Source organism: Atheta coriaria, unplaced genomic scaffold (genome assembly GCF_025399875.1).
Source record: "Atheta coriaria isolate IRGN ID8LTWV9N9 unplaced genomic scaffold, Caltech_Dcor_3.1 hic_scaffold_9_pilon, whole genome shotgun sequence".
Classification (NCBI taxonomy): Eukaryota; Metazoa; Arthropoda; class Insecta; order Coleoptera; family Staphylinidae; genus Dalotia; species Dalotia coriaria.
The window spans coordinates 9,272,008-9,332,955 of NW_027045451.1; the positions used below are offsets into that span (position 1 = coordinate 9,272,008).

The 60,948-nt window shown below is 35.9% G+C and overlaps 9 protein-coding genes and 3 long non-coding RNA genes across 13 annotated transcripts in view; 5 read left to right on the forward strand and 7 right to left on the reverse strand.

The window, feature by feature from the left end:
• The window catches only part of LOC135798289 (A disintegrin and metalloproteinase with thrombospondin motifs adt-1-like), an 11,672-nt gene extending 10,062 nt beyond the window's left edge, over positions 1–1,610 (reverse strand). The window contains 1 exon segment of the mRNA XM_065311085.1: positions 1,175–1,610. Within this exon segment, the coding sequence (XP_065167157.1) occupies positions 1,175–1,288 (114 nt within the window). The 5' untranslated portion in view covers positions 1,289–1,610.
• A 9,374-nt stretch (positions 1,611–10,984) lies between these two features.
• LOC135797959 (uncharacterized) lies at positions 10,985–11,422 on the forward strand. The gene has a single exon (XM_065310580.1). The coding sequence runs from the start codon at positions 10,985–10,987 to the stop codon at positions 11,420–11,422; it is 438 nt and encodes a 145-aa protein (XP_065166652.1).
• Positions 11,423–11,465: 43 nt separating this feature from the next.
• Positions 11,466–19,772, reverse strand: LOC135798290 (uncharacterized). The gene is made up of 11 exons (XM_065311086.1): positions 19,665–19,772; positions 19,448–19,605; positions 19,310–19,393; positions 19,108–19,250; positions 18,904–19,058; positions 18,657–18,847; positions 18,456–18,595; positions 17,896–18,342; positions 16,253–16,568; positions 15,634–15,849; positions 11,466–12,758 (listed from the first exon to the last, which is right to left on the reverse strand). The coding sequence occupies exons 1-11, from the start codon at positions 19,702–19,704 to the stop codon at positions 12,177–12,179; spliced, it is 2,472 nt and encodes an 823-aa protein (XP_065167158.1). The 5' UTR covers positions 19,705–19,772; the 3' UTR covers positions 11,466–12,176.
• A 130-nt stretch (positions 19,773–19,902) lies between these two features.
• Positions 19,903–21,014, forward strand: LOC135798302 (uncharacterized). The gene is made up of 2 exons (XR_010549686.1): positions 19,903–20,002; positions 20,665–21,014. It is a non-coding gene; the product is annotated as an uncharacterized lncRNA (long non-coding RNA).
• Positions 20,019–29,297, reverse strand: LOC135798292 (suppressor of Mek1). The gene is made up of 4 exons (XM_065311088.1): positions 28,313–29,297; positions 21,013–21,095; positions 20,712–20,952; positions 20,019–20,630 (listed from the first exon to the last, which is right to left on the reverse strand). The coding sequence occupies exons 1-4, from the start codon at positions 29,012–29,014 to the stop codon at positions 20,514–20,516; spliced, it is 1,143 nt and encodes a 380-aa protein (XP_065167160.1). The 5' UTR covers positions 29,015–29,297; the 3' UTR covers positions 20,019–20,513.
• Positions 29,298–30,482: 1,185 nt separating this feature from the next.
• Positions 30,483–32,016, forward strand: Dnaaf3 (Dynein axonemal assembly factor 3). Its single transcript, XM_065311702.1, is given in 2 exon segments — positions 30,483–31,875; positions 31,878–32,016. Coding segments are annotated over 2 exon segments (1,341 nt in total). The 5' UTR covers positions 30,483–30,575; the 3' UTR covers positions 31,919–32,016.
• scra (anillin, actin binding protein) lies at positions 31,762–37,071 on the reverse strand. Of its 2 annotated transcripts, none has more exons than XM_065311701.1 (13): positions 36,845–37,071; positions 36,287–36,758; positions 36,005–36,168; positions 35,725–35,949; positions 34,949–35,521; positions 34,701–34,890; positions 34,486–34,639; positions 34,065–34,173; positions 33,870–34,001; positions 33,609–33,809; positions 33,288–33,525; positions 32,285–33,230; positions 31,762–32,214 (listed from the first exon to the last, which is right to left on the reverse strand). In XM_065311701.1, the coding sequence occupies exons 1-13, from the start codon at positions 36,863–36,865 to the stop codon at positions 32,100–32,102; spliced, it is 3,540 nt and encodes a 1,179-aa protein (XP_065167773.1). In that variant the 5' UTR covers positions 36,866–37,071; the 3' UTR covers positions 31,762–32,099. The 2 variants fall into 2 exon arrangements, with proteins under 2 accessions (XP_065167773.1, XP_065167772.1); XM_065311700.1 differs by having other exon boundaries at positions 34,949–35,587.
• A 279-nt stretch (positions 37,072–37,350) lies between these two features.
• On the reverse strand, positions 37,351–44,118 carry LOC135799134 (uncharacterized). The gene is given in 17 exon segments (XM_065312155.1): positions 37,351–37,508; positions 37,609–38,371; positions 38,427–39,004; positions 39,212–39,504; positions 39,555–40,073; positions 40,146–40,286; positions 40,355–40,637; positions 40,724–40,988; positions 41,053–41,630; positions 41,633–41,837; positions 41,896–42,151; positions 42,234–42,430; positions 42,624–42,843; positions 42,892–42,982; positions 43,040–43,320; positions 43,377–43,928; positions 43,994–44,118. Coding segments are annotated over 17 exon segments (5,382 nt in total). The 5' UTR covers positions 44,013–44,118; the 3' UTR covers positions 37,351–37,367.
• A 2,080-nt stretch (positions 44,119–46,198) lies between these two features.
• On the reverse strand, positions 46,199–47,478 carry LOC135798359 (uncharacterized). Its single transcript, XR_010549694.1, has 2 exons — positions 47,404–47,478; positions 46,199–47,349 (listed from the first exon to the last, which is right to left on the reverse strand). It is a non-coding gene; the product is annotated as an uncharacterized lncRNA (long non-coding RNA).
• Positions 47,479–48,232: 754 nt separating this feature from the next.
• LOC135798358 (zinc finger TRAF-type-containing protein 1 homolog) lies at positions 48,233–52,821 on the forward strand. Its single transcript, XM_065311186.1, has 6 exons — positions 48,233–48,673; positions 50,411–50,649; positions 50,724–50,935; positions 50,996–51,156; positions 51,700–51,902; positions 51,956–52,821. Exons 1-6 carry the CDS (start codon positions 48,428–48,430, stop codon positions 51,981–51,983), a joined length of 1,089 nt encoding a protein of 362 aa, XP_065167258.1. The 5' UTR covers positions 48,233–48,427; the 3' UTR covers positions 51,984–52,821.
• Positions 52,822–53,626: 805 nt separating this feature from the next.
• LOC135798994 (WD repeat-containing protein 89) lies at positions 53,627–55,261 on the reverse strand. Its single transcript, XM_065312005.1, is given in 5 exon segments — positions 53,627–53,955; positions 54,012–54,431; positions 54,434–54,686; positions 54,747–54,955; positions 55,033–55,261. Coding segments are annotated over 4 exon segments (1,128 nt in total). The 5' UTR covers positions 54,941–54,955; positions 55,033–55,261; the 3' UTR covers positions 53,627–53,694.
• A 156-nt stretch (positions 55,262–55,417) lies between these two features.
• Positions 55,418–60,579, forward strand: LOC135798995 (uncharacterized). The gene is made up of 3 exons (XR_010549850.1): positions 55,418–55,979; positions 56,054–56,097; positions 58,881–60,579. It is a non-coding gene; the product is annotated as an uncharacterized lncRNA (long non-coding RNA).
• The last annotated feature ends 369 nt before the right edge of the window (positions 60,580–60,948 follow it).

Consider the following 60,948-nt stretch of genomic DNA (forward strand, 5'->3'; position numbering starts at 1 on the left):
TATTAATTGCGGTGGCGAACCTTCGTTTCGGCTCGGTAATGGCAATTAGATAAATGGATAAATGCACGGTACGAAAATTATTATTTCATTTATTTCCAGCATCATCCGGCGCGGCGGACGCTCGGATGGACGTGGACGACCATCATGGCCGAATCATTGTCAATTCAGGGAGCTGTAGTTTATTTTAATGGAACATTTATTTATTGTAGCAGGTAATAATGTAAAAAATAAAAATATAATTTAAGTTGCGAGTTGTGCGATGTTTAGAAATAATTTTTAGGATTTTTTGAAGAATTTTTATGTTTTTTGCGTTTTTAAAATGTTGTTTTGATGGAATTTTAGTTGATTTTTAAATAAAACTAAGAATTTTATAAGTTTTCTTCAGAAAATTATATTTTTTGTGTTTTAACATGTTTTTTCGTTGATTTTTAAGTAAAAAACAGAATTTTCGGTAATTTTTCACTAAAAAATTCAATTTTTTACGTGTTTAAACAATTATTTCATTGAAAAATTAAATAATTATTAAGTAAAACAATAATTTTATAAATTTATCTCTCAAAAATATTTTTTTCGTGTTTTTAAAATGTTTTTTCTTTGATTTTTCAGTAAAAAAAACTAGGTTTTCTTTAATTTTTCACCAAAAACTTATATTTTCCAGGTGTCTAAACAATTATTTCATTAAAATATTAATTAATTATTAAGTAAAACAATAATTTCATAAATTTTCATCTAAAAAATATTTTTGTCGGGTTTTTAAAGTGTTTTTTCTTTGATTTTTTAAGCAAAAAAACATAATTTTTACTTTTTTTAGACACAAATATATTTTCCGCATATTTTTCCATCAAAATATCAATTAATCTCTCAATAAAAACGAGAATAAAATTTACAAAATTAACGGAAACGATTTGTGTGTGCAGCGAATTCAAGTATTGTTCGCATCTGGTTATGTATCGCACAGAAAAATTAGAAACCGAGCTCATTTTTATGCCCGCTACACTGATGATGACAATAAAAAATAAAAACTAAAATAGAATCCAAGCGAGTTCATAAATCTTCTCAAATTAAAAACACTTTGAACACTCTCGAGGACACGAAACATTGTTATTCGTTACACGCCAGTGGCAACAAAAATTAATCGCTTATTAATTACCAGAAGTAATTAGCGCGAATTTACCTGCTCTTTAAATCTCGACGCAGGTTCGGTATCATCATCAACCTCAACGGCATAAACGCCGAAATAGAAACTGATTGCGGTGACTATCGTGAGCCACCTAGATGGCGCCCGCATCGCAGCTGATAACACGCGCACACGTGGCCGAACAACGATGATACTTTGTGATGTGAACGATGATGATGAACAGATTGCACCACGGACATAATTAGAACATTACAAAATTAGACTTGGAATTTTTATCAACTTTGTTTGCATTTTTTGTTTTGGATTTGGTTTTGGTTTACACTTTAGTTTAGTTTAGTTTAATAATATTGTAATAATTTATTGATGTCTGTTTGAGTTTTATTTTGCGTTGGTGTGGAGCGTGCACATCGCGAGTTACTGTTAACTTAGTTGTTGTTAACAACAAGAGCGACTATCACCGACACCGGCGGATTGCGACTGGCGCGGTTGGGTACCATCGCCGCATCACGGTGCAAGAAGCGACCTCAGCCACCACTAGACTTCTTTTGCGGTCCATCACCATCACCATTAATTAATTTAAAAAATTTTCAATATTGGAATATATTTTGAATAAATTTAATTGTATTTTCTTTTTTATTTAATTTTTAGTTTAATAATCATTTTTAGGTGATGGATAGGTCAGACATTTACTGATTAACTCGTTATTGTCTTCATCAATCAATCAATCAATCAATCAATCAACTAATCTCACTATTAAAATAATCTGCACGTATATTCAGTTTAAAAATATTTAAAAAAAACTAAATACTTCAAAATTAATAGTATACTAAGTAACAAGTAACTAAACAGGAGTTTAGCAAGCTCCACCCCGTGACTAAAGTACTTTAGTCATGGCCGTGTATAAAATACCACTTTTTGTGTCTCAAAACCGTGGAAAATCAATCATTTTAATGATAAAAATGAAAAAATATTATAAAAAATCTAAAAACAACAAAAGTTAACCTATTTTTAAATATTTTACGTTAAAAAATATAATATAAGCACTATTTATTTATTATCTTAATAAAAATATATGTAACTATTTAATTAACTAATGTTTTGTAACATTTTGTTGTGTTTTTAATTTTGATTCATTAGTAAACCGACTCAAAAGGTCATAAAAATTAAAGACTTACTAAGAAATTAATTAATTAATAATTATAATATGCATTACTTTGTGCATTCATTAATTATACCAAAACTGTAGCTCCTACTGTTTATTTAAGTAAAGTATTGTTTCATATTTATTTTTTATCGAATTATGAAAAATAACCTTCACGAATTTCTCGCTAATATTTCCAATCTTCGACACAATGATATTTATTTCATTTTATATATGAGTATATACGAATTTAAAAACTTATAATTGCGTTTTTATTATTATCTCGCATGAATCGCGTATTATGAGTGTTTCGCTGCGTTTCGATCCGAACAATTTATTATGTTTTATTGTGCGCGATTCACATTCATTCTCATTCACGATTCGCATACGCGGCATTTCATTTTGCAACTATTTCGCGGCTCTCAGCCACCTCAGCTGTTGGCAGGCTGCGCTTTCGTAACGCGTTCAAATTGGCTGTTTGTGTGTTTTGAGACTGGAAAAAATCCCACATCATCAAGCTTCACACAAAATTTAGAAAATTTATGAGTAAGTTTAGAGGACTTGCATCTTGTAGTTAAACTTAAATATAAACAAATTTAATCTTTTCAGATTTATGATAAATTTGGTATTAACCAGAATAAATATTGATATATTTCAGTTTATAAATAAAAAATTTAATTCTTCAGTTAATATTCTCACACTTATCTTGCGTGCTACAATTGCATCAACTAATTATGTGATTTTATGTGATAATAATACCCCGGAATTGAACTTTATTTATTTATGCAGTGCTTTCACATTCTTACTTCCAATATTCAAATAAAAAAATAAATAAAAATATTAATATAAACCCATATTAGTCGTGCTGCGCATGCGCGAGTTTAAATTTTCCGACTTTAAAGTGTATTTGGTTGCGAATGAATAGCTAAAAGAGAAACCCCGCTTGTTCGACCTCAAACAGTTCAAGTTTTTCCCTGAACACACCAACATTACGCAATACACAATGGCGGTAGATTATCGCATCGTTCTTTCGGTCATTTTCTGATCGACCTCGCCCCATATTTTCACGTATCCACATACATCAAACAATATTTAATATTTTCGTTTCGCATTTTTGCATACAATACGGTTTACACATTTTCCATGCGCACGAACACGCCGTGGGCAATAAAATGCGCGAGCTACACGCACAGATTACGAAATACGCGCCAAGGCCTCTTCGAAAGTCAAACAATACAAACATTTAATGGGCCAATAAGTCACATGAAATAATAAATCCAATTCAAATACTTTTAATTGTATAATCACGCTATGCAACCACATATACACTGTGGTACAAAATGCACAATATATTTATTACTAGCTGTTGCCCGCGACTTCGTTCCGGCAGTGTTTAATAAAAATGTAATTCGTTTTTACTCTCTTGTTCTAGACATACTCGTAGTAAGAGTCAATTCTATCAATAAGATTAGCAATTTTAATTTAAAGAAATTATGCATATAAACTTTTGTTAATAATGCACTTCAGCGCGCCATCTCGAATTCAACTATTTAACTATAACTATGATTGAATCTCAATGTCAAATTTTATTCTATAGAAAAGAGCTGTTTTGAGGATTTTCCCAGCAATTATTCTAATTTTTCTCACCTTTTAAACCTTCCCTAGACCTCCACGAATAATTCAAGACCAAGATAAGATAAATCCGTTCAGCCGTTCTCGAGTTTTAGCGAGACTAACGAACAGCAATTCATATATATATATATATATATTAAAATAAAAAGGAAAACGTAAAAAATACCCAAGATAAATACGCGTGAACGTGAATGATGGATAAGATAATAACAAAACAATTTAATTCCTTGATGCATTTATGAAGAAAACAAGCCGATCATATTGCAATCATTCATCTGCGCAATTGATTTTTCTTATAATAAATGGAAGTGCACGACATTTATACTCGCGCAAGGATATCTCAAATTAATATTAATGTCGTGACATTGAAATTAAGTTACACGCATGTTGTTATTATTGGCATTCGGGGAATACTCATCAAACTTTTTCTTTTGTCCATTAAGTCGTTTCGTGGCTGGTTTCGTTTGGACGTCATCAAGGGAACAATTACATTACTACGTCGACGCAGTGGTACTATCATCGGTAATATCAGTAATATCCATTATGAGTTTATCTTTATGGGGCATCAATTGGAAAATTATTCGCCCACGCCTTTCATTTAATGCATGCGTTTAAATTTATTGTTTAAATTGGCGTAAAAAGTTAATATTCGATAAAGATTGATGTTGGGATTAATTTGTCGCGTAATTATTGTTTATAATCTTTGCAGAATGTAAAATTAATTATAGGCAACACAACCTACGTGATTCACTGTTTAATTAATTTATGTCTTTATTGAAGTACACGTCAAGCTTTGTAAACTCATTATAGTTTAATAAACTTTACTTAAATCAGAGAAAACTTTCTGTGGGCAAAAATCAGAGCAGAATTTTTTGTTTTAATTTTGTTTCAGTCGAAAAACAGGGTTAAACTATTTTTTTACATATTTTTCTTCGGAAAACAGTGTCGTATAACTCCAGAAATTATTTCTGGTTAAAAATCAGGGTGAAACTATTTTAAAAATGTTTTTCAATAAATATTTTGGCTTTTTATTCGACCGAAAATGAATTTATTTTAAAAAATGTTGAGATTTTGTATGTTTGGTTGCCAATAGTGAATCTTAAACTCAGAATTTAAATCACGATTTAAATTTAAAGTTACAGTAGCAATAAATAAATTTAAACAATAGCATACTTGCATTAGTAATGCTCCGAGTATTTATATTTTCGTTATCAGTAGAAAAACAAGCACAATACAAAACAAGGGCAAGTTTTCAACGGTTTTTCCTGCAACTGTAATAACAAAACGCAATCATTACTTTTCCGTTCGCTTTGAAGCTTGAATTTCACATTTGCAATTCAATTTAAGCCGGCTTTTTCTAAGCTTCTATAACTTGCAAATAAAACACGACTTCTCCATCGGAATAATTTAATAATTAAATGCGCTTTGAGTGTTTTCACACATTTTTCAAACTAAAACATAAATATTTACACAATTTTGATTGTTCTCGACTGGAAATACATTCGTAAATTCCTAAAAATATACGATTATATTGATTTGAGCTTTTATTACGCTTTTAATGATTCGAAACTTCTAAACTCTTTTAGTTTTCAGAAAAACCGTATGCAAACAGATTGTTTAGCTTTCAGTTTCTGTATATCCATTCTTTACCACGGAACAATAAATATTTAAGACGCAGTCGAATCGATATTTCATTCGGTTCAAAAGTTACATCAGCCGCGAAATAAAATCGATAGCACACATGTGAGAGCCAACCGAAAAAGTCCAATCTGAACCAAATTGCTGGTTCAGTCGGTCAGCCGAATCAGTTAAAACAAACAAACAAAAAATCGCCAGGTATCCTCTCTCAATTAGTTTCATTGTGTGCCAGACAAAATCGAAACAGACAAAAACAATAAATCTAATTACCAGGATAGTAGAAGCGTAGAATTCGTGTTAATTATGCATGAATCTTACCGCCGTGTGTGTGTTCTACGTGATTCATATTAAACATAATAAAACAAAACACGCTTTTCGGAAATATGTGATTGTGGGCTTGCGGATTATTTTATAATCTAGTTTATTGCTGGGGGCCGCAATGTGTGAATTTTAACGTTTTGGGAATTGGGTTGGAGATGAAGTGAATCAGTTTTGGAATGTGATTGTTTATACAAAAACATTTTAAATGGAAGCAGCAGAAAAATATGTCAAAAGTCAAGTTCATAAATATCTCAAGCAATAAATCAGATGGAAAGCTTTTAAATTATTTCAATAAAATGCTTTTAAAGCAAAAAAAACATTCATTTTTCTATTTCCACCTTTAAAGTGTTAGTTTTTCCATGGTTTTGATGTACAAAAAGAGACAATTTACTCACCGGTGGCTAAAGGTCGTGACTAAAGTACTTTTATGAACAAATTTCAAAGATTTAAAATAAAAAAAAGTTGAAAATCCAAAACTCAACGTAAAAATAGAAAAAAATTGCGTAAATCACGTGGCTAAACATTATTAAACACTTGATGGATTAAACACTCGTGACTAAAACTCCGTTTAGCCACTAGATGCTTAATATCAACTAATTAAAGCAAAAAACATGCATTTAACAAAGTATTACATATTTAACTAGTAAAATGCTTTTAAAGCAAAAAAACATTCATTTTTCCACTTCCACCTTTAAAACGACAGTTTTTCCACGATTTTGTGACACAAAAAGAGACAATTTACTCACGGATGGCTAAAGGTCGTGACTAAAGTACTTTTACGCACGAATTTCAAAGATTTAATCTAAAAAAAGTTCAAAATTCAAAACTCAACGTGAAATAGAAAGAAAAAATGCGTAAGTCACGTGACTAAACATTATTATACACTCGATTGATTAAACACTCGTGACTAAAACTCCCATTTAGTCACTACATGCTTAATATCAACTAATTAAAGCAAAAAACATGTATTTAACAAAGTAGTACATATTTAACTAGTAACTTGTCATTCCTTATCAGAAGTTATTTTGTTTTCCGTTAGTTTGTTATTTTGTGACACATTACAATCCTGATTGTCTGAAGTTTTCGCATAAATATAACAAACTTCGATTTATGAATCTCGCACGACATCCGCCCATTGAAATCCAACAACACCTTCAAGGATTTCTTTTATCCCGCGTGTATTCTTTTATCCACCCACATTGAGGTGGATACGTGGTACCGCTTAATTTGTTCCGAAACTATCAGCGAAACATCATCAATCAGCCGCAATGAATAGTTTCAATCAACTCGCACATAGCGCGCGATTAATTTATTTATTCCAGCCGGCGTGCCATCATATTTCGGCGCACAATGCGCGCGGAAAATCGATACGGCCGGGGTATTTCGGATGAGAATGCATGCACCCCTCGGCGGCCGTGAGGGAAATTGTTCGAGTCACAATTTCGAATAGAAAAAAAAACGAGAGAAGCGCAAGCAAAGAGTTGGGAAAAGGCTTGTTGAGAGTACTGACTCACTGGAGGCGACGGAAGCCGACCCTTATGTAAACTCCACTTTGCTGTGCAAATCTCAAGCATGAAGATATACAGGGTGTATGCGAAAATGCAAAAAATATGAAATATCACCTATTTTACTCTAAAAAACCAAAATAAATTAAAAAATTATTTTTTGTTTGAAAATATTTTGATTTTAATATTTTTGAAAGTGGTTTAATTGATATTTGATTATGAAAACATCCATTGGAAGATTTAGGCGAAGCATTGTCGCTGGGAATTTATATTTCACATTGTGACCGCGCGCTTGGAATCTTGCCAAGGTTAAGGACGAAAGAAGCTCGCAGCTCGAACCAGGAAAGCGCGCAAAGCTCTCCGAACTGAAACTGAAAAGGGGGGCACTGGGTGAACCACCCCCGGGTTTTACCCTTAGTCTCATCCTCGTTTTCATTGCGTCTGCAAATGTAAAATGCTACGCTTTTCAACCGAAAAAAAGCAAAAAACATCTGGAAAGTCTACGAAAATTAAATATTAAATCTGCATATATTTTTGCAAATTATTTCTACTTATTTAAACTAAAAAAAAAATACTAAAATCTTATTGGTTCAAATAAAAAGTGATATTGTAACATTTTGCGGTTTTTTTCTTCACTTTTTCTTTTTTTTTACTTTTCCTGTTGCTTCTAATATTAATAATTATTACAACAAACAATTTGTGTGTTTGTAGTAAAAATTAACATTTCGTTAACAATTTTGCGCAGTAAATGTAAATTCGCCACGAGCGAAACCACGAACACGAAACACACGAACGTGAATACATTTAAGTATTTATAACGTTTACAACATGAGCACGAGCTGGAAATTCGGCGCAATTGGAATCGAAAGCAGTGAAATGTCATACAACTTATCAATTATCACCGTATCAATAATTTATGCACTGTTTATGTGCCCGCTGTGAGTGATAACAGTTAAATCGCTTTGTTTTTGACCCAAATGGCAACCAAATGAAACAATTTCAACACCTTGATTACACCGACAATTAAAACGCATCGAATTAGAATCATTATGAGCCTATTTGTTGAGCTAAGTATGCATAATGACATAATGTGTATAAACTTGAGACAACATTGAATTATAAATTATTTGCTGCGCGTCCTTACGTACATCCGAGCAGTCGCCGCGTGCGAGTCGTAAAAAAGCGCACGTCGCCGTTCAATTTTTAAGTTTCGTAGCGATTGAAGCACCCACCAGTAGCAGGTTTTTGATTCGATAATCACGTCGAGATAAACAAACTCCGCTCGGCTCCGGAACACAATGCATCATAATCTGTGTCGGTGTGCGTGCGACTTCGTTTACCGTTCTGGCCGAATGTGTTGTAAACTCAGAGTTTAAAGCGTTAAAATGCGTTCAGTTAAACTCTAAGAGAAGGTAATTTCCAGTGGCGTAGCAAACATTTTCAAATAATAAGAAATCCATTGAAATAGTTTATGAGGTGATGAAGAATGTAGATGATTATTTTATCATTTTATTTATTTTTTATGATATTTTTTAAAGAATTCAAAATAAGTGAATTTATTTTGAATTTTGGTTTGGTAGAAATATTGCTACGCCACTGGTGATTGTATTACACTTCTAGGTATTTCAATTACACCGTTATACTTTATGTGGGCATTGTTAATCTCGTAAATGAATTGAGAATTTTTATATTTTACTTTGGAATGTGAAATTAGTTCAATATTGTATTGCAAAACTATTTGTTTATTTTAACAAAGAAATAAAATATACTATTTTAACTATCAAGTGGTTAAACGAGTGTTTTTGTCACGAGATTGATTAACAGCAAACGTAGGAAGCATTTAATCAATCAAAAGTTCCACCCTGTGACTAAAACCCATTACTAAAGTACTTTACTCACAGCTTTCGCCGTCCGTGTTTAAATAACCACTTTTTGACTCTCAAAACCGTAAAAAATTAAAAAATAATTTGTTTATTTACGGAAAGAAATAAAAATATTAATAATGGTCTGTAAGTGACGTCAAATGAATAAAAATTATTGATATTTTGACTTGCGATTGTTTTTTAAGCAATATTGGCAACCTTAAACATTAAACGAATATTGAACTGTTTATTCCCGTCCACAAAAAATAAAACAAAATAAAAAAAAACATGAGTATTTCTTATTTTTTGAAATAAATTGTTTCATTGAGTGATGAAAAATGAAAAATATGTACATTAAAAGTACATATTTGATTAAAACATATACTAGTCTAGACATTACATAATTTCCAATTATTGCATTAGCCAAATGTGAATTTTAGATATTTGGCAATTTAACAATTACTTTATGTCAACGAGTTTCAACGAGTAATGCTTAATGTGTAATGTGTTTCTTTAGAAATTTGCCTCACACAAGAACTGGTAGCGGTGGCCTTGGTCACACATTTTCCAAACAAAAATGTTGCAATGCAATAAAATTAACGTTCAGCTCGAAATGTTTGCAGTTTGTACGCTGGAAAAGCATTAAATTTATCGTTCATTAGCTGAACCACGCGCAAGCCACCGAAAATATGCGGCTGCCATTTTGGATCTGCAGTATGTGACGAATGCGAAACGCGAGTAAAACGATTGTGCTTTATCGTCGAACGTTTTAACTGCTCCGAATGTATATTACTAGATAAAAAAAATACAACAAATTTAAATGAACCTTTTGATTATTTAAACGAAAACAAAAATAATACGCACAACGCCCACCAGACACGAAGTACTAGTACCAGTACTAAAATTATATTTTTTATTTTTTATCTCATAATAACGATTTTCTAACGTTTTTTGTTGAGTGTTGCCAGGCGGGTTTGCAACTTGAATTTTTTGCACTTGTAAATTTGGGGACCGGGTTATAACGAGTTCCCGAGTACCAACCGCTCCCCTTTTGACGTACAAACAATATGCAAATATGAATGCAGGAACACAAACACACGAATCTGTTCAAATCGCGATATCTGCATGTCGCAGACTGTAGATTAGTAGGTTGATGCAAAATTTACATTGCAATTCGTCATAATTTACAGAGAGCTTACACAAGTGACAAAGTTATACTAATAAAGCTCAAAAATGGGGAATCACACGAAAAAATAATTTTTTTATGATTTTACTTATTTTGAAGTAAAAATTGATTTTTTTTGCTTCTTTTTCTTGCTGCTTCTTGGTACTTTTGGTACTTTAACCCTAATCAGATGTAAATTCGCTGTGAAATGATTTAATTCAAACCCAGCATCGCACAGCCCAGCCAACCGTCAATTTGTGTGTACTGGAGTGGCTTCGCGAGAGTGGAAATTTTCCTCCTCGGATTCTCGTCTGGCACAATCCGCGCGCGCGATCCATACAAACCGCTTCCGCCGCGTCGGCTTGTCTCTCTCCAGGTGCGCAGCGACCACGTCGCCGTCGCGTCCACATCCAGCGCATTCCGCCTTCCACCGCATATAGCTGCCGGCCGCGCTCGCATTCACAACTCCGCCGCAAACTAAAGTGATCGTTACAATCAGTTTAAACCTACGAACAGTGCTAAACAACCAATCAATTTAAACCAAATAAAAATAAAATAAAAAATAAAATAAAAATGCGTGCAATGTATTCGTTTGCGTTTATCTTCGCCTTGTTGGTGGCTGCGTGCGCCCAAGACAGCACAACGGAAACGCCTAATTCCGCAAGCGTTGATGGTAGTAGCACAGCCGCGACCACCGACAAGATGCAAAACGATGACCCAGCGGCGGCATCACCCTCCGGAGCTGATACAAGCGCAGCGCCCGCAGCTTCCGATGCTACCACCACCGCTGGACCGCCGATTATCCACACATCGGTAACAGATGCCGTTCCTGATGAGGGCAGCAAGACACCAGCGGCGGATACCACCAAATCTGAAACAACCAACGCCACCACAAAAGCAACCGGTTCGAATACGACGGCTGCACCCGGAAACAAAGATAATAGCGCCGCCGGCATACACTCCAGTATCGCGTGTCTGCTTATCAGCGTGCTGCCCGCATTCTTCTTGTACCAAAGTTAATCAGTACGCTCGAAATTCGATTTTAAATCAAGTGATAACGAACTTTCAACAAAAACCAACCAACCACGAAAAATTTTATTTTTTAAAAAACGCGCAGATGAATTGAATCCTACTAAGTACGTCAAAGAGTAAATGTAAATAACTTAATTATTCTTAATTACTATTACTTGTAGCGCATTTGTTTAAATATTATTATTAAATTATGAATAAATAGTTGAGTAAGTATCAGGGAGGCAAAGAAAGCAACAATTCATATCGATCATTCACACTCTCACATTCACACACTGCGAACACTTTCATAATATGCTTTTTTAAATTGTTTTTATTACAACAATGGGCGCGATTGTTGGCTTATCACGCCACCTACCCGAAACATATCCACCGCGTGACCCACACATATCTCGTACAGATTATATTATTACCTTAAAATAATAAAAAAAAAAATAAAAATAACGAATGCATAATTTATGTATGAGTCATGCGATCCGAGTTGTGGACAATTGACACGTAGGAGACGCATTTGGTGAATGTATTTATTACCTGCGGATATTTTCGTTATTTGTGTTTTTTTTTTTGTTTCAAATGCGCAGTGAGTGCGAATTGCCACAACTGTTTAATGTCAATGCGATAGTTACCAAGTTATTCGATTTTTAATAAAACCTACGAAGTCAACTGTGAAATAAACTTTTTTATTACCTGGCTATTGTTAGTGTAAAATGATTTTCAGCTATTTTTTATAGAAAAAAAAGTTACCTTAACTGCGGTACATCAACTGTTGTAACTTACTTAAAACATGTTGGATGTCCAGTGAATTATCCTTGGAGAATTGTGTCCACTTACCATTTGCGGCCAACTTCTGCAACCGGCGTACTTCATCCTTCATGTTATCCAGTATATCCTGAACTTCATCCTCTGGACGTTCGGGTTGTGTAATTCTCAACGGTGGCATGTATTTTGCTCCGACTGGACGTACTTGTAGATTACGTTTTTGTAATTTTATTTTTTTATTTCTCGGTTCTTCTAATTCGCTCGAAGTTGGTGGTGGGGGTTTTTGTACATTCGCCAAGTTTTTCATCCACTCCGGCGAGCGTTCGAAAGCCACCCGAGCGTCATTTGCATATAAATTAACTATTTGATATTCGGCGTCCTGCGAGTTGGATGAAGTTGAAAAAGAAGCTTGGAGAGTGTTAATGTTAAGATGCCGCGCGATTGCTGCGAATACAAACGCGTTGTATTCGTTTGGAGAGGTTTTCGCGATCGCGGCGAGAATCACCGAGATAATCATTTTAGAAATTGGTGATTGTGCGTTTTCTTTTGTTTCATCCACGTTTAATATCTGAAATTTTTACATAAATAAATATTATCCACCGAAATATCAATCAATCATCAATGAAATAGACATTAAATAGCTTATCCCTACTAATATTACAAATGCGAAAGTCCTGATGTTTGTTACACTTTCACGCAAAAACTACTTAATCGATCATCAAGAAAATTTGTACACATATTCTTAGTGGTCCCCGAATGGTTATAGGCTACTTTTTATTTAATAAAAAAAATTATTTTTAAAATAAAATAAAGAAATTGTTTAGCCAATAATACCTCTGCATCTGGCTATTTGACTACTTTAACGCCATCTAGCATTCCAGCAATGAAGCTCAAACCTAAGTACTATAGTACCATCACACTGTATTATCACACTGTATTACCGACAGCTACGTCAACATCAAATCCAATTGACTACACTATGGAGACTGTACACTATACTTCCATAGACTGTACTTTCAGCCATTTTAAACTTCCCGCCATTCTACTTCATTGATACTTCTTCTGTGCCTACAGACGCGTACGGAAGCAACTTCATTATTTTAGATATTCGCGAGCGAAGCCGCGGGTTAAAGCTAGTATTCAATAAATAAATAAATATTATCAATGACCTTCAATGATATACTCCCAAAACACAATGGAAAATAGTTCAATTTTCCGTTTACCTTGTGACCGTGAAACATGAACATGAAAACCTCAACCTCAACCTCAACCTCCACCTACGTAAACATTTTTTCTGTTTCCAGCAACTCCCCGAAAGTTCGAGGATACGTGCGCCGCTTGTCGATGTGATTCGAATTCGGTTATGCCCTTGACATTAGCGCCGGAAAAGGTGACTGACTCAAATATTAATCACGAACGCCCTTAGATTCAGGCAGCCAAAGGGGGCCAGTAATGAAATGATATAAAGCGATGAGCATTCATCAATTAGCAAGAGCAGGGTCACACTGACATCCAACATGATTGCTAATGGCTTCCGCATGGTGCTAATGTCATTGGATGCGTAATCAGTTGATTAAAAACCTCACTAACTAGGTGCAGGTATATGGGCTGTTAGCGCTAATTATGTTGACAATTGATTTAATTCCCACACGTCACTCGCGTGTAAAGACAATAAAAAGATTTAAAGCGGCGTGAAGCAAGCGCACAATACTCGTAAACATGTCATTGTACAAATACACACGACGGTTGGGAAATATTTCAAGTGAAGATGTTGAAATGAGTTCAATTTGAAGATATACGCGAAGAGAGTGGAAAGTAAATGGTTTTGAAGCTTACAGATAGAATAATAAACGATTCTATGAGTAAATATCGCTAATTTTAGAAAACCTAACCTCTATTGTAAACATTTAGTGCAACTTGCTACGCCACTGCTTTTTTTTTAACTTTTTAAACATAATTGAGTCATATTTTCAAAACTAAGATGTTTTTCTTACTTTTTTCTTCGTCATACGAAAAAGAATGAATATATCTTTGTATTCTGTGAGCAAGAATCTTCAAAACCACCTAAAACTACTCAAAATCTGCTTCAAAAGTCGAAATTTCATCAGATTTCGATAAAAATTTAAGATTTTTTAAAATCAAAGCGTAAATATTTAACATCTGCAATGACACAGTCGATTCAAAAGCAATCACGTAACGCACAAAATGTTACACATCGTAATCGCGACGATAATTACATTCGACTCGGCAAATTATCACGAGGGCGTTAAATAAATTGGCAAATAAACATCGCGCCTAACATGATCGAATCAAATGAGACTTAACCCAATTTGTCCAATCGAAAATTCAACTGCAAACAAACAACTGCATGCAATTTATAAAACAACACAAATATTCCAACACTAATTAACTAATCAAATTAACAATATTAAGTATAATGCATCTAATGTGTTTGATGCTGTTATCACAACAGGCGAAAATCGTGATTAAAAAATTACACCCGTGTGTGCGGTGTGGAAGAAACCGCTCGCCGCTCGCGCTGACCGAGAGCAATCAAACTAATTTACGCGAGGTCAGGCACTTATACGTTGTTTTGCGCATACATCTCTATCGCGGCGGCACAGGATGCGCAATTTGGTCGCGCGCGAACCACACACTCAGCCATCAGCCATCAGCAAACATCAAACGAAAACAAAACATGTTTATCAGTTATTCAACTTCTTGATATCTCAATACTCACATAGAGAAGTTCTTTGTTGTGTTGTAAAATGCAGCTGCTGCATAGTTTTTAATCTAGATATCGTGATAATCGTCGCATTGTGCCATCGCTCGATATGCTACCCTTTTGCATGTCATTGCCGCCCACGTGCAGCGCCCCCGTCATACAATATTTAGATAGAAAATTATCATTAGTGTGTTAAAATATTCATCTGTGCGCGGCGACCCTGGGAAAAACGTTCGGCGCTTTTCGATAAGTGCGCAATTGGGTTAATTGTAATTAACGAATAATTGCTTTGCATTTGATATCTCAGTTTGTTATGACCTAGACATTATTCATCATTGCATGTGCATCGCAATTAAATATTTACTGGCGTTATGCAAATCGATTGTCATTATTTTGACAGTTGACATAACCTTACTTCTCAGCTTTTTATGTCAGTTTAGAAAGCGTGCATTTCCAATGCGGGTTTTAAATTATATGCTGATCCAAAATAAAATTTGTTTAATTGATATTTGACGATAATAGCAACCGACGTATTATCCTCGTTAGCACATTATCGCTAAAAAGCAATTAAGTTACGTAAGGCAGAGCCTACGCAAAAAGCGCGGTTTCTATTCAAATAATCCAACGAGTTCTCGTCTACCACGCGTGCATCATACAACACACATTACATTGTGTAACGTGTTAACAATCGAAAGATGATAAATTGATAAATCGTTACCTGAAGCAGATGCGCGCTGCCGACGCGAAGGTTGACAATCAGGCTGACGATGCAGGGCAGCAGCGAGTTCATCATGTAATCGATATAGATGCGACTTTCGAGCAGTGCGGCATCCGTGCGGAATAATTGCACCACGAGCGCATTGAATTTGTGTTGAATTTCGGCCGGCGTGTCCTTGGGCACGCACAATCCGGACAATACTTCCAAACCGTCCATCTGTGAATCATAAATGGCAAACATTATTAGGTTATTTAACTGTCAAGGTCAGACTGGTTGCATAAATACACGCTATAAGAAAGTGGGTTATATAATGCTTAAATATTTGTTGTGAGGGTTAGAAATGTTAAACAAAGTGTATTTGTGTTTGTTTGGTCAAGACCACCCCCAAAAAACCCGAAAAAATAACAAAACGCTGCACGCAAGCCAATTAAAGTCGAATTATAGGCGTAATTCATGTTTTATGAAGTTACAAACGAAATATTTTCATGATATTCCGAATACTTCAAAGGTTTTTCCACGTTTACTCAAAAAAAACACTATATGAATACTAAATCGACGGTAATTCGAAATGCAAACATAATAATCACGTTAATAACCGTAGTGAAAGTTTAACTCTTACCGCATATTGCAAATCGTCCGCATTGATTTGCTCCAGCCGATCGCACCGCCGACAGACATTCCGGACGATCACTTGAGCGAGGTATTCGCGGCGTGGCGGCGCCGCCTCCCCGACGCCGAAGAGCGCCCACAGATTGAGGTGCGTTTCCGCCGTGTACGCTGCGATCCACTTCGCCTGCAACGCGTCCGGCAGGCTGGCGAAGCATCGCCGCAGGAAGATACGCTGCTGATGGTGGCGGAACTCTCGGCTTGATCGCGCCTTGTATTTATCCGCCAGTGCCATCAGCGTGTTGAAACATAACGTGGGCGGTGTAAATCTGCGAATAAATTAAACATTGCTACAATATTCTTACAAATAATATGTTTAAGAATATATTTCTTGTATTTATTGTGCATTTCAAATAATAATTTGCGATTTATCTGCTTTTTAACTGTAAAAATATTTTATGGTTATAGTTATGTTGGTACAGGTTACGTAGGTTGCCTATGTCACGTGACTATGACATGTCCGATGTCAACCATCATTAGCGATAAATAAACCGTGTTAAAACCGGCAAATATTCAAATAATTTCGGTATGTTTTGCGCAACACCGTTATTATCAACCCGCAAATGATAACTATAAACATGCGCTGTTACTTCATTGACAAAAACAGCTAGACATTGCGCCAATTGTCGTAATATTACATTTGTTATTCTAAATGCAATGTTTTCCACATTTAAAAATATTGAACGCATTAAACACAACACAATAAGAAATACGGACACGCTATAATTTAAATTAATTGCTTTGTGTATACCGCACGCGGACCATTTACGACGAGAATGCTGTGACTCACCGAAATTTACATGCATAAACTACGTTTTTAGTTCAAATTATAGGCATTTGGAGATGAAGAGGGCGCTGTTGTTCAAAATCAAATATGGATGTGAAAGTAATCCGAAAGCAAACGAAAAAGTTTGATTATTTAACATAATGAAACAAAACTTTGCAAATACTTGAGTGCTCGGTGCAAACAAAGTTTGTTTATCAATCTGACATCATTAAAAATCTAAAACGCGACAATAATTTGTATTGTCCGATTCAAAAATGATTTTTAAACACGTTTTATCAACCCTCCTCAAACCCAAATGGTCATTATACAAAAACCTAGCAAGACGTGCATCCGACGTCGGCCATTGGAATAAAGACTACCAACCAGGGCCGTACCCGAAAACATTCGAGGAGCGCGTCCGCGCCGCAGCTAAATACAACCTAGACGTTGAAGATTACGAAACTTACTCGGAGAAGGATTACTACGGCGACTACCCGAAACTGCCGGACATATCCGACACTAGTAAAGACTCTTTCTACCCGTGGGATTTTCCCGAACGTAAGCGCAACTATTACGAGCCACTGCACGTCGAATCTGACATGTACAGTGAAGATCGCTTCGATGTAGATATCTACTATAACCTCCGGCCGCCATTTTGGGAACAAGTTGCGCAGTTCATCGGCGCAATTACTCTTGGCGCTGTTCTCCTCTTAGTATTTGAAACATGCAAAATGTTTCCTGCCGTTGCACCCAAACAATATCCGCATCAAGATGTTACACATTACACTTTCGAACGATGTACAGAATAAATAAATAAGTATTTTACTTACGACAGGATTAAAACCCATAAATCGCACGCAAACATTGATTGCAGTGATATTTCTCGACATGTGTTGATGAGTAAAACTTCCTCAATGTCTTTGTATTCTTCTCTAGACACTCCTAGAATTGTTGTTGTAAAATTGACCAAATGCAGCTGGTAATTTTCCTCTTTGTTGAAATCTTCTGTCTGTTTTTCTTTCTGTGTGTTTAAATAATCAAAGAATACTTTCAATATGTTGCAGACAGCGCCACGAGTATGAAATATTTTCGCCCTTGGCATGACATCCTTGACAATGCTCATGAATCCTGCACAATCGTCGCGCTCCCGCAAATCCTCAATTATTAACACGCTCGGGTCGATCAAAAAGTGCGCCAGGATCGTGTCGATTTGTGAATGGACGTGCATGTCGCATAGTTCTGCATTCGGCGAGTCGGGCTGGTTCTTGCCAGTCACACTAAATTATGCAAAACACATCTACATTAATTACTAAACACAAGAACTTAGAATGAAAAGCACACAATGATGACCTTGACATGACCTTGATAATGCATATATCTATATTCTTACTTGTATAGATTTGTTATTAGATCTAAAATTGCAGCGGAATTCTCTGATCGCGTGGATTCCTTTGGGAATGTGAAAATAATCGTCGAGGCAATGCGGAGAAGAAAGTTGCAGATTTTAAATGTTTGCACATCGCTGGATTTCTACAAAACAAAAGATAAGATTATTAAAAGTATTAAAATGTGTTTGTTGTTAGTTATTTACATTATTAGTTGCTCGTGTTATTGCCAAAGATATTTCACCAAATAAAATTCTTAAAGGTTTAAGAACGTCGTAGTGTGTAAGTCTGGTTGCATACAGTTTGATTAAATTCGCGTAACATTTCCATGTGCTAGCCATTAATTTTGAGTTTAATCCAAACAAAATGCTTCCTGTCTCACATAAACCATCAAATACTACAAAATATGCGTTTTTATAGTGAATATACATTGTTTTCAAGTAAATTACTTACATTCAAGCAACATGTCTCTATGTGCATCAATATTTAACTGAAAAACAAATTGTGATTCAATCATTGCCATCAGCTTCAGTTGAATGCTTTGTGTTGCTTGGAATAACTCCGGAAGAGGTTGTAATGTGTTGTAGTAGTGTTTGTATGTCTGCTCGCTGAAATTCATCATGTTTATCAATGTTTTAATAGTAGTTTTGTAAATACCTTGTTTTGCAGTGATAAAATGTTGCATATATTAGTTTATTGATGTTTATAGGAATATAGCAATGAGATTGTACATCTAGTTGTCCATTTGTGCTGATATTTGAGATAAAATCATCTATTACTTGTAGTAAATCAATGGATAACTGCAAGAATTATGAAATATTCAAAATAAATTATGATTTGTTGGTTAAATCCATCAAACCTTGAGATGTTCCTGCAGTTCTTTTAATATATCAGAGTTTATCTCATTTATTGAGCCCATGAGCTCCTCATTATGTTGAAAGATCTGTAATGGGATGATTTTACAAAGTCTTATTAAACAAGAGTGATGAAAACATACAGATTGTTGGATAAGTGTTACTTCTGGAAGAATTGTTGTCAAATGCTCATTGGAAAACGCCGCAAGTGCATCAGTGCTTTGCATCACAATGTAATTTTGAAGTAGAATTCTTGTACTGCTTACTTTTACTGCAAGGGAACTATCATTGATGATATCACTGTGCATTGAAGTTAAGGAAACATAAGTAGTCTAACTGTGATGATTGAATAAAAGGATATTACTAGTTGTTCCATTGTTGCACGTCGTTGTTGACTCATTATAACACAATTATTAATGTTTTTCAAGAGTAAAACTGCGGCCTTTCAGCTGTTCTCGTAGGTTATAAATTATGCCGCCAATTTGAAAAGATAATAGACCTTGGCGCAAGTGCAGAGGTGATTTACGATAGGCAACCAAACATACACATATGAAAGGTTGGTCATGTAGTGTCGTCGTTAATTTTCAACCGAAAAACTGTCAAACTACAATAAAATTAATTCCTGCGTGTTTTCAACAAGTTTTGAACACTTAAAGAGGTATTTATATAGTTTTGGATACATTTACAAGGTTTAGAGAGTAAGTAATCATCAAATACTTATTAATAATACATTTTTATTTATTAAAACATTGACTTTGTTTACAATCCGCCATTTTTACAAGGTATATCCTTCAACTTATCGACTTAAGTGTTTCAGTAATTAAGTTATCAAGCAAATGAATGCTTCTTATAATTTAAAACATTATAAAAATACAAGTTTTCAGTAGTCACCACTGCGCTGGCCATGCAGTACGTTTGATAAATGTATAAATAAAATAAAATAATCCAATATATTATAGGTATTCGCGTAAGATTTGACATTTGACGAAAAGACACGACCAATAAAACTAGCAACTAGTAATCCAACTCATATTACCGCGACTTTCCATCGAAAAATGTAAGAAGTATCATCAAATGCAAAAGAAAACGAATTGATTATTGCGGACGCCAGATGCGTCAACTAGTTGTCGGGCAAAGTAGGTAAACATGCATTCAGCAAGCAATTGTGTGGCGTGTGCGCGATCGGCGGCCATCTTGCCATCGGGTAACTTAAATCTCTCGCACGCCGGTACCGTAATTGGCACCGCTGGCTTTATTCAGCGACTCGGTGAAGAATGGCAGATCGAATTCCGACAACGTTTCCAGCTGCAGTTCAACTGCGAAATTCTAAAACGAATAAAAACGTGTATTTATTTTCTAGCTCAACATAAACTGGATACTGGGGTAATTATTATGATTGCAACTTACGGAAACGACGTTTTTGATGATGGCCTTGTCGATGGACATCTTGGCGCGCTTCAACACGCTCACACCAGGGCCGATCCATGTGACAAAGAGGAACTTGGAGCGTTTCGACAGTTCGTCGCCGGTTTGCAACCGGATGTAACCATACGCACGCTCGTCATCATCGAATAACTTCTTGAATTCATCGAAGGCAACACCTTTTGCTGCGCAGACAATTCTACTGGCTTCGTATTTAAATACGGCCCTGGAAATTAAGTAAAAATTAATCAATGTCTCTTAAAACTTAATTAATTGCTTTGGTTACCATGTGGTGTCTGTATTATTATCGCGAATCTCATTGTAAGCATCCCGGACGCTTTCGGTGTCCATACTGGTGGCAATGGCGCCCTAAAAAAAAAACCAATCAAATTAACCGACATTTTTTAAACTATAAAAATATGTCTAGGTGCTACACTTTCTTAACGACTAATTAATCAAGTTCACAGTGTTCACATAACAATCTAATTAAGTCGTTTTCTTTTGTGATTCCACGATTCCAATTCGTTTCTTTCGCTGGAACTCACTCAGGCGCGTCACTTCGGCGGGCAATCGCATTGTTAGCTTGTTACACTTATTAAATGAGACCAATTAGCTGAGTGAATGAGCGCAGAGTGGATTCTGCCGAATTTCACGACGGCTTTCGGTGCTGATTATATACATTTTGGGTTCTTTCACCGTAAGTCACCGTGCAAGTTCATTACAATTGCGAAATCAATAGCATACAGCGGTGGCAGTAGGTCAGCAGCCACATGAACACATTAAAAAAGAAACAAGAAAAAATGTTGTACAATGAATATAAGAACAGATGCGGATGGGAAACATGAACAACGCATGAAATTAATAGCGATGAACTTGAATGCGAGCCAAACACTTAACCCTGCATAACCTATAATTTAAAATCAACATTTTATTAAAAACTAGCTGTTGCCCGCGACTTCGTTCCGGCAGTGTTTAATAAAAATGTAATTCGATTTTACTCTCTTGTTCGAGACATACTCGTAGTAAGAGTCAATTCTATCAATAAGATTAGCAATTTTAATTTAAAGAAATTATGCATATAAAGTTTTGTCAATAATGCACTTCAGCGCGCCATCTCGAATTCAACTATTTAACTATAACTATGATTGAATCTCAATGTCAAATTTTATTCTATAGAAAAGAGCTGTTTTGAGGATTTTCCCGGCAATTATTCGAATTTTTCTCACCTTTTAAACCTTCCCTATACCTCCACGAATAATTCAAGACCAAGATAAGATAAATCCGTTCAGGCGTTCTCGAGTTTTAGCGAGACTAACGAACAGCAATTCATTTATATATATATATAGATTATAAATGAGGTTATTTTGAGGTAATTCAAGGATTAATAATAGTTTAATGTATTTTTAATAATAATCTTTCTTTTTGTTTGTCTATCAAGCGCTAGAATAAGTTATTCATTGAGATTTCTCATAATTCACATTTTGTGTCGATAAAGTAGGAATCTGCACCTTGAAACAAAGGTTTTACAAGTTTTCCTTGCCAATTTAATCATTTATCCGCTGACAAAATAGGAATTATTGTAATTATTACCATGATTCATAGCACTAAACATAAATAGATTTCAAGTTCGTATTTTTTATGCATTTTAATCAACTTTCGTTGGTTTTGAGTGTTATGAGTGAGAAATTTGCGCATGCGCATTGCGGATTGCATAGTTATTTATGGCGAGTGTCCCCAGCCCATAAAAGGGAAACTGGCACACGGCTGCCAGTTGCGGAGAAATTGATTACAAGACCGCGACATTGAGTCACACACGTATGGGAGTCATGCGACTTAAAACATTCGCAAAATGTAAACAGGAAAACACAAAACGTGCGAGAAACACGAAAAGGGAAACAAAACGCGTAACAAAACGCACTTCTGTTTAATGTTTAATGTTTAATGAATTTACTCGACGAAGAGTGCAAAGAGAAGAACGCGTGTTCGTATGTGTAGGTGTACAGCAGCCTCGGGGGGAAATTCGCATTAGTCATGAGGCGAAGCACGTTCCACGTCCGTCTGGCGCACGTCTGGCCCGGTTGGGCGGGTCCTGGTCGATGTCGATGGAATCGCGAGCTGCGCGCATGCCGAAAGAGTGTAGGAGTGCATCAGTAATGCATCAGCATGCAACGGCACATCGCAGGCAAGCAAACGCCCAAATCGAATCTCTGTGCAGAACAAGTTGAAAGTTGTGCACGGATTTCAATGAAAGCGAAAACGCCACGGCAACAACGCATTCAGAGACTAAATTAAATCAGTAAAATTATTTTTTAACCGTTTTTTAGGTATTTTATGAGTGAATTACGTGGAAAACCGAAGAAAAATCATTTTTTCTACTCGAAAATAAAATTAAATCAGTAAAATTAATATTTAAACGTTTTTCGGTATTTTATTAGTAAATTACATGGAAAATCGAAGAAAAAACATTTTTTTCTACTCAAAAACACAAAATTAAATCAGTAAAATTAATATTTAAACGTTTTTATATGTTTTATTTGTGAATTTCGTGGAAAACCGAAGAAAAACATTTTTTCTACTCAAAAATAAAAAAATTAAATCAGTAAAATTAATATTTTAACGTTTTTATGTATTTTATTAGTGAATTAAGTGGAAAACCGAAGAAAAAACATTTTTTTCTACTCAAAAACACAAAATTAAATCAGTAAAATTAATATTTAAACGTTTTTATAGATTTTATTGGTGAATTACGTGGAAAACCGAAGAAAAAACATTTTTTTCAACTCAAAACCACAAAATTAAATGAGTAAAATTAATATTTCAGCGTTTTTATGTGTTTTATTAGTAAATTACGTGGAAAACCGAAGAAAACACATTTTTTTCTACTCAAAAACACAAAATTAAATCAGTAAAATTTATTTTTAAGCGTTTTTATGTATTTTATTAGTATATTACGTGGAAAACCGAAGAAAAAACATTTTTTTCTACTCAAAAACACAAAATTAAAGCAGTAAAATTAATATTTAAACGTTTTTATGGATTTTATTAATGAATTACGTGGAAAACCGAAGAAAAAACATCAAAATATTTGATTTTTTGCTTGTTCTGTTCGAGAAATTAAATATTTACCTTAACAAAACGATAAATTATATAGCATAAAACATGTGTAGCGTAAAAATGCAAATGTAATGTATTTGTAGAAAGTTGTGGACGCTTTAATTTCTATTCTCTTCATTGCTTGATTATTCGCATTAAATTTGCAAACATTTGTTTGCCTGAATAAGAAACACGACTATCTAATTATTTTCTTATTTCTCGTGTTTTTATTTATTTTTTCGTATTTCTGGTGTCTGCCAATTATAATAATTATGATTTTTTGTTCTAATTGGTAGGTTCCCACAAGAACACACAAACAAAACATAAAAATATGTGAACAATACATTTTTGTGCATTAAAATCCGTTTCAATCAATTTCTTGAGGAATTTTTAATTAATTTCTGACTCAAACACGCAATGCGAATTAAATTATGCATTTAGAAATCGATTTTGTGTTGATTTTAATTTTACTAAGTAAATACAACAAGAAATTGTGATTTTTTCTTTCTATCCACGCGTAAAACTAAAATAAAACAAAATAAACAGTTATTTATTCCATGAAACTTTACTGTTTTAATAAAAATTGAAGTAATAACAAGTAACAGAATAAAATCTCTGCGCAATCAAAACGTCATGCGATTGTTAACAAACGTAACAAATTTTTTATGTTTTTCATTGACAGTGACATTAAATTTTCACTTGATTCTTTACTTAAATACAAGCTAAACTTAACACAAGTTAAATTTATGTTTACGCGGATTTCGGTTGAGCTTTTCAAGGCTTTGGCAAACATTAAACAAGTCTTAAGTTGTAGTTGTCTGCGACAGAAAGGAAACAAAAGCAAATTGTGGTTGGCAAAGTGAATAATATCGCAATTGCAAGTTGCAAGGCGCAAGAACACTGGAATTGTATTTCTGCGTGTTTCCTGTGCGCCGAACAAAGAACGCACTGATTGTAAATTATAATTGTAAACGCGCGCGTTTTATTATTGCATGCATCCGATGATCATGATCATTTAAACTGCGTATGGCGCTTGTGTTAGTCATTCAATATTAATATGGAAAGAATGCATAAGATAGAAAATTATTTAGATAAAATTAAATTAAAATCATTTTATGATTAAAATTTGCTGTTAAAAGAAGATATTTAGGTTAAAATTTGCAAAGGATACAAAACGGCAAATTTCAACAGCAGGTAAAATCTATTCTTAGATTTTGTGACCTGTCGGGACCCTTTTTAATTTTTAAACGTTCGGATCAATAAGTTTTGAAGCAGAAATTTTAAATTTTTATTTATTTTTTATTTACTGCGCAAAATTTCTATGATAAGCTATGATAAGTAATTAATCACACATTAGTAATTTAATCATGACTCAAACTATAGGCTTGGCAATAATTCTATTCGCGGTTAGTCAGGATATCTACTATATAAAAATACATTTTTGCGGTTTTCACCGCAAATTTCCTTGAATTCATTTAATTTCCTTCTTTTTCTTTAAACTACACTAAATAATTATTTAAAAAAAAAATCATATTAATGACCTAGTCAATGTCAAATAACTTTTACCCATTCAAAATGCATTTAAAGTGAATCACAAGACAAAACAAGCTCCCTAATCAATGCGCATTCACTGCATGCATTGTCTTATCACACATTCAAATATTTATTCAACGTGTGCGTCACGCTGTCACGCGAAGAACGCACACGTAACTGTTTACGCGATAAAAGTATAAAATGCTTTTACATGACCGTTGTTTTTTTATAATTTTATTTCAACATCCAACTAGTTACCCAGTTTAAGTTTATGAATTCCTAAAAATATCTGCGAGTAATCTTCACATGACCAGCGATTAAATGAAACAATAAATTCCATACGCCATGTGAACTGTAATATTTAGATCACAAGTTCACTTCGTAGACATAAACTCTAACTGTTGCTGTGAACGTTCCATACTCGCCAGATATTTAACAATTTAACAATAATTAGAAGGCAATCAGACGCACAACAATAAACCGATGAGTAGTTTTTAATTGCGTTAATCACGCGTTTATATTTGGATCCGTTTGAGTTTTTTAATTAATTACGCAGTGTTTTTTCATTTACCATCTACCATCCGCCATCTTGAAATATATATCACTAGCTTTAACCCGCGGCTTCGCTCGCGAATATCAAAAATAATGAAGTTGTTTCCGTACGCGTCTGTAGTCACAGAAGAAGTAACAATGAAGTAGAATGGCGGTAAGTTTAAAATGGCTGAAAGTATAGTCTATGGAAGTATAGTGTACAGTCTCCATAGTGTAGTCAATTGGATTTGATGTTGACGTAGCTGTCGGTAATACAGTGTGATAATACAGTGTGATGGTACTATAGTACTTAGGTTTGAGCTTCATTGCTGGAATGCTAGATGGCGTTAAAGTAGTCAAATAGCCAGATGCAGAGGTATTATTGGCTAAACTATTTCTTTATTTTATTGAAAAAATAATTTTTTTTATTAAATAAAAAGTAGCCTATAACCATTCGGGGACCACTAAGAATATGTGAACAAATTTTCATGATGATCGGTTAAGTAGTTTTTGCGTGAAAGTGTAACAAACATCAGGACTTTCGCATTTATAATATTAGTAGGGATTTTATAAGCTTTCTAATGTGTTAATCATTATTATTTTATTATTTTCAGTCGGTATTGATCCAATATCATCTTTTGGTTTGTTTACGCTGGTAATTATCCTTCAACACGACGTAATAATAAATAAAAAGGTGACCAGGGAATGTCACGACATGAATATGCAAGTTTTGTTTAGGTTGATATCGATTACAGAGGAATAAATGTTGTGTCGACCTAATTCTAGTGGCAAGTCGCAACATGTGTGAAAATGTCAACTTGTCTACTTGTCATTTTAATATTTTTAACATTTTTGACTGGTTTTTAACTGTAAAATGATTGCAATTATTTTTGTTTGAGTTTAAGTCGTTCAACCGTTGTTCTTGATAAGATATGTGCTAGACTAGTGCTGGGAACAATCGAACATCGTTTAACGACCGGCATTCAGCTATAAATAAGTGGATAACATCTTATCGAGACGATGCAGACGCTTTCGCATCCTGAGTTGATGATTAAAAGTGCATTAATGGAAAAATATTAAGTAGAGAATAAAAAATAATAATAATAGAAGAAAGCACGTTTTTTTAAGTTTTTTAGGTTAGTGAGTTAGGTTAGGTTAGGTTAGGTTAGGTTAGGTTAGGGTAAATGACGTTTGACGTTTGAATGACGAATGAATTTTGACAGCGCCATGAAAATTTTCAAAACTTTAATCGCGCGTAACTACAAAACTACACAAGATATTTTAAATTTTCTTGCATGAGAAGATTTATTATGAAATCTACTTTATGACAACATCTAAATTATCTCTGTGTCATAAAAATTAATAAAGATATGAGCGTTTGAAGTTGGCGTTCACAACAAATTAATTTTCTCAACTTATATCCAACTTTATTTGTTTATAACTCGTGTTATTATTACTAGATTGTCATAAAATTTTCTGTGTATAATTTCCCAAACGTCCTCTATAGATAAACCCAACCATAGCAATTTTTCCGCTCCAGGGAGTGGCAAAAAACGCAATTTTCCACAGCAAAGTAAAAAATGTGTATTTTTTAAATATTCACGTTTTACGAGTAAATGTCATTATATGACGTTTTTACACCTTAAGGAAACAACCGTAGGACGATTTTATCTCTTTTTCACGACGCGATAATCGACGGCCCCCGACGGCCATCGCTTACCTTATTTGCCAATGTCAACAATATAAAAAGTGAATTTACGCCGCGCACCATGTACACATACATGCAATAAACGTATGCATGCGAGTCATGTGGTTTTAAGACCTTATTTTTTATCAACACGATGACTCATCACGCGCAAGTCACACAGCGATAAATTTGCATTAATAATTACTAAAAACCAGCCCACAAAATATTAAATACGAGTACATCCTGTATAAGTGTAAAATGTCGTGAATATGTGTAACATATGTGGAAAGAAGTAAAAATGGCGCATCGAAATTTCAATGCGCTTGATTGTTGGTCACGACTGGTTAAGTTATATCGGATTGAATAATTTGAAAATATGGCACCGCGAACGGTTTGCCGGCTCATCGCCGCCGACAACAGTTCGCTCGTTATATTCATTTATTGGCCGTATGTCTGGCAGCTGTTTAATGCCTTTCTAGCGGACGAAGACATCGCAGACACAACGCAAAAAAGTGTAACGCCACAAAATATCTTCTTTTTTATTTTCTTTTTCTTATTTTTTAATATAGTTGAACTAACAAGATAAAACGCTTTGTTAGTTTAGTTTACGAGTAAACTCACAAGTTTATAACTTGCAAAACAAACAAAACAAGCAATTATAACACGTTTTATCACCGTGCGTTATCAAATTACCATGGCGCACATGAAAAAAGAGAAAATGGCGACATTTGTGTGTAATTACCTTGCGTGGTCCATTGGGTACGCTCTCCTTGGGCGCTTTCATTTCGTCCTCGATGACACGCGGCATATCGTTGACCATTTCTTTGACACTTATTCCGAAATTCTCGATTTTCTCGGGTTGGTAATGACTTTTCACCGGTTCATCATCGATTTTGATTTCTTCTTTTTCCTCCTCTTGTTTCTCTTCTTCTTTGTTATCATTATCATTATCATTATCACCATTTTGAATTTTTACCTCGTCTGTTTCATTTCTGTGAATGTTAATATCATCAACATCTGCAACTTCCGGTTGGTGTTTTTCTTCAATAACGACTTTTGGTTCTTCGATTTCTTCATGAATTTCAACTTCCGGTTGTGTTTTCTCCAAGGTTTCGATAATTTCAACTTTGGATTCATTGTTATCGACATTGATCACATTTAAACTATCCTCCTCGGGCTCCTCATGGTGATTACCGTTTTGCAGCGCAGATTCAACACCATTTCCGTTCGTCACATGCTCAACCGGCGAGTCATCTTTTTCTTCTGCTTCTGCTTCTGCTGGTTTGGATTGTACAAGTGGTTCAGCCTCGTTGATGACATCCGAATCGTTGAACTTCTTATCGCACTCGGCTTGGATCTTCTGCGCCACATTCCCGTCTTCCTTCTCCTGTTGCATCTTATCGGAAATGATCAGCGAGTCGCCGCAGAGGATTTCGCTCTCCATGGTTGGTTCTACGCGGTTGGAATCGTTGCGAAAGCCAACTCGTGACTGTGATAAGCGACAAAACGCGACACGCCGTTGTTGTGTATGTATAGTTGGTAGATATTTATGCTTTGCTTGCTCAACGAACGCGATAAATTAAATATTTCGCGCACCGGTTTAAAAACTTCACCTTGTGTGTGTATGAATGTGTGTAGGTATTGGAGAGCTGCAGGAGTAGGTCGTATCGCGCCGGCGGTTCAACTGCGAGTGCGAAGCGCGCGGCGACGAGCCGGCTTTTCAAATTCGAAGCGTTGGAAGCGCGCTGGAAGTCTTCGATGCACGTAGACTCGTAGAGAATCGATATTGTACGAGGCGTGCAGTGTGCACACGCGGTGCACAGACAAATTCCTGCGAAATTTCTGACTTGCCAGAGAAGTGTGAAAGGCAGCAGAGAGAATTTTGAATTGTTACGAATTTCTGCACGTTTTTTGACTAAATTTGACAGCTGTGGATAATTTCTAATTGTTTGAATGACGAACTTTGACGAATTTTGACAGCGCCATGAAAATTTTCGAAACTTTAATCGCGCGTAACTCCCAAACTACACAAGATATTTTAAATTTTATTGCATGAGAAAATTTGTTATGAAATCTACTTTATGACAATACTTAAATTATCTCTGTGACATAAAAATTAATAAAGATATGAGTGTTTGAAGTTGGCGTTCACAACAAATTCATTTTCTCAACTTATACCAACTTTATTTGTTTATATCTCGTGTTATTATTACTAGATTGACATAAAATTTTCTGTGTGTTATTTCCCAAATGTCCTCTATAGATAAACCCAACCATCGCTGTTTTTCCTCTTTTGGGAGTGGCAGAAAACGCAATTTTTCACAACAACGTCAAAAATGTGTATTTTTTAATATTCGCGTGTTAAATGTTATTAAATGACGTTGAAAAATTAATAATAGAAGAAAGCAATGTTAAAGTTTTTTTGAGGTTAGTGAGTTAGGTTAGGGTGAATAATTATTAATTTCTAATTGTTTGAGTGTTTTAGCGAAAGCAGAAAGAGTTAATACATCAACAAGACTATAAATCAATAATATTTACGTGTTTTTATTAATTAAACACTAAAAAATACTAAAAATACCAAAATAACGAAAATTTTGGTTTAAATTTTTGGAAAGCAAAGAAAAAACCTAAAAACACAATAGATATTATTCTTTAAGTGTAAATGTGACCAATTTATTGATCAGCATGCAAAATTCTTCTCCAATGATTCGTTCCAAATTACAATGAATGATTCTCACATTCTGTTTGCTTAATATCATCAAAAAAAAAACACAAAGAAATAATCCGTGTTTATGTAGACAGCGAATAAAATATGTAAAATGTAAATAAGAGAAATTCGGCTTCATGGAAAAGTAGGAATTATCGAAATTACACATGCTTCGTAAACTTTAGAATGCCAACCATGACAACCAAAAACCCAACTGTTTGATCGATTTTGTTTTCACTTCACAACCGAAACTTCACTTTCTTCAACTCCACTCACGTCAAGATTCATAGCAGAAATAATGTTTTGGGGCATTACACCTGCTTTAAACTTCTTCGATGAATTACCACCTGAAAAAAGCAATAAAACAATTAATATTTTAATTGTTGGTGGTGCAGATGCCCGCCACGTGTTGAAAACCATCTCTAAAAAGTATCAACATCAAGAAATCATCAAAATCAACTTTTATATCATGGAACTTATCCCGGAAGTCTACGCCAAGCAGATTTTATTGTTAAATCTTGCATTTCAGCCGTTGAAAACGCTTGGACTCATACAAAAAACACGCCTGTTCATGGAGATCTACGGGAATATGTTGATGCGTCCATCATCAGCAAGATATTTAACATTTATGGCCCATAATTTAATAGAAATGATCACTAACTTAGATCATATGAAACAGGTATTACCAATGGTAAACATTGACTTGAAATATAAAGAACGTGATTATATCGAGAACGTGTTTAAATTCTGGATGTCCAGTGACAAATTTGATGTGCTTGAATGTTGGGACAAAAGATTGAGAAAGACATTAGGTGTAAGGTATGATACACGCAATGCAGCCTTCGATTGGGATTTACACATGAACCTGCATCAATCCGGAGCGAAAAATCTCAACACACAAGAGTATCAGTCATTCAGACGCAATGGCGTTGCTTTCGCATGGTTGGAAAGTGAAGTTACAAGAACAAATCGATCTATGGTCACTGGCGTCATTACAAATGGCGACCATTTTGGACATTATGGATATTTGGGTGATATGCAAACAGGACCGTTTATTTCCTACTGTGTGGAATGTCCTGATGAAGAATTCACCAAGAAATCCAACAATGTTTATAAATATCGCTCAACTGATATATCAGAGCGGAATTTACGTGAAATTTTCCACGAAATTGAATTTGGTACAGAATATACGCATCAGACAACTGGTTCTGTCACTTTGGGTTCCACTATTATGAAAATCTCCGATTGTAATGTGGTTGAATCCGGAAATATTACAGATATTAAAGATATGCAACGTAAATACAGTGATGAATGTCTGGTAATACCCGACGTGACACTCAACTTCGTCTCAAAGAAAAATTTATCTTCGTGGAAATACAATGAGAAATTTCGAGATTATTTCGATGTTATTTACTTTGCTAACTTGTTTGCGATCAAACACATTGATAAGGAGGTGGTGAATCATGTCTCCGCTGAGAAATGTGTTCTGATCATAGAGAATCCTTTATTTGGTGTGAATTATCGCGAAAAAGACCTGGAGGATCACTTGAAACAAGTTGAAACCATGTTGGATGGTGTTGACAAGTACCAGTGTCCGTTTAACTTGAAAAAGATTCGTATATTAAGTATATCTTAAAGTAACACCAGAAATTTTGATGTTTTTTGGTGTATAATTCTTGATTAATGTGTAAATTTGTTAGTAAATCATTAAAATCAATCCCAATAGGGATTCAAAGCAATTATTTGTTAGGTTATAAGGCATCATGTAGAAATTCACCGCCATTTTGCGTTGCGGTGTAATTTTAGGTTAAAGCGTGAAACATCAAAAGTCCGTCGATTTTATTCCGCCGCCGCACATCCGCAGCGCATTTAGCGACTTGTTCAAATTCGCACACCACTCAATCCTCTCGTCCTTCGTATCCGCAGAGAGCAAATGCCTGTGAAAACACACAGCACGTATGAAAATAACATGTCTTTCGCCAACCTTGAAAGATATTAATAACTTACTTAATAATAGTTTTATGTCCGTGGCAGCTCACAGTGAGCGTCTCTTTGTCGTTGGCTTGAGTTGGACGCTCGCGTTCCAACAGGAATGTGTGTAATCTGGCGCAGATATCGCGACTGACTGGACCCACAGTCTTCGTCAGACAAGATCTTAAATCTATGGTGTCAATTGGGGCTTTCTTACGCTCATCCTCTGGGTATTTCCAATAACTAATCAGATTTCCCTTGAGTAAACACCATCTGCGATGCCATGCGCCTAAACCTGAGACATCTTCGAACATATTTAGAAATCCGCGATGTTCAACGGAGACATTAAGCTCGCAGTGAACGCGCATGCTCACCGAACCCTCCAGCGGGCTGATTGGTGGCATTTGATTCAGCGTCCATTGCGTTTTGTTAATCGCTTGAATAGAAAAGATTATGTAACCATTCAGAGCGAAAGAAGACGAGCGCACTGCTTGTGGACCAGCTGGGGACTCTTTCGGTGGTCGCAACATTCGATTCTCTGCTTTATTCTTACGCGGTGTTATTTTACTACTTCCCTTCTTACCAATGTGATATTTTACTTCATGTGACAAAATCTCTTCCTGTGCTTGCAGGCAATAAACCTCTAAAGTCATCGTGAAGTCACTGTAAACATTAGTGAGTTTCACTTGTCCAGGAATAACCAATTCAACGTCTAAATTCTTCGATGATCCGGCAACTGTGGACACAAGTTGTGTCTCAGCGATTTGTTCACCGCATTTTACCAGACACACAACATGATGTCCTCTGCCACCAGCAGCAGCTAGAGCTTTAGTGTATTCTTTCTTCAGTGGAAGGCTTATGTTACTTATAACAAGCGTGCCTTTCTCAATTGGAAGGTTCTGCGAGTGTTGCGCTAGAGGGCGCAAAGATTTCTCAATTTTCAGCCGTTGAATTTCCATGTTTGCAGCTTGTCTTCGATGTGCTACATAATAACACATATTAATAGAATAAAAACATAAAAATATGAAGAAAAACTTACATGCAAGCAGTAAAAGTCGTTCAGCTTCAACTTGTTCAGTGGATCCGGTGAATTCCGGCGTGGAAATGCACAAATTCAGCGCACTACTCGCCTGGGAAATGACCAATTGTTGTTTGTTGACTTCCCGGGTAAGTTGTTCGATTTTCTCGGCAACTTCCATGCTTTTATCACTATCCTCTTCTTGGATAGCACCTTCATCTTCTTGGAAACGTCGTATTTGTTTCACAGGAGTAGAACCCTAGAAATAAATAAATAAATTTTAAAAAATGTAAAAAACTCTTCAAAACGTGATAAAACGTTGATAAAATCTATACAACTTACTTGTGTTTGTTGTTTCCGGTAGAAACTAACAGTGTATGTTAGTGGTAACACATCCGAACCATCAACAACATGCGTTGGAAGATTTGAGCCAGAATCACGCCTCGGAGAAGTGACAATTTTGCATGGCGATCGGAATTTACTCGGCGATTTTTGTGGAGAGGAGAACTTTTTATAACAAAACGATTGAGATGGTTGTGTTTTCTACAAAAAATTCAATGATAAAAACTAAATTAATATAAAATGATTATTTTAGGTATTTACTTGTGGTGATTGAAGTTTGCCATGTTTGGACGGTGTTGGTCCATTGCTATCTTCAGAATCAATATCATTCAAATACTCATTCATGTCAGCCAGGACATCAGACACATTACTCTCAGTGCTACAATCGCTGACCTACATAAACCACACAATAATTTATAATGTTTTGATTAAATATTAATGTTTTTAAATATTTACCCGTTTATGGCTGTCATTTTGTTGATGTCGTGTGTACATGGCTTTCAAAACTTCGCGCCCGAGGCTGGTATTGGCGCCACTCTCCGACTCGTAGCTCTCATTCAGCGAACTGCAACACAAACACCATTAACACACTATTAGATCGGAACACTGGGAAGCAAAATCAACAAGCTCTCATTTCACTTTTACACTTTATTCAAAAGCAACCACAACAGCCACAATCAAACCGATTGTTTAAGTTTAAGTCTAAATCAATGAAAAATAATACTAAATCTCTTCTATCACAGGCTAAGCACAATCAAATCAGCGCAATCAGCATAATACTTAAATATTAAATTGTTTATTAAGTACGACAGGTACTCAAATGGCGCATTACGCTAAGCAAAACAGGAATAGTATCCAATCAGTGATTTTATCGCACCTGTTTGATGGTGATGCCGACGCTTCCGGCTCCGTCTCCGTGTTGGTCTCGATGTCCGACAGGCACGGGTATAATTTCCCGTCCTTTGGTTGTGTTACCTTGATCCGCTTTACTTCTCCCAACACGGCTTGCACTTGCAGACTGTCACCGGACTCTGCAAACAAAATAAATATTCAAATTGTTTTTGATGTAAAATATTGGAGTGGAAATCATACTCGGACGTTTTTCACCACTTTTTCGGTTGTCTGTAGGTGGAGGCGGCGGCGGTGGCATGTCACTAGACTTCCGTAGTACTTTCGCCACTGATTTTGAACTGATCATTGCTGTTGTTTCGCTTGTTTCGTCTTCGTCAACCGAATCATCTGATTCGTCGGTTAAAATGGCGTCGACTGGTTGCATACCCACCTAAATATCATATAATAATTTATTATTTGTATAATCTGTATGATTATGTTTAACATACCTGTTTGTTTTTGTTGAATCTATTCAACAGGACATCCATTTCCTTCTGGCGGTCTTCTTTGACTTTATCTTCGATTTGTTTCTGAGATATCGTCGCATTACTCGCGCCTTTGTTCAACAATGCAATCTTCTCTGCAATGCTACCAGATTCTTTGAGTTTTTTCGCTGGTACAGGCGACTCTACCTTTTTATTTAAATCATTATTAATGCTTGGTGATGGCTGGATTTTTGATATCGGCGCTGCCATACCAAACGCAGCTTTCGGCACCAGTGCTTCACCGGCGTTCTTTTCAAAAAGTGCTTTGCGTTGTGATACACTTAATAACGCCGGGTCTTTTTCTTTTTTCACCGGACTAGCCGGTGCGTTTTGTTCAAACATCGCCGCACGGCTTGCAATGCCGCGATTTTTCGCTGGCGAACGCGGTGTTACTAAGTTTTCTTCTTTACGCGCTGGAAGTTTCTCCAATTTCTTTGTTATTTTCGGTTTGGGAATAGGTTCTTCAACGACTACTTCATGCTCAGTTGAATTTTCTTCTTCAGTTTGCTCGGTTATCGCGTCTTTTGTGTCTTTGTCCTGTGAATTTTTAAATTTGTAAACTAACCGAGAATTTGATTCGGTGCGAGTAAAGCCTTGTGATTCCTAGAATCCAGAGTGTACACTGATCATAATATAATATGGAAGGACAAAACTTTACGCCCAACCACCAGACACCTTAATCCAAGCTTTAATCTAATAAATATTACTAAATAACAATAAATATTTTATTATTGACTTACCAAAGTGTCCAAAACTGATTTATCCCACTTCAATTGTTTACCAGCACTCTTCTCACTTTTATCCACATCATTCTCCTTCTTGGAAACAGCTGTTACAACTGGTGGTTTCGGTGCTTGTGGTTTTCCATGCGTTTTCTTCGGACTCTGATTATTTGGAGGTTGTGGCGCCGGTGGTTTCCATTTCTTGGGTGTTGTCACTTTACGTTCTTGCATATTTTTCCTTGACTATTAAAAACATTCAATTTATACTCATAAAAATTAAAAATTACAAATTACTTACAGAAGTAATGTCATCTTCCCATTGATTAATATCATTTGCAAGCTCTGCAAGTTTACCCAGACCTTTCTTAGGTCTACAACTTTGTGTAGCCACATTTTCCTTGTGCTCTTCAATCTGGAATTTCCCTTCGGTTCTACTAATAGGCGAAGACAAATCTTCATCACCTGTGAACATTTGTGCACAAACAAAGAAAGTTTTATTACACCCAGCTTATCTTAATCCTCTGCAGGTAATAAATGTTGATTGACCTGTTTTCATGGAATAATTTAACAATTTCTTTACCTGAATATAATTTGCCAAGTCTCTGAAGTCTAGTTTTGGCTTCTTCTCTTAAAGCAGGCATGTTTTCTTCATTTTCACCTTCTGGATCATCTGCAGGTGTTGGTGTTGATGTATTTTCTGTAACTTCATGTACAATTGCCCTTGGTGTGCCTGTTTCATCATCACTCTGAATCTCAACCTCTACTCTAACATTCTCAGCTGATGAAAACCGAATCTCCATGTTCAAGCTATCCTTCTGTATATTCAGAGTGTTGAATTCCTGTGAGGGACTTGAACTTATATTCGAAGAAATCTTTGTCTTGGAGTTGCTCTTTGTCATCTTGGGTGTAGTCAATAGAATAGAATCAGAAACAACTTCTTTTCTTGTACGCACTAGTTCCGAATGTGTAATATTCGGTGAAGACGTCGATACGTTTGCTTCACGCAACGGCCCGAGCTTCTTCTGGCGTTGACGCGCACGTTCGAGAACGTGCTGAACACAAAATAAACAAAATCATCAAATTACATTCATTTAGGAATAAAAAAAAAAAAAAAAATAACCGTTATTTTAAAACGTACCTCTGTGAATGAATTGTCCATGATTTATTTGTAATCAGACGCACATCAGCCGGATGATTGTTGGTGTTAACGGTTAGCAGTTGCTGCTAACATAGGTATAGGTAAGAAGTGCAGCAGGCGAGTGCAATTATCGATGTTGCAATGGAAAGCAAACTTGATGCCGTGCCGGTGAGAATGCGGTGAGACGCGTTCGTTGCCCGTTCTTGCTCTTTACTGGCCGAGGCCGAGCTGAACCGTTGAGCGCGTGCCCACGGTTGCGGATTTTAAAACGCAACGGATTTGGTTCCAACTACTCCGGCAGAGTGCGCGTTGCAGTAAACAAGTTTTGTGGTTTGAACGAGCGTCGTCCGAGAAAAGAGTAACCGTTTGCAAATCGTGAGTAATACATATTTAAATATCACACCTTTATTTATTTCTACCTGGTATTATCCTAATAATAATTTTGGTATATAAAGATTAAAGTTTACACAAAGATTTTAATTTAAAATCGTAGATTTTATGGTTAGGTTTGTCGGCCATTGTTTTATAGATACATTGGCATTTCTAAAGTATAAAACACTATTTTATATCTGTTTGATTCCACTTCACGGTAATCCAGCATCTCGATGTTGGCATGGTCCTTCCACAGAGTTCTTTCAATCGTCGGCATGTTTTGTTTCCAAGCCTAAATTTATTTTATTAGATAATATTATAAATGTCATGACAGTTTTTTGTGCGCATGCGCAAAGAAAAGTGTCATGAAAGTAGCCTATATTAACACGTACGCGTTCCGAATGTCGTGCCCAGCCAGCATCGAATAAATTCCCCATATTCTGCGCTAGTTTAATCGCTTTATCCAGAGTTTCAAAGCCTTTATACTCATCCATATTACACATATGATAATAAGCTTTCAAATGATACAACCTAGGCGCTATAATTTTCACCTTGGACGCTTGTTCCTCCATTTTTCGCAACAAAGTACGAATTTTCGTATTCATCTCTTCATTTATAAACATCATCTTCCGATCCATATTGTGCGTAAGTCTAATAATCATTCCTTCGATATACATTAATGTTGTAATAAGATTACTTATAGATTCCTGCGGATCCACTGTCCATGTCTCCGGTAGTTTCCTCTGCCATATATCAGCAATATCATAATTATCAGTTCGAAGATACCACAACCAAATAGCGACGAAATATCGCCGTTCAGCTTCCGGTTCCTTTAAATTAATCATTCGCTTGTTCTGCGTGTAATAATAATCCTCACACAGCTTGATATCCACTAACAAACAACCAGTTTGCAAGTGGAAGTAGATAGCAAGCGAGTGAAACCATAAATCACCGATGTAATCACCTCGTATACCAGTGACCTGTTCAAACGTAGTCATTGCATTGAGGACTTCATTAACATCCGATCGGAGGAGAATCATCTCGATGAAAAGCGGAAAGAGTTTGATAAGCAACGCGCGGAATTGCAACATGTCCGCCATGGGATCCACACAGATGGCGATGTTGAATGCATCCTCAAAACGTGCTCGTTGTATTCTAAAACATTAAGAATTTCATTCATAGGTGGCGCTGGTTTGCATCAAAAACTAACCTGATGTAAAAGATGGCCGCGTATAATTTTGTAACACTACGAATGTCATTCACATCAATGTGACACTTGTATCTTCTGCAATAATCCAACGCCATGATTTCCAACCTCTCCACAACGCCGTACTTCCTCTTCCTCGCTGATATAAAAATAATATTCGTGAAGGCGTTGATCAACGTCACGAAATTCTTCTCTGATTGTAGAGATTTTTTCAAACTCCACAATGCAGCTATATAAGCATTATCCCACATTTCCAAGTGTATGAACAGTTTGGCCATCATGCTAAGACAATTTGATACATTATCGTAAAACTCGGCAACATAACCGAATTTTGTCCCGATTCCTCGCCGCGATTTGGTCGCCATTAGGATATACTGCCAGGAATCCATGATTTTATAACGCAGACTTGATGGTTTTGGTAGTGTGTAACCGTAGTGATAGAGGGCTTTCTCATACGCTTGGTATGCAAGACGTGTTTGGCCGATTCGTGAACGAGCCCGGCCGATTTCTGTCAAAACACGCGCTTTCATCACGTTGTATTTCCATGCTTCGCCTGGGTTCGCTATTGCTTTATAAGGTCCCTAAAATAGGTTATGTATGTGAGCTAGGTTAGGTTAGTTTAGGTTAAGTTTGGTTAGGTTAGGTTAAGTTAGGTTAGGTTAAGTTAGGTTAGGTTAAGTTAGTTGAGGTTAGGTTTGGTTAGGTTAGGTTAAGTTAGGTTAGGTTAGGTTAAGTTAGTTGAGGTTAGTTTAGGTTAGGTTAGGTTATGTGTATAATTGGTTGCATACTTTGATAATCTCCAAAGCGTGGTTCAGAAATTTTATCGCCAAAGCAACATTTGCATTCTTTGTGCATAATGTTGAATATTCCAAAGTGGCATTTAACCATCTGTCATATCTCTCGGTGACTTCGTAGTGTTTACGTATGTGATGATACATACATGCTAGGATTCTATCACACTCACAGCATGAAAAGTCCGAGCTTTCAAATGGCGGTGGAATTTTTGCTTTTTCTCCTGTCACACCAGCTTTTGTATAAGCTTGGAATATTATACCGTCTTGTTTATTATTTGCTCGATCCACTTAAATAAATATTAATTAATTTTTTAATATTTTTTTTAATAAAAATTACTCCGTTCGTAATGTTTCATTGAACTATTCCGAATGCTGGACGTTGTGGAATTTAACGGTGCGACATCCCAGGTTTCCAGAAGACTAGCTGATGATTTCCCAATGCTTTCCCCTCGTACAGTCTGGCGGCGTTTCTTCTTCACAGCTAAAACACCCTCCTCGTAAAAATTACCCAAGATTTTCGTAAAGACGCCATTTCCACAACTGACGCATTTACGCGTGCTCATTTCAAGAAAACTCATTGCTTTCGTGTGTAAATCATGCAGTTGTGTGGCTGTGAGTAGATTATACGCAGCGTTTCGAAAGTCGTGGTTGATGAATCGCATGTAACCGCAGTTGGCGTATTTGGAGAACTTTTGACAGGATTCCGAGATGAGGAAACCGTCACAATTGCACGCGACTATTGTATCGTCATAGGTGGTGTAACGATCAGTCACAATCGGTGCGTAGTTCATCAGAGAACGCCGGAAATCACCTTCGGCACAGCCGATTATCCGAAGGTCAAAAAGGTGTTCACATGCTAGGAAAATTTAAAAAAATTTAAAAAATTGAAAATTAGGTTAAAATTGTAGGTTATGTAATATATGGCTACCTATTGCCAGTTCACTTTCATTTGTGCATGATATAACAAACATAAGCATATCACGCAGGAAGAAATCGCCGATGACAGAAGCTCCTTTCAGGAAAGTCATCTCATAGGATGTCAAACCATCCATTATCTTTCTAGTATCCACTAGAAATTAAAAATTTTATTAAAAAATTAATTTTCTTAGATTTTCTTTTAAAAATATTAATATTTACACGCTGAGATTGAATCAAGGTCCATTTGAGCAAGCAGCGCCTCACCATTCGGCTGCATCACGCAAATATTAAACAGATTTATTTGGCTAGCTCTTCCACTCACATAGTCATTCGACGGGATTGTCGTTAGCTCTTTTGTCTGCCTGCGACTGATGCTATCCTTACTGGATGAGCGCCGGTGTCGTGGGCCGATATTCGTCGACGTTTGACTGATTGGTAATTGTTTACTGCCGGTGTCTACGAGTGATACATCGATATCTTCACTCAGGCGGATTGTATCAGTCTACAAACACATTAAAATTAATTTGGAGGTTATGTAGGGTTATATGATGGTTATGTTAGGTTATGTTTTGTTTTATTTTGGTATACCGCGGCGACAGTTTCAAATATCTCCCATTTTTTACGATGTAGAAGAATAGCGGAGTGAATCGTAGATTGTGTGGGTTTCCATTTAATAGCTTGGGTTAATTTGAGGCAATCACGTGACATGAGCTCCTTTGAAGGGAAAACAAGGTCCTGTGCCGCGTCTCCCAGCAATTCGGTCTTTTTCAGTGCAATTATGTTACTGTGAATTAAACAGGTGAGGAATTTTTCTATCCAACCGGCGTTTCCGTTGCTTTTATCCTGTATAACTCTAAAAATAATTTAATCAAACAAAAATCTTTTATTTTTTTTTGAGATTTTAGAGTTAAGTATACTTTTCTAATTGTACTGGTATGGCTGAACAGGTTAATATTTGACAAGCCAGTGTAACATGAAAGAGTTTATCCAGTGGTAAAAGTTGTAAAGTTTTACACTTTGTTAAACTAAGCACATCTTGTACATTCTGTGGTAATTCAAGTCTGACTCCTCCTATACCAACCACAAGTAAAACCAAATGAGTCTCCAGGATAGAATAAATCAAATCCCAGGATTCTGCATCGATGTGTTCACCACAATCGATTAAAATCACCCAGGGACGTGTGAAACAAATACGACACAGAAATTTGATCATATTATTCAGGATGGTTTTCACTTCTTCCGGACGCAGTGTGTCTATCACAGGCATCTTCGGGAAATTCACTCGGAAGATCACATTCAACACACATTCCAAACCATCTAGAGGTAGGTGTTTTAGTTTTGAGGATAGTTTTGCTTCCCTGTCAGCGATTGTGGAATTATGTGCGATTCCAAGCGGGATTCCGAACAGGTAGTAAATCATTTGGTAAGGCACGAATTTGTCGAGGTAGTTTAACCGTAGGCGAAACATTGGGAATTCGGTGGATACAGTATAGGCTAGTTCTTCAATGAGGCGGGTTTTCCCTGAGCGTGGTTCACCGATGAGGAACAATCCGGATGGTTCGTAGCGAAAGCGATATCGTTGCAATTCGGGGTTTTATTCACTTTGCTGATGGTGTGCATCATGCGCTTGAATGTTTCGATTTCGTAATCACGATCGAGGATAGGGTACTGGCTGATTGCAAAGCGCGGCAGGCGATTTGACCTTTAAATTAAATAAATGTTTTTATAGTGTGAATAGGTGATAATTGAGGTTAGGTTACAAGTCACGTTCGACGTATTCATAGATACATTCATGATCGGTTCGCTCGGTGTTGGTGTTGGTGTTACCCTCGGGTTTCTTGCGGTCTTGTAGCGTGAAATGTCGTGCGTCTAGTTTACTCTTGAGGAAAGTGTCCAGGTCACAGGTGACTTTGTTGGGGAATTCGTCGAGGAAGCGGCGGGCTTTGTTTATATGCGAGCCGATTATTATGTTTTCGCGACGCATGTGATGACCAACCGGACCACAAAATACCCAGCCTAAACCAAGAAGATTAGGTGATAGGTGATAATAATGTGATTGGTAGTTTAATAAGAGGTTTAAGTGTTTTTGTTTGCTGACCTGAAACAACGCACATGGATAATTGTGAGAGGGTTGTTGAATTTTCTGATCCTTTGAAACATTTCATTGCTGCTTTGAGCGCGTTTGAACTATCGACGTTTTGGTTGTCTCCGTGAATGCCAAAAAGGATGTAGAATAGGAGCTCGTTTTCGTTGTAGGTTACGCGGTGTACATAACCATGATATGGTTCTATTATGCTAAGAAATGAGGTTATGTTAGGTAAAAATTATGTTTTTTTTATTAATCGTGTTTTGAAGTGTCAATAGTGACCAGAAAAATGTTGCAGTTTTAAAAATTTAAGAGTTTTTAATCTTTTAAACTTTAAATGATAAAAACTTAGAAATCTATGCAAAAACAATTATTTTGGCATTACAAGTGTTTTATGCTTACTTATTTATCATTTTGTAGTAAAAATCGGTCAGTTTAATCATCTCGTGATAGCTTTGCGCCTCAAACGAGAAACTGGTAACCAATACGACCATATACCGCATTTCTATAAGTGTTTCGATGGGTTCATTCGCTTCCACTGTGGTAATGAACGGTGGAAATATAAAACATTTCAACGACGGGTATATTTTCATGTTTACTGCGTCTCCGATGCTTGGCCGCACTAAAACAAATCAAATTTAAAATTCTCTTTTAAAATATTTTCACTTACATTTATAAATATCATGAAATTCTCTTCGTATTGTGACTTGTGTGATCGATGAGTAGGAACCAGCCATTAATGTATCAGTGAGACTATTTTCTCCTAAAAATGTATTTAAATTTTAACGTTTTATATGTATTATTGATTAATTAGACTTTCCTGAGAGTGTTGTATCATTCGCAACATGAATACTCCTCCATGCCGATGAGAAATCCGAAACAATATACAAATTATACTCTTCATCGTATGCCTTGGCGAAATACTCGATACTATTGAGGTTATCCCAGGCATCCTGGTCGACCATCACTTGATTATAGGACATTTTACCAAGCATATCCTTCGCGTCTTCTAGGGGATCACCTGTCAGTACATATGTCGCGCGTTTTTTCGAACCTATCGCACAGAATGATGCTGTGCCACATGAAATTCCAATATTTACTAAAGAAAATTTATTTTAATAATTTTTTAATTTTTATGTTTTAATTAAATTTTACCCGCGACTTGTACTCCTACATCATTCTCAAAATTCGTAAAGTTTTTCACGATGCTTAGACCACAATCGACTGCTTGATGCACACAATCGGCCATCTTGCGACTTCCCTGCTTCCACATGATGGTGAAATTCTGCCCGTCGCATTTTATCACATCGCCATGATACAAAAATGCCTCTTGCATCACATTGCCCAGATAAGAGTTGAGCGCTTGTGCCATGCGCAGTGGCCCTCCTTTTCCGATAATTCGATATTTGTCCCATAGTTTTTGTAAGCCTATAACACGTCCACGTGCAATAGCAACATCGTAGATTCTTTCGTTGAAATTTTCGGGATCGGAAATTAATTCGTCGGGAAGTAGAGTGGAGATTTCTTTGGTGCTGTTTTCGACTGCTTGATTGCGGAAGAGTTCTGGTTTGAGACTGTTCATTAATTCCGACATTCGGGGTGTGGACGTTAGGCGGCGGTCACGCCACAAGGCGTCTTCACCGTCGTTGTCATAAGTTGTACGGGATTGCATCGCCCAGATAAATTCCTCTTGACCAGGACGATCGACTGTAGTATTTTAGTAAATAACATTATTTTATTATTCAAGAGTATATGAGTATTAGGAGATGAACCTTGTTCCAGGGAAAACATTTTGAGGCTTTTTTATGTATTTTTTGTAAAATTGGGTAAAAATAGTAAAAAGTATCGTTTTTATATTTTGACATTTGACGTTATTGATATTTTACATTTACATAGTATTCAAAGCATTCTGGAAATTTCTAGAACATGCAGAAACAAAAAAGAAACGTTTAAAGTTAATAAACATTTCCGTTTTGGATGGAATATCTTCTCTATAATATAAAAATGAATCGCAAAAGTCTGTTGGTAAGAGCATAACTCATCAACGCCTAGACCAATTTGACCAAATCTTTTTTTAAATGTTTGTTGAAGTCCACGGATGGTTTTTACGGCGAGAAAAATTCGAATAATTGCCGGGAAAACCCTAAAAACAGCCTTTTTCTATAGGATAAAAGTTTGCATTGAGATTCAATCATAGTTATAGTTAAATAATTGAATCCGAGATGGCGCGCTGAAGTGCATTATTAGCTATTCTTTATATAATTAATTTCTTTAAAATAAAATTACGAATCTTATAGATAGAATTGACACATATTATGTCTAGAACATGAGAGTAGAAACAAATTACATTCTATTAAACACTCCCGGGACGAATAAATTCAATAAATCATTTATAAATAGAGTAATTGCACTAATTACATAAATATACTGTAAACTGTATCACCTGTTACCAATAACATAATAACATGACAACATATATTAACTTATTTTGCTTTCAATCGGATTCACTTAACAATAATTCGTTTTATTTATTTTCTAACTGATTCCACACCATGCAAGTCACAAATATTCCGCAAAATCAAAAAAGCAAAGAAAATGTTTTATTAAACCTCATAACATGGATGCTCAAATTATACGGCCTGCACCCTGATCAAAAAGGCCCACTTCAAGTGTTTCTTATCATTGTACCAGTGATATCCGCATCAGTAAACATTATTCTCATGATAATGGAGATTCTCTTCCGATGGAATGGTATCGCAACACTGAAACGCATTGATTTGTTTCCTGCAAGTGTTATGGTTGATATCTATCCCTAAAATAATTTAATTGACTCTATTCTCTGATTAGTTTTTAGTTAAATCACTTGCAATGTGGTTATACCGACCTAAACTGCGTCAATTATTAAATACAATGCAGTTACTTTGGCCCACCGATAAGTTTGATCACCAAACACAAAATGCAACAGAAAAAGTGTTTTTATTAGTAAAAAGACTTATGATTACGTTCTGGGTGATTGTTAATTGTAATGGTTTGTTGGTTCTTTGCATTGTTTTCCTCAGCAATGATCGATTTTTGCCTTATAAAGGATATGACGTCTGTGATTACAATGAAAACTTCATCTGTTGGGGATTAATGATGGTGTGGCAGATTATTCTGATGTTATTTCAAGCAATCCCATTGCTTTTAGCGTTTGATTATATTTTTCTCGGCGTTATTACTTATATGTATGTGGCTGCGATACTTCTACGCGTTGCTTTTCGTCAGTGTTTTAACGAAACGTCAATTTCTGCGATTAGGTGTAATTTGAAGGAAATTGTAGAGCAACATAATGTTGTTTTGAGGTAAATACTTGAGAATTATTAAAGTACGAGTAAAAATGTTTATTTTGGGAGATATTTTAGATGCTTGAAAGAACTGGATGAATATTGTTCAATTGTTTTATCTGTACAATTCTGCAGCTCATTGGGAAGTTTAATTTTCTGTTTGTATGCGCTTACTGCTAATGGTATACCACCGGAGACAAATGATATGAAATATTTATTTCTTTATTTAATGTTTGCCATGCAATTGCTTATGTTTTCATTTGCAAGCAATATATTTCATGATAAAGTAAGTAAAATTAACAATAGAAGACAATTAGAGGTCTTTTATGTCATTTATGTCGGTAAAATAGAGCTCTACCTCTAATGTGTTAAAAATTCAAGCCAAAATAACAATTTTCTAGTTTATTTTTTAACTAAAAACATTTTTAGTTATACAATTTGGTAAATGAAGCTTATGATGTCCCATGGCACATCAACACCGACATTAATTTACGTGGTGATTTATCTTTAATCATATTACGAATACAAACTATGCCTGCAATCCGTCTGGGGAAAGTGATTGATTTGAATTTGGTACTTTTCGTTAGTGTTATCAGAACTTCTGTGTCAATTTACACTCTTCTCAAAAAATATCCTAATCAAATCCACTTAAAACATATTTAATCTTTTATTATACACTATCTACAATAAAACAACGATTTCTTATAATTTTAAACAAAATATTGCGCTAGTTCACTTTCCAACTCATCAATTTCCGCAGAAACAACAAGTTCTCCACTTGTAATTTTCTTGTACAATTCTTTCTTTAAAATATTTAACTCCCTGGCTCGCGTTTTATCTTCTAGAATTTTTCTATGTACAATTTTCCTCATAGTCAAATCAACCTTTTGTAGCAAAGATGGCGGCATTGGAACTGAAATAACTGGTTCAACTTGATATAGAGGAGTTTTCGACGTGTTTAGAATCTTGTTTCTAATGAAATCAAAATCAAAATCACAAAAATCTTGTTGAATATTAATGTGAACAACATGTTCACCTGTTGGTACTTCTAATTTACCAAACATCTCTTTGATAATGTCATTGGGAACCTTTTCTTTTACATTTCTACGTGCATTGCGCTCCAATGCATCCTCCAACGACATTTTAAAATATACAACTATGAATCCTAAATTTAATTTTCTACAGAGTTTCATATATGCAAAACGCATGCTTTTGTAATAATTATTATCATCAATAATTAACACATTTGTTGTTTTACTGTGTAAAATATAATTCTCTGCTTGATTCAAGATGGATTTTCGTTCATCTGTAGAAAAAGTCACACACAAGTCATCATAATGCAACACTTCAACATGATATTCTGTTAAATGTGTTTTACACAACTTGGAAAATGTACTCTTTCCAGCTCCTGGTAAACCAACTAAAACTATGATAACACTAGCTTGCATTTTTTGGTTTATTACAAGCAATAACTATGAATTGGTTTTTAAAACTTCATTTTGTGTATCTGGTGTTGAGGATTGTTCTACTGCATCAGTTGTTGCAACTTTGGTGGCTTCTGCATCCAGTTTGGCTTGGGCAGTCAGTGCTTCTTTTTCAGCTTCCGCCATACGTTTTTCCATCAATTGCTGTTGCAGTTCTGCATATACTCCTATAGAACGATTATTGAAGCGTATCAGTTTTGTAGCACAGCGTTCCACGCACGCAACTTCATCCTGCTCGATTTCGTAGCGTTTGAAAGTGTTCACACAGTGGCTGAAGCAGGTCTGTGACATTTGATTGTAAAATTCGAGGAAATCTTTGAACTGCAAACGAAAATGTTATTGTTATGAATTAAAACATGGAGAGTAGATACTTACAGTGCGTATATTTTGTTCCATTGACATGTTTTATAAGTATTTGAAGGTATTTTTGAAAGTTTATTAGTTTTTTGCTGAAATAACCTATAATATTGCTTATACGCAAGTTGCATGGATGTAGAAGTTGTAGTCTGTAATGTGGGTTGCCTATGTCAAAATATAGAAAATAATTTTATTCTAATTTATGTTGCATGACGAAATATCGCTTACTAAACGAAGTATAAGAAGAATAATGTTCAATAATGACTAGTTTATGTTATAATTTATGCAGTTCTTTGTTGGTTTCGATTCAAATCGTTCAGAAACAAGATTAAAAGTGCTTATGTAGGGTCGTTAAGTTTAATATTACATTAAAATATGAAGAGAACGGTAGCCAGTTATTCGTTATTGGAATTTTTCAATATCCCGTTAGCTACTTTTACAAACTATGCCAAATATAATTACACAATAGCAAGAGAAAGCATCGTATCACGCTGTTTGTATCAATATGTTCAACCAAGGTCCGGCTGTTTTGTTTCGTACACAAAAGTTGTTGAACTCTGCGCATGGAAAACCAAGATGGCCGCTCTGGAATTCTATTTTTATTCGTGTGCCGTAATAAATAGCAACACAAAAGGAATGAGGCAGAACGTGGCGAATTCAATGCACAGCTGCCGCTTCAATAATTGAAGAAAGGTAGGAAAAACATAGGCAGCATGCACTCGGATGTTGTGATGGTTGTGATATTGCAGCCGCACATCTCTCCCACTCTCCACTGCGTCTGCGCGTGCTGAAATAGGGGGCGCGCGCGGTGCGGCGAAGGTTAGGTACTTGTCAAACAAGTCCGACGTCATGTCAGCTGTTTAGTCGCATAGAAGCGTGGCGACTGGCATTCTGGTCAGCTGTTCTGTGTTTTGATCCGTGCGTCCGCTGCGCTCACGTTGTACGTGCGTTGATCGCCGCCGCCGCCGTCGTCGTCGTCGTAAGTTAGTGATTGCGTTTTTGTCGGCCGGATCGAGGCAGGCAGAGGTAGTCGTGCGGGATTATGTCAGAGGCGGACGCGGCTACGTCGAGCAGCGAGGCCGTAATGGCCGAGCCCGTGACCGAGTCGACCGATGTCGACGTGAAGCGCGACTCCGGCAGCGATTTCGCCGAGCCGGACAACAAGCGGCGCAAGATCTCCACCGCGGAGAAGGGTCTCGCCGACAAGCGGCACAAGCTGGAGGAGCGTCTCGGTGGGATTCTCTGCTGCGCAGTTTGTCTTGATCTGCCACGCGCGGCCGTCTATCAGGTAAACAAAACAAATAAAACTATTCAAAATTAAATTAAAAAAACAAAAAATTGAATTTTAATAAATCCGCCATTAAAAACAAACGAAAATACCCTCAAATTTAATGATAGAAAGCGCTATTATGCATTTTGTGCGTAATATTGTGTTATTTTGGTTGTTGGTTCTATTTTTATTCCGAGACACCAACACCCAAAAAATGACACGTCCCCGCGTCTAGCCGAGAGATGCATCGTGGCCTAGCCCAGAAGTCATCTCATGTTTACACACACACACACACTAATACACATGTATGTGTGTTACGTAACGCCGCGAGACTTTTCTTTGTCCCAGCTGCACTCCGGCTGCACACGCCACGGACTATTACGTCGTAGGAAATGGTGTGCGCGGCGGCGGTCGCGGCCTCCACTATTGATTTATATTTGATGCTCGCGCCCGAGTTAAATTCGCTTCCATGTCGCTTCAAAATGGGCGCCGTTCATCGCATGCACCACATGGTCGATATTGTTGTGTGTGGGACAAAATGGCGCACACCTAACACGTAACACGCCATTTTTTATTTTGCACGATCGCGAGATTATTTTTGCGCAGTATTACCGCAGTGGCACGCGAAAACTTCCACTCCGCCAGGGCAGGGTAAACGCGTTGTTATCAATGGCGTGTCATCGGCCATTAATCGCGTCATTATGTTGTGCACAAACAACACAATATTTATTTTTTTCATAAAAATATTCATTTTAATATAATCATATATCAAATATCATTAACTGTAGTTTAATACTAACCAAAGAAAACAAAGAATGAAATATTCGATGAAATTATGCATCTTGTCTGGCGATGCAAACAAAGGAAATTGCGTTGTTTATTTGTACGTTCCGCTTACTACGCAATTATCTGCATCTACATTACAAAACATTATTGCGCACATAGAAAACTAACAAAAGACGAGACCGGTTGTTGAAAAGTATCCGAAAATAACCTGAACCCTCTCACCTGTATTTATTTTCTACCCCAAAATTAACCACTTCCTTTGTTCCTTTCCTTTTTAGTCTAGTTTAATGTATTGCTGATTTTCTTATTGTAGCATATCGAAAGTGTACTGTACGATAATGATACTTGTTGTTGCTCTGTTGTGTTCTCTAATGATGTTTGACAGTTGCAGTTGCGTAAATGTTTAAACAAAGAACAACTTATTATGATTTTACTTGAACTTGAATAAATCAATGCAAAACTATTTGCCATGTGTTCATTCATATTATAAATGTCTACAGCAGGACCTCAAATATCTTGATCCTTTTATTATATTATATATTATCTTAAATAATAAATCTAGTTGAGAGAGGCGTCAAGGTAAGCGGCGACATTTCGGTCGCATTCAGAGTTCTATAAAGTAGGTCGATATAAAATGGCGTAAATACGAATTGTCTACTTGGATTTGTAAACAAATTTTATTTACGACTGTGTTCAGTTACAGGGCATTAACGCGTCCTCGGTGAGTAAAAAAAAAGTCAACACATTAAATAACCAAAAATGATTCATTTTCGTTTCACCACACAAAAAACAAATCGAGTTGATATTTATGTTTATAATTGTAATTTTTTCCAGCGGCGTGGAATGTAATAAATTTTAGTTGCAGGAATTTATAGATGTGATTTTTTATTGATTGATGTGATTTGTTTGTTTTAGGCTGTGTGTGTGTGCGAGTTGCGTGTTGATGCTGAATTGTAAAAACTGTTTCAGTGTCTCAATGGGCATTTGATGTGCGCTGGTTGTTTCACGCACCTGCTGGCGGACGCGCGCCTCCGCGACGAGACCGCCACCTGCCCGAATTGCCGCGTGGAGATCTCGAAGACGTCGGCGACGAGGAATCTCGCCGTGGAGAATGCCGTCTCGGAGCTGCCCTCCGAGTGCCAGTACTGCAACAAGCAGTTTCCGAGGAACTCGCTGGACCGACACGAGGATACACAGTGCGAAGAAAGGTTCCATAATCATTTGTTATTGTTTATTTGTAGTTTATGATGAATTAATTTTTTGTTTGTTTTTGTGTTTGTAGATTGGCGGTGTGCAGATTCAGTCGCATTGGGTGTCCATGGCGTGGGCCGCTGCATGAGAGTCGTCAGCATGAGAAGGAGTGTGTGCATCCGAACAAAAATGGCGCCGAGGTGATGGAGGCTCTGCAGATCATGGATCAGAAACTGGCGGATGAGCGCGTTTTATATGAGAGCATCTTTGATTTACTCACATATGAGAAAATCACTTTTAATGGTAAGATTTTGTTTATTTCTTGTGGTTTTTTTAAATTTTGGTGTGATTTTTGTGTTTTAGATTTACAATTGAAACCGTATCGCACCGATGAGTTTGTGCACCGATTGTTTTACGAAACGTCGCGTTTTTCGGCGTTCAATAATCAGTGGGTTGTGAAGGCACGCATCAACAACAGCCAGAAGGATCCCACGCAGAGTTCCGAACGTGATATGACATACCAGGTAATATATTTTCTACTAGCTTTAATCCGCGACTTCGCTCGCGAATATCTAAAATAATGAAGTTGCTTCCGTACGCGTCTGTAGTCACAGAAGAAGTAACAATGAAGTAGAATGGCGGGAAGTTTAAAATGGCTGAAAGTATAGTCTATGGAAGTATAGTGTACAGTCTCCATAGTGTAGTCAATTGGATTTGATGTTGACGTAGCTGTCGGTAATACAGTGTGATAATACAGTGTGATGGTACTATAGTACTTAGGTTTGAGCTTCATTGCTGGAATGCTAGATGGCGTTAAAGTAGTCAAATAGCCAGATGCAGAGGTATTATTGGCTAAACAATTTCTTTATTTTATTTAAAAAATAATTTTTTATTAAATATAAAGTAGCCTATAACCATTCGGGGACCACTAAGAATATGTGTACAAATTTTCATGATGATCGGTTAAGTAGCTTTTGCGTGAAAGTGTAACAAACATCAGGACTTTCGCATTTATAATATTAGTAGGGATTTTAAATTGAAATGTTATATTTTTTGGGTTATTGCAGCTTATAATGAAGACAAAAGCAACGACAACGCTGAGCATTTATTATATAGTGCTTAAAGGACCTTTTGGTGATATGAAAATAAATCCGCGCATCTACAAGCATGATTTCACCGAGTTGGAGAATGAAGGGCCCTATATGCCTTTGTCGCTCCCCGACACCGGTGAATGCAATCGCCTTTTGGCAGCGAAAACAATAAACTTTAGGTAAATTATTATATTTGTTTATGGTATTTATTTCTGCTTGTTGATGCTTTTAGATTGATCATGTTCTTGTCATCGAAGTAAACGTCGCATCTTTCTCAAACCAAAGTGGATTGTTTGCAACTGTTGGTGACCAAATAACAGGTTGATTGGTGTGCGCGAAAATCGGGGAATAATCATCTATAGAATTCATTATTTTATATTTATAGACTACGAGAGTGTCATATTCATTTCTTTCATATTGGGATTTCTACCGAATAGAATTTATTTTTTAATTTTTGATCATTTTTAGCATTAGCTTTTGACTTTTTCGTTTTTTTTTATATTTTGATTAATTGGCCATTTTAAATCTCAATTTGGAATTAATTACGTGTTTGTTGTGAATGTCTAAAAGCAGCGATTAAGTAATAATGGTATTTGTGTTGGTTTTTAGATAATACGCGTACTCTCATGCCACAACCGATCTCGAAATAGTTTGTTTGCCGGATAAATAGTTTGCAATATTTATTATTTTCACCGCTCCGAAATTTTGATTTGTGTTAGGCGTACAATTTAATTCGAATTAACTGTACCTTTAGCTGATAACGAACAGATTAAGTACTACTAAATATGCAAGAGATATTTACATATAAATATTATATTGATAAAAATATATATTATATAAATTAAAAATTAATCAGATTAAATTATAGATACTAATTAAGCAAAGAGGTATATTGATAAATATTATGCTCGCCGCCGTGGAGGCGCAGCGACAACAAAACAAACTGGAAACGAGTACAAGTTTCAGCAAGTTGTTACCACTTTAACTTGTGTATTGTGTATAAAGAAGTAATTTCTCTTTGTTAGCAACTTCACGATTTACAAACTATTATTATGCTAATGAATCTTGAATTTAATTATAATACACTTTTAAAATTGATTTCAGTGACTATATATCAACCTATCTTGTAGAGAATTTTCCGTAGATTAAGAATTTTCAATCCGCACCTTTTTATCTCTTTTAGTTTACGAGATATTCGCAATCGAAAGAAACTCGAAAAATGAAAATGTCATTTTACACTTTTAAACACGCTTTCAGAACTTTTACAGCACGAATTTTAATTTATTTCTTGTCTTATCTTATAGAGAATTTTCCGTAGATTAAGAATTTTCAATCCGCACCTTTCTATCACTTTTAGTTTACGAGATATTCGCAATCGAAAGAAACTCAAAAATTGAAAATGTCAATTTTTATTACTTTGAACACGATTTCAGAACTTTTACAGCACGAATTTTAATTTATTTCTTGTCTTATCTTATAGAGAATTTTCCGTTGATTAAGAATCTTCAATCCGTTCCTTTCTATCACTTTTAGTTTACGAGATATTCGCAATCGAAGGAAACTCGAAAAATGAAAATGTCATTTTACACTTTTAAACACGATTTCAGAACTTTTACAGCACGAATTTTAATTTATTTCTTGTCTTATCTTATAGAGAATTTTCCGTTGATTAAGAATCTTCAATCCGTTCCTTTCTATCACTTTTAGTTTACGAGATATTCGCAATCGAAAGAAACTCGAAAAATGAAAATGTCATTTTACACTTTTAAACACGATTTCAGAACTTTTACAGCACGAATTTTAATTTATTTCTTGTCTTATCTTATAGAGAATTTTCCGTAGATTAAGAATCTTCAATCCGTTCCTTTCTATCGCTTTTAGTTTACAAGATAATTGCAAAAACTTAATTTAAACAACTTTTATTTCAGTTAAAAATCAATGAACACATAACACATTCCTTAAATTGTATTCTTAGCTTATACAATCCAACTTCCACACGTCAATGATACCCTTCTCGCCACCAGTCATCAATATCCTACTTTGAGGATCAAAACGTGCGCTCCTAACTCTCTGCGAGTTTCCTCTACAGTCAAACAAAGGTCGTAATTGTTTCCCATCCACTGCCAATGCTCTCAAACATTCGCCATCCTTAAAATTCGAACCAAACAAAATAACAGGCTGTTCCTTGTCAACAAAACACCCAGCCACATAGTTATAATCATCGCATTTCCTCTAAAAACAGATAAAAATTAATACTTTGCAATAATATCACTAGTTAATTGAATTACTTTAATATGTTGACTTAGAATCTCCCGCTTGAAGTCGCCATACGGCGTCGCATCTTCCAACCGCCACATCTGTACATTATGCGTATGTGTAGCACAAAATACTTCTTCATTACACCACGCAATCTGCTCCACTGATGATTCAGTATTCAAACACTCCGTGAGCGCATCATCTTCGCTCGCCTCCTTTAAGTTGTACATGTTAATCAGTCCATCTGTTGATGCTGATAACAGCTTGTTTCTGTCTTCAGCATGGAACTTAACTTGCATTACATCATCAGTGTGACTCTCCCAATAGGCTCCCAGAAGATTCGCATTTCGCACGTCCCAGAAGAGAACGAACGCGTCCGCGTCGAATAATTCAGTGCCAGCAGTTACCAATTTGTTATCTGGTGAAACATCAAAACTTAGAAATGTTTTGTTTCATTTTTATCATTCACAGTTGAGTCAATGAATTCACTCACTGGTTTCTCAGGTGTCCTCAAATCATATAATTTAATATTTGCTTTAGAACAAGCAATGTATACCAAATTACTGTCCATTGGTGCAAATTTTGTGCCTACACATTCTTCTTCAGCAGCTAAATTTAATTCATTTGTTTTAGCAAGCTGTGATCCAGACAATTTTAAGATATCTACTGATGTATTTGATGCAATTACAATTGAAGGATCTGTTTCCCTGTAAAAATGCAATATTGAGGTATTTATGAGCTTTTAAATAAAAATAAAGTTTTGTTACCTTGTTGCATCCAAGTGTAAGATATACTTTTTGTCAGAAAATATCTTTTTGGACGTCAACAATGTGCATGGCTTATTAAAAACGGATTGCAGTTCTTCATACGTGCATGTATCTCCATCAAAAGTCCAATCTTCATCATAATTATCGCCGTTTGTAATATTTATTTTCAATGCTTTGGAGGTTTTGGATGTCATGATTGTTGCTCTAACCTACGTTTCAACAAAATAAATCAAATTATTTGAAAGAAAGGCAATGGAAGAAGGCAAATGAATTGCAATGATCGTACCTGAGACCTGTTTTGTGAAATATGTAGTACTCTACCAAACCTCACATGAAACACGAGGTATTTTAAGTATTAATTAAACGAGACTTGTCGGTTAATATCAAAACACGTGCTGCAAATGCAAACAATTTCAAGGTCAACCCACTTGTGGTATAATTTGAATATTTAAATCATAAGTCTACAATGGGTCTGTTGGTGTACTTCGCAGACTCAATTAATGAAATGTTAATTGACAATATGTACTGCATACAAAAGTGGAAACACGTGGAAACATTAATTATTGATTATTATAGTTTAAATTGTGGGAGTTGTATCTGTCGCATTCATAGATGGCACTGGGATGCCAGTTATACGGCTTATTTTTATATTTATCGACAAACGTGGGCACGAGAATAGTTTTGTATACAATGCTGTTATCTGCATTCGGTGTAAATTCGGTGTAAACAACGTTTTTAACGCATGTGTCCCGCGCGCTGTCTCCTAGCATCGCATCAACTTGCTGCATGCAGTGAAGTTTCGCACAAGGTCGTGTGTATTCGACGCCGTCTTTGCGCACCTCTTGTTTTCTTATCATATACTGTTCCGTCGTTGTTTACGCAGTTTCGGCATGCACTATCGGTGGAATGCAGCCAGTTTCGTGCCGGTCGCTGATTAATCGAGTCGTGTTTTGAGAGACTTATATCGGTTATTCGGACTTCAATATTCTAAATTTGTGTTATACTCGAAGATCAATCGACTATTTATTTGTACTTTGCGACTATAGTAATTTGTTTAATGTTTGGAAATGCCGGTTTTTGATCGCGTTTGTTGTGTACATTACAAGTCACGTGATAGTGGATTTGATAACATTCTTCACTCGGCGTTGTGTTTGGTGTCGGTAACTAAATTAAACGCATATATATCGCCGCCATGTTGATTCTCATCATTAAGATCTGTCTTATCCGGCTCGTGTAAGTATTTTTTAACTAAACAGCACTGATTGTTTATTTTGTGTTGATTATTAATTATAACATAATTCGTTTAGTTACAGCACTCGTTGTGCCTGGCAGTCCGATAAGCTGTAGGCTGGTAAGTTTATAATTCAATTATATTATCTGGTCAAATTTAAATTTGTTGTTTATAAACAAGTTTTCTATTTATCACGTACTACCTACCTGCAGGGCAAGGTGAGGGGGTCAACTGGGATTAATTCCCCGGGACCCGGCTGATCGCTCTTAAATCGCAAACACAATGAGCAAAAAATTAACGATTGTCGGGGCCAGCGGACTTTCCCCGGGGCCCGCACTTGCTCTCGACGGCCCTGCCTGCCTGTGACACAAATTTGACGACAGACACGGTCGGACACAATTAGGAGATATTCACACTAAAAAAAAAAAAAAAAAAATTACACATATAGTCACGTTTTTGGTCCTTTTCTTCCACGTAATTAAATTATTTTAAATTCTTATCTAATGCAGAATTTTCAAATCATTTATAACTTTTAATCCGTTGGTCGCTATCGGTTTTAGTTTAAAAGATATGCACTATTATCGTTTATTGACTCCAATATGTCAAGAACGTTGATTTTTCCTTGTTTATTTAGTTATATTGCAAATAATTGCCATTGTATAGTTGAGTTTCATTTGGTTTACCGTAGCAGGGAGTTGATAGAAGTGACTCGTGTTCAAGGTATCGTATGAGGGTAGCGGTAGAAGAGACTCGTGTTCAGGGCACCGTATGAAGGTAGCGGTAGAAGTGACTCGTGTTCAGGGCACCGTACGCGGATAATTTGCTCATTTTTTATGAATTAAAATTTTATGTCTTGGATTTTGAATCCAAGCTTATCTGATAAAGAATTGTTCATAGATTAAGACGCTGCGATCAGATCCTATTTATCTCTTTTAGTTTACGAGATATTCGCGATTGAATAAAATGGGCAAAAATTGCAAAATGTCACTTTTTAGCACTTTTAGTCGCGTTTTTCGACCTTTTACTGTAGGAAATATAATTATTTTATATTTTTATCTGATAGACAATTTTCCAATCTTTCATAATCAACAATTCGTGGGTTGCTATCTCTTTTAGTTTAAGAGATATGAATTTTTGAAAATCGTCGAAAAAAAGTATCAAGCACCCCCCCTTGGCAATTTTTTTCTTAAGATTGAAAATTTCATCTCTCAGATTTCTGTTTTAACTATCCTATCTGATAGAGATTGGTCCGTAGATTAAGACGCTGCGATCAGATCTTATTTATCTCTTTTAGTTTACGAAATATTCGCGATTGGATAAAATGGCCAAAACTTGCGTTTTACGACCTTATACTGTAGGAAATATAATTATTTTATATTTTTATCTGATAGACAATTTTCCAATCTTTCATAATCAACAATTCGTGGGTAGCTATCTCTTTTAGTTTAAGAGATATGAATTTTTGAAAATCGTCGAAAAAAAGTATCAAGCACCCCCCCTTGGCAATTTTTTCTTAAGACTTAAAATTTCATCTCTCAGATTTCCCTTTTAACTATCCTATCTGATAGAGATTGGTCCGTAGATTAAGACGCTGCGATCAGATCTTATTTATCTCTTTTAGTTTACGAGATATTCGCGATTGAATAAAATGGGCAAAACTTGCAAAATGTCACTTTTTAGCACTTTTAGTCGCGTTTTTCGACCTTTTACTGTAGGAAATATAATTATTTTATATTTTTATCTGATAGACAATTTTCCAATCTTTCATAATCAACAATTCGTGGGTTGCTATCTGTTTTAGTTAAAGAGATATGAATTTTCAAAAATCGTCGAAAAAAAGTATCAAGCACCCCCCCCCTTGGCAATTTTTTTCTTAAGAATTAAAATATCATCTCTCAGATTTCCGTTTTAACTAGCTTATATTATAGAGAATAGTCCGTAGATTAAGACGCTGCGATCGGATCTTAATTATCTCTTTTAGTTTACGAGATATTCGCGATTGAATAAAATGGGCAAAAATGGAAAAATGTCACTTTTTAGCACTTTTAGTCGTGTTTTTCGACCTTTTACTCTAGGAAATATAATTATTTTATATTTTTATCTGATATAGAATTTTCCAATATTTTATAATCAACAAATCGCTGGTAGCTATCGTTTTTAGTTTAAGAGATATTAATTATCAAAAATCGTCGAAAAAAAGTATCAAGCACCCCCCCCCCTTGGCAATTTTTTTCTTAAGAATTAAAATTTCATCTCTCAGATTTCCGTTTTAACTATCCTATTTTGTTGAGAATAGTCCGTATCAAATTGCTGATTGCAGCGAAATCTAGATTAGTTTAGATCACAGGTGATGTGCCAATTGCAAATTCGCGCAGAAGGTCGCGTGCTTTCGACGCACCCTCTTTGCGCACCGCTTATTTTCTTATCATATACTGTCCCGTCATTGTATACACGGCAAGCACTGTCGGTGGATTGCAGCCAGTTTTGTGCCAGTCGCTGATTAATCCAGTCGTGTTTTGAGATACTTATATCGTTTATTCGGACATCAATATTCTAAATTTGTGTTATACTCGAAGATCAATCGACTATTGATTTGTACTTTGCGACTAAAGTAATTTGTTTACTGTTTGGAAATGCCGGTTTCTGATCGTGTTTGTTATGTATATTACAAGTCACGTGATAGTGGATTTGATAACTTTCTTCACTCGGCGTTGTGTTTGGTGTTACTAAATTAATCGGATGTATATCGCCCCCATGTTGATTCTCATCATTAAGATAGATCTATCAGGCTCGTGTCAGTTTTTTTTATCTAAGGAGCACATAATTTACGTTGTGTTGATTGTTAATTGGAACATAATTCAATTTTATGAAGTATTTTTGTTTTAATTTATGTTTTCGTTTAGTTACAGCACTCGTTGTGCCTCACAGTAGGATAGGCTGTACACTGGTAAGTTTATAATTAAATTATATTTTTCAGTCAAATTTGCATTAGCTGTATATAGCAGGAATTGTAGTGTTTTTAGTATAACATGCGAACCCGGCGTCATAATACGTTCAGAACCATTTTCTTAGATTCGGAATTTAATTTTGTATCACCCTGTATTTGAATTTATTTCAACAAAATGCCGTAGTGCGAGGAATATTGAAAGTTGTGTGTATGCGCAGTAGTACTCGTTGCTTTAGGTATTGTAGTTTTTTCCGAATAACACGCGAACGGGGTGCCATAATAACTTCGGAATAATTTTCCCTGATGCGGAATTTAATTATGTATCTCCCTGTATTAAACTTTATTGCGAGAAAATTCTGTAACGCGAGTTATATCGAAAGTTGTGCGTGTGCGCAGTAGTACTCGTTGCTTTAGGTATTGTAGTTTTTTCCGAATAACACGCGAACGGGGTGCCATAATAACTTCGGAATAATTTTCTCTGATGCGGAATTTAATTATGTATCTCCCTGTATTAAACTTTATTGCGTGAAAATTCTGTAACGCGAGTTATATCGAAAGTTGTGCGTGTGCGCAGTAGTACTCGTTGCTTTAGGTATTGTAGTTTTTTCCGAATAACACGCGAACGGGGTGCCATAATAACTTCGGAATAATTTTCCCTGATGCGGAATTTAATTATGTATCTCCCTGTATTAAACTTTATTGCGAGAAAATTCTGTAACGCGAGTTATATCGAAAGTTGTGCGTGTGCGCAGTAGTACTCGTTGCTTTAGGTATTGTAGTTTTTTCCGAATAACACGCGAACGGGGTGCCATAATAACTTCAGAATAATTTTCCTGATGCGGAATTTAATTATGTATCTCCCTGTATTAAACTTTATTGCGAGAAAATTCTGTAACGCGAGTTATATCGAAAGTTGTGCGTGTGCGCAGTAGTACTCGTTGCTTTAGGTATTGTAATTTTTTCCGAATAACACGCGAACGGGGTGCCATAATAACTTCGGAATAATTTTCCCTGATGCGGAATTTAATTATGTATCTCCCTGTATTAAACTTTATTGCGTGAAAATTCTGTAACGCGAGTTATATCGAAAGTTGTGCGTGTGCGCAGTAGTACTCGTTGCTTTAGGTATTGTAGTTTTTTCCGAATAACACGCGAACGGGGTGCCATAATAACTTCGGAATAATTTTCCCTGATGCGGAATTTAATTATGTATCTCCCTGTATTAAACTTTATTGCGAGAAAATTCCGTAACGCGAGTTATGTTGAAAGTTGTGTGTGTGCGGCGTAGTACTCGTTGCGCTTGCAACTGTAGTTTTTTTATTATTACACGCAAATGCGGTGTCACAATAACTTCGGAATAATTTTGCCTGATGCGGAATTTAATTATGTATCTCCCTGTATTAAACTTTATTGCGAGAAAATTTTGTAACGCGAGTTATATCGTAAGTTGTGCGTGTGCGCTGTAGTACTCGTTGCGTTGGGTATTGTAGTTTTTTCCGAATAACACGCGAAAGCGGTCTCACAGTGAGTTCGGATGAATTTTCTCCGCTGCAGAATTTAATTCCGTATCTCGCTATTGATGATGATTCCATATACGATTAAATGAATTTAGAACATTTTGAAGCTGTTATTTATATCATTTTTGGTAATTTTATTAAAAGTTATGAAAAGACCATTATATAATTGCATATCATTATCCTGTTTTTTTGTTTATATGTAGATTTTAATGTTTCTAATAAAACCTATTGTAATATCATATACTTCTTCATATTTCTTTCTGGTTTCCCCTTTCCCGTTTGCAGGTTTGATGTCTTGAATCATGTTCCATATAAATCTTAAGTGCGTCGAGCGTGTACAATATATAGCTGTTGTTTGTGTTGTGTTGTTGTTATTAAAAAGTTGAATAAAGTAGAAACATAAATAGAAGAATCAAATAACAATGATAAAATCACTCGGTGGTCGGGTGGATACGAACACCTGCTAGCATGCTAGTAGGCACGGATCGAACCCCAGGTACAGAAGGC

Excerpts from the sequence above, each read along its gene's own strand:
- LOC135797959 (XM_065310580.1), top strand. The coding sequence starts at position 10,985 with ATGTATTCGTTTGCGTTTATCTTCGCCTTGTTGGTGGCTGCGTGCGCC.
- LOC135798290 (XM_065311086.1), bottom strand. The coding sequence starts at position 19,704 with ATGAGTCAACAACGACGTGCAACAATGGAACAACTAGTAA. Across the intron at positions 19,251-19,309 it reads AACTGCAGGAACATCTCAAG|TTATCCATTGATTTACTACA; the intron begins GTTTGATGGATT and ends TAATTCTTGCAG. Across the intron at positions 19,059-19,107 it reads TTTTATCACTGCAAAACAAG|CGAGCAGACATACAAACACT; the intron begins GTATTTACAAAA and ends GATGAATTTCAG.
- LOC135798292 (XM_065311088.1), bottom strand. The coding sequence starts at position 29,014 with ATGGAGAGCGAAATCCTCTGCGGCGACTCGCTGATCATTTCCGATAAG. Across the intron at positions 20,953-21,012 it reads AATAATACAGACACCACATG|GGCCGTATTTAAATACGAAG; the intron begins GTAACCAAAGCA and ends CTTAATTTCCAG. Across the intron at positions 20,631-20,711 it reads TCATCAAAAACGTCGTTTCC|AATTTCGCAGTTGAACTGCA; the intron begins GTAAGTTGCAAT and ends TATTCGTTTTAG.
- scra (XM_065311700.1), bottom strand. The coding sequence starts at position 36,865 with ATGGACAATTCATTCACAGAG. Across the intron at positions 36,759-36,844 it reads TGGACAATTCATTCACAGAG|CACGTTCTCGAACGTGCGCG; the intron begins GTACGTTTTAAA and ends TTTTGTGTTCAG. Across the intron at positions 33,810-33,869 it reads GCAAACTTCAATCACCACAA|AAAACACAACCATCTCAATC; the intron begins GTAAATACCTAA and ends AATTTTTTGTAG.
- LOC135798358 (XM_065311186.1), top strand. The coding sequence starts at position 48,428 with ATGTCAGAGGCGGACGCGGCTACGTCGAGCAGCGAGGCCGTAATGGCC. Across the intron at positions 50,936-50,995 it reads TGAGAAAATCACTTTTAATG|ATTTACAATTGAAACCGTAT; the intron begins GTAAGATTTTGT and ends TTTGTGTTTTAG. Across the intron at positions 51,157-51,699 it reads AACGTGATATGACATACCAG|CTTATAATGAAGACAAAAGC; the intron begins GTAATATATTTT and ends GGGTTATTGCAG.